Source organism: Myripristis murdjan, chromosome 18 (assembly GCF_902150065.1).
Source record: "Myripristis murdjan chromosome 18, fMyrMur1.1, whole genome shotgun sequence".
Classification (NCBI taxonomy): domain Eukaryota; kingdom Metazoa; phylum Chordata; class Actinopteri; order Holocentriformes; family Holocentridae; genus Myripristis; species Myripristis murdjan.
Window position 1 is genome coordinate 4,826,321 of NC_043997.1, and position 71,868 is coordinate 4,898,188.

At 41.9% G+C, this 71,868-nt stretch overlaps 3 protein-coding genes across 7 annotated transcripts; all 3 read left to right on the plus strand.

Annotated features, from left to right (window-relative positions):
• The first annotated feature begins 2,971 nt into the window (after positions 1-2,971).
• Positions 2,972-24,346, plus strand: LOC115376422 (uncharacterized). Of its 5 annotated transcripts, XM_030075988.1 has the most exons (6): positions 3,071-3,086; positions 19,066-19,150; positions 20,437-20,489; positions 21,125-21,487; positions 23,227-23,373; positions 23,506-24,346. In XM_030075988.1, exons 3-6 carry the CDS (start codon positions 20,444-20,446, stop codon positions 23,622-23,624), a joined length of 675 nt encoding a protein of 224 aa, XP_029931848.1. In that variant the 5' UTR covers positions 3,071-3,086; positions 19,066-19,150; positions 20,437-20,443; the 3' UTR covers positions 23,625-24,346. The 5 variants fall into 5 exon arrangements, 4 of the variants coding, with proteins under 4 accessions (XP_029931848.1, XP_029931847.1, XP_029931845.1 ...); XM_030075987.1 differs by lacking the exon at positions 3,071-3,086 and having other exon boundaries at positions 18,979-19,150; XM_030075985.1 differs by lacking the exons at positions 3,071-3,086; positions 19,066-19,150 and having other exon boundaries at positions 20,366-20,489.
• Positions 24,347-27,709: 3,363 nt separating this feature from the next.
• renbp (renin binding protein) lies at positions 27,710-47,509 on the plus strand. Its single transcript, XM_030075972.1, has 12 exons — positions 27,710-27,747; positions 35,321-35,512; positions 37,649-37,754; positions 39,149-39,224; positions 39,307-39,382; positions 40,654-40,874; positions 41,578-41,805; positions 42,345-42,426; positions 43,095-43,270; positions 43,823-43,954; positions 44,714-44,801; positions 44,897-47,509. The coding sequence occupies exons 3-12, from the start codon at positions 37,654-37,656 to the stop codon at positions 44,971-44,973; spliced, it is 1,257 nt and encodes a 418-aa protein (XP_029931832.1). The 5' UTR covers positions 27,710-27,747; positions 35,321-35,512; positions 37,649-37,653; the 3' UTR covers positions 44,974-47,509.
• Positions 47,510-50,057: 2,548 nt separating this feature from the next.
• LOC115377015 (protein NLRC3-like) lies at positions 50,058-56,710 on the plus strand. Its single transcript, XM_030076870.1, is given in 7 exon segments — positions 50,058-50,119; positions 50,576-52,088; positions 52,090-52,580; positions 53,897-54,070; positions 54,820-54,993; positions 55,353-55,399; positions 56,082-56,710. Coding segments are annotated over 7 exon segments (3,090 nt in total).
• The last annotated feature ends 15,158 nt before the right edge of the window (positions 56,711-71,868 follow it).

The window sequence follows — 71,868 nt, forward strand, 5'->3', positions numbered from 1 at the left end:
TCCCACTTGGTGCCAGTTCTCAGCTTGCCCATTTGTGACAGTGCTGGTGGACATGCCTGGTTTTCATGCTCAAAGAATTCATCCAGATTTCCAGGGAATAGTCATTCTTCAGGGATGATATGTTCTTGTTGAGACTTGGAGTTTTCTTGGACTGGAGGCCAGCCAATTCGAGGGAGTTTTTTTTCTCTTGATGGGAAATTGTGTGTGGTATTGTCTGGTTAACTAAACACTGAAGGCTGAAACATGTGGCAAGAGAGGGAAGGGAATTTGTTGACGCATTGAGCCATCCAGTGCCATTCCTGAGAATTGGCCAGAATATCTATGTATTGATGAGAACAAAGCTGAGCTGTTCTCTTTACGGGCAACTTGTGTCACATCCCCTGCCACTGAGAAACAGGTAATCAGCCCTCATCATGCTGCTTGCCTTTACTGGTTTTGACACTGAGTCATCATTTGGAGGCAGGTTCAAGAAGACGACATGGAATACATGGAAGAACTTCAGTGATGTGACTTGTGCCTTCTGCGCCTTGGCCACCACACCAGACACCGTAGATGACTGGATGGACTCTTGAGTGATTTGTGGTATTTCTGTATGACTGCACTAGCAGCCAGGAATCACAGAAGCAGCTGTTCACCCAAAAAAGTAGAACGATTGATGGAGTCCGCCAACACAAGCAGCACTACATACAAAGAGGGCAGCATACCAAGCTGGTCACTGCTGGGGACAAGCCGTGGTTGTAGTGCCTGAACTCCCCTCCCCAGGTGACTGGGGGTGGAAGAGGAAGGACACAGAATGAATGAATGAATGAATGAATGAATGAATGAATGAATAATTTATCCCATTTTTATACACCTGTAAAATGTGTCATGTGACAACAAAGTTGATTCTGATTCTGACAGGTGGATGGGAGGTTCACTGAAACACACGACCAGAAGCGAGCCTGGCATGTCGCGACCTCCTCCTCTGTGGTTGCAAAAAGGTGTTGTGGAAGATGCAAATGTGCCAAGGCAGCATTTCAGTGCACTGCCCTTTGCTACTGTGGTGGACTGTGTCATCATACGTAACTTTGTGTTGTCACACTTTCTTTCCTCTTTGGCTTTATTAAAAAAGCCTTTAGGCTAAATGGTATCCTGTCTCTGTACTGCTGTATAGTTCCACTTTGGCCATTGCCATAACACACATGCATTTCATGGCATATCTGTCAACATCTTAGAAAACATGTACAGTATACTCTACCGAAATACATATTTTGATGTTTTTTACTATTATTTAATTAACTGAATGCCGGAAAAATGTAGTTAGGTAGTTGCCAGCATGTTGTAAATAGTACCATTGTATTCCTCATCCTTGAAAATGTAGGATTAGCCACCAGGATCAAGATCCTAGGTGGTCTAGAACCTGAGTTACAGGTAAAATCACAGCAGGTGGCAGCCATTTTGAAAAATGGTTGCCACGGTTACCACGGGACAAATCTGCGATGGCCCTCTAGCCAAAAATTATCCTTAGGGCAGCTCTAACAGTGTGCCAAATTTCATGCTTTTATCGTAAAGTGCAGGATTCCATCAAAATATTGCGCGTAGCCGCTGGAGAGCTCACTGAGTTCCAGCGTTCCAGCAAGTTTCTTCCCTCCTAGATATTCCACCATCAGCTGGAAGTGGGATTATTTCAAAGTGGAAGCGTTCAGGAACCACAGCGACTCGGCCACCAGGGGGCAGCACCACGTAAAGTTACAGAGCGGGGTCGCCGAGCGCCGAGGCTCATAGTGTGTAAAAGTGTCTGACGCTCTGCCGCCTCAGTACCTGCAGAGCTCCAAACCTCCTCTGGCATCAACATCAGCACAGAAACTGAGCGCCGGGAGCTTCATGGCCGAGCGCCCGCACGCCAGCCTCACGTCACCGAGCACGACGCCGAGTGGCAGACGGAGCGGCGTAAAGCATGGAGCGGTGGAAACGTGTTCTGTGGAGTGACCAATTAGGCTTCTCTGTGTGGCGGTCTGATGGACGAGTCTGGGTTTGGGGAACACCAGGAGAAGGTTCCCAGTCTAGGTTTGGGGAACGCCAGGAGAACGTTCCCTGCTTGACTGCATTGTGCCGACTGTGCAGTTTGCTGGAGGAGGGGTCACGCTGTGGGCTGGTGTTTCTGGGCTCGGCCTCGGCCTCTCAGCTCCACTGAAGGGAAATCTGAACGCTTCAGCTCACCGACACATTTTGGACAATTCTTTGCTTCCAGCTTTGTGGGACCAGTTTGGGGAAGGAAGGCCCTTTCCTGTCCCAGCATGACTGAGCCCATTTTGCAAAAATGGTGGTCAACTGTGACCACAAGAATTTGTTGCAACACAGTTGATTGCCATTCTCATCATGTTTTAACAGGCTACAAAGACATTTCTGCAAACATGACTTTTTAGCTGATTTTTCACACTTCACCAGTCCGGGAATGGGAGCGAATTGTGTTGCGACACAATGAACTGTGTTGTTTCCACACACATTTTTGACATAGTTTGCAAAAATGGTGTTTAACTGTGAACACAAGAATGTGTCGCAACACAGTTGAACGACATTCTTTCACAGGAAACCCAAAAACTCCTGCAGGTCCAGGTAATCTGGTCCAGATCATAATTCTTTTTAAAAACTTGCCGATGATTTTATTACTAAATCCTTATCAAGCATATTTAAGTGCACTGTCACTTGTTGTGACAAAAAAACTGCGCAACTCCTTTTATCAATCTCTCTAAAGCCTTCAGTACAGCTGGGGTCCCACAAAGTTCTGGTTTGGGCCCACTTTTGTTTACTATCTATGTTAACCACATGGCTCAGCATGTTCCTTATGCAAAGTATAAAACCACAAAATGATGTCACCCCTGTCCAGTCATCTGAGGATCTGAAGTCAGCCGTTAGCATGATCTGAAACTTGTGCTGAGCAATACTTAAACCAAATCTGGACTTGTTGTTCTCATGCCAGGCAGACATCAGTTTCTCCTCTTAACAGAGCAGTCACATTGAACTGGTGTCTCTTTCCAAGTATCAAGGCGTTTTAACTGATGATCGTTTAACTTTTAAAACTCACACTGACAACTTGAAGCCCTGAGGTAAGTTTTTATTTTAGAAACAAATGCTGCTGTTCCTGTGCTGTCAGGAAAAAATGTTTTATCGCAGGCTGCAAAGCTCTCACTCACCATTTCATCTCTATATGCCAGAGGTGGACTCACTCTCTGAGGCAAATGCTGTGGAGAAAAAAAAAAATCTGTGGAAATTGTAACTTCATCCTTAGCTAGACCCTCTTGTCTCTTCCGGCATGTGATTCTGTGGGTTGCTTCTATATGGTTTGTTATAGGTGTTTTTAATGTGTGTTTGCATGTTGATTGAATCTCAACAGAGATTCTTTCTTTTTTCGGTTAGGCTTTAAATGCACTCTAAATGCCATCCCAAAAATGTGGAAAGCTGCCTTTTTCTCTCTCTGTTGAAATGTATATTAAAAACAATGTGTGTGTGTTTTTTTAATTGAAATTGAAAGTAGCAGAAATGAGAAAACAACTGCTTGTTTGTTTGTTTGTTTGTTTTTTAGTGCATGAGGGGATCTTAAAAGCGAGACCTCAGCTCAGATTCTTGCTCTGTTGTCAAACAAAGCACAACTTCCTACAAGGCTTGTTTGAATTTGACTCGAGAGCAGACGAGAGTGCAGTCTAAACACAGTATCAGCCAAAGTCTGGACACAACTTCTCATTCATTGGTTTTTCTTTATTTTTACTACTTTTTATTACTTTTATTACTAATCAGTACTGAAGACATTAACACTATGAAAGAACAAACATGGAATTCTTTATTTGTGTGCACTCACTGGGGTGCTGGAGTGCTGGGGGCTGTTATTGGCTGGGGCTGGGATGTCTCTTCTCATGGGGCACACCGGCTGGGGTGGGTGGGGGTTCTGTGGCTCTGTGGCGGTGCCCTGCTGCAGCACCATGGGTCCTCTGCCTACCTGTGGCTTGGTGGGCCCCTGAGCTGTGGCATTCCGGCCTGGGCCGTGGGCAGCCCCCAACGTAGAGGGCAGCGCTTCCTGACCTGGTTCCTCTGTACTCAGCCAAACAAACATTATGTGCATGTGTGTGTGTGTGTGTGTGTGTGTGTGTGCACGTGTGTGTGTGTGTGTGCGCAAGTGTGTGTGTGTGTGCGTGTGTGCGTGCAAGTCTGTGTGTGTGAGAGAGAATCGTGGGGTGGGGGTCTAGAGGTTGGGGTGGGGGTGGGGGGCAGGGGGTGTTTTTAACATGTAAAGCACTTTGTGCTACATCTCATGTATGAAAAGTGCTCTACAAATAAAGTTTGAATTGAATTGAATTAATGGTCCTAGTTACCAATCACTTATGGCGCTTTTCCACTAGCACCTACTCGGCTCAACTCTACTCGCCTCTACACGGTTTGGGTGGTTTTCCATTACAGTTGAGTAGTACCTCACTGTGGGTGGAGTCGTCATAGCAAGGCGGCGCACCGTCCAGCTCCCTCTGGACTCTTTGGGCCGCCACCAAGCACAGAAAAGTCTCCATCTCTTCATTTGACCACCATTGCCACCATTTGCCATTTTCTGACTTTGCCAACTTCAGTGATCAATACGCACGGTCACTGTTGCTTTTTTTTTTTTTTTTAAATGCCGGGTTTGGTTTTCGTTTTGGCCTTCGCGGCATTTACGTCACATTCTCGGCTCAACTCAGCTCGACTCAGCTCGCTTGGAACCCCGGCTGAGTAGGTCCTAAAATGGGACCTGGTCCCAGGTACTACCACGTAATGGAAAAGCTCTCAAACCGAGTAGAGTCGAGCCGAGAAGGTACTAGTGGAAAAGCGCCATTAGACCAGGAGTTTTCAAAATGAGGTCCAGGACTCATAAGGGGTCCTGGACAAATTTTAGAAAACTTCCCTGTAACTCACAGTAACCTCTGTCTGTGGTTTGTGGAAGGCGTCTGAACAAACACAAGACATCAGAGAGCTGACGGAGTGGAGGTCCGGGGCTTAATGACGGACAACTTGGGGCTCCACAACATGAGACAGTTTGAGTTAGCCAGCGCTCAGGAGCATGGAAACGTGTCTTAACATGTGGCGTGTTCAAATGTAGCAAACACATAAATGTATATTCATATTCATTTCAAACCATCCAGAGATGTAATGAAGGAAATGCATCTAAAGCTCGTTTCCCCACTATTCATCCACTGAACAGGGTTCACTGAGCTGCTCCACCCCTGTGGCTTTTTCAATGCCAACATTTAGAGAGCGAGGTGGCCGATGGCCGATATCTAATGCTGATATCATGTTTTGTTTTCTGCTCTTTTTTGGATTATTTGTTTTTGCATCTAATAAAATTCAAAACTTTAATGATGAGAAAAAAATGAGAATGCAGAGAGAAAGGGGGACAGCAGCAGCCGCACTGACAGGCTGCCTGCAGATGCCTTCCTGTCTGCAAACATGTTTTTTTGTTTGTTTGTTTGTTTATCGGCCTCATGACCGCAGATATCAGCCGGTGCAACTATCTCAAAATGTCAGATATTAGCCAACTGATTAATTGGTCTATCTGTCCTCTGCTTCCACAGGGAGGAGATGATCAGCATCCTGCTGCTTGTTGTCCTGACAGCCTCTGTCTGTGGTGAGTTCACACCTTCAGTTTATTGGACACCATCAAAATACATTTTAAGTCAAACTAAAACATACAACACACATATTGTGACTGCACTGCCCTGATATATAGCTTATTGGTTATACAGCTATCAGCAGATTTCCAAAAGCAAGAGAATGCAAGAGATTTAGACCATCATGGGACACTACAACTCTCCAAAAAGTTCACCTTCAACTTGATTTAAAGCCCAGTGTCAAAGGGCTTCACACGCCCACAAGTTTCCATGAAAAAAGTTGACATAGGCAGAGTGTTGAAGATCAGATGATGGTCGTGCACAGGAATCATTTCAGTCTGTCTGTGTCTCATTACCTCTCAGCAGGAGAATTACAGGTGAATGTGAGCCAGGCTGTCTATCAGGCAGAGGAGAACAGTAACATCACCATGGAGTGGACCTTCACTCCCATCATGCCCCTAACCGGCCTCAGCATCTGGTTTTCAAAAAGGGGATCTGAAAATGAGTGGTGGCATATATATTTTCTGCGAGACGGTGTGCAGTACACAGAAGCTCAATTTGAGCAGTTCACAGGACGAGTTCAGGTGGACAAAGACGAGCTGAGAAAAGGAAACATCAGACTTCATCTGTCCAGACTGAGGACCAACGACTCAGGCAGCTACGGGTGCGGAGTGTACACCAGAGATGAAGTTGACTTTATTGATGAAGTTATCGCCACCAAATCTTCACTCAACGTCACTGGTAAGTAGAACTCTCAAACTGCACCACTGAATCACTGCTGGACAGTACTGTTACCACACGTACTACTGTAGTAATTAGGGATGGGAATTAATCAATCAATTTCATCAAATTTTATTGATATCAATGCTATTATCGATTCTTATTGATTCGACTCTTTATAGACTCCCTTATTGATCCCTTCCTGTGAATTTTCTTTGTGAGGAAAGTAGACTGTACAGGTTTTCAGTGTCAACAAAACAAGTTTCATTGAGTCTCTGAACCCTGAACAAGATGTGCACCACCTGCAGGCAGAGTCAGTGACGGGCACACAGTGTGCTGACACAGAGCAGCTCTGGTCGACTGGCGGTGAAGAGCGTCCGACTCACGTGACTCCTGATGTTTGATCCAGCCTTGAACGAAATCACAGCTGGACAGATGTTGCACGTGGCGCTGTTAGTGTCATTTTTTGAGACACACTTTCAACCACTTTTGTCTCTTGTGACTGTCCGCCATGTTTACTTCCTCGCTGACTGCCTCTCTCCAGACCGTGTTGTTCAAAAGCATCGATACGGGAATCGTTAATATTAAATGCAAATGATGTCGATGGATTGAACCAGCTGGAACCGGTTCTCAACTGAAACCGGTTCTCGATCCCCATCCCTAGCAGTACTACTGTGGGATGTCGGTTACCATGGCTACAACTACAGTTCTACAGCGAGCTGGGCCTGTCACCAAACCACTGTAGTGGCTGTGGAGGTGTGGGCAGTTCACACATCACTGTCACACTGTTAGATAAGATGAGACCGTGGAGACGCCAGTAAATTCAGATTGATGACATCGCACCACATTTACCACATCAAATCCAGACATCAGAGACGTGGAGTGATGTATGAAATAATTTTGTGAGAAGGAATTGGATAAGCAGAAAAATCCCAAACCTTAAAGTGCATGAAAATCACTTTTCAGTGTTTTGCTGGAAAAAATCATTACCTGTGTTTGAGGTTTCAGAGTCATAAAGTTTATTTGATAAAGTTGTTTTATGTTTCAAATGATGTAGCCGTCACTGCCAACATGCCTACATGCGTCCTTCACATTGTAATGGATGTTAAGCAATAAATCCACTAGAGGGCAGCTCAAACGTGTATACAGTCGTATGAAAAAGTTTGGGCACCCCTTAGGAAAATAAGTGCATCAGTTTGTCACTTGCTGAGCTTTTGAAGCAGCAACTTCATTTCAACATATGTTATACCTTATGTAAACAGAAACATCTCAGTAGTGAAATAATTTTTATTGGTCCAACAGAAACATTTTTATATGCATTTAAACAAAAATAGGCATGTGCATAAATTTGGGCACCCCAAAGAAAAAATTCCATTAATATTTAGTAGAGCCCCCTTTTGCTGTAATAACAGCCTGTAGATGGCTCCTATAGCCACAGACAGTCCCTGAAGTCTGGCAGGTGGTATTTTGAACCATTCCTCCATACAAAACGCCTCCAGTTCAGTCAGGTTTCTTGGCCTCCGTGCGTAGACAGCCTGCTTCAAATCAATCCATACATTTTCAATGATGTTAAGGTCAGGGGACTGGGATGGCCATTCCAGAACATTGTACTTGTGCTTCTGCATGAATTCCTTGGTGGATTTTGAACAGTGCTTAAGATCATTGTCCTGCTGAAAAATCCAATCCCGGCATAACTTCAACTTTGTGACCGACTCTTGAACATTCTTGTCAAGAATCTGCTGATACTGAGAGGAATTCATGTGGCCCTCAGCTTTAACAAGGTTTCCAGTACCAGAGGGCTATTCCATGAAAGCAGCTAAAGAAAGCTGCGCTTACGTGATATAGCCTGGCTTGAATTAGCGTCAACTTTTACTAAAGCCTCAACCCGTTCCACTAACGCGATTCAGCCGCGTCAGGTCAAGCTAATTCTTGCCACGTTTGAACAAGCCTCAAGTGTGCGCGTTCACGGGGCACATAGGCAGCCCAGAACAGTCGATTGTCGAAACGAAGATACAAATTATGAAAATGTCTCAAAAGGAGGGGGAAAGCCTCGACATTTTCAGCGGCGGAGCAGACACTGCTGATTGAACTATATGAAGAATGTAGGGAAATTATCACAAACAGGGCCAGCTTTTGGCATAGGCGGTATAGGCAATTGCCTAGGGCGCCATCTGCTGGAGGGGCGCCGCTAGCGGCCAGAGGGGCGCCAGCAGCGGGATTGTTGGCCGGCGCGACACCGTCGGGATATGGAAATCAAAAAAACTGGAGAAGGAAGTAGGCTAAGTAGCCTATAAATTTAAACACAACAGAAAGCCATGGTTTGGACTGTATTTAATGCTTTCATTCTTTGTCTTCACAGCTTGAACAAAATGATGATGATTGAGTTTGTTTTGTTGTTTTTTTTTTTTTAATGGTTAATAGGCTAAATGATTTCAAAACTTAGGCACAGTCTTTCTGAAATTATAGGTACATGTACAAATCCAAATATAAAGGGATCATTCCAAAAGTGGGATGACCATGAATCCAATTGGGATTAACTGAAATATGTGTACTGTAAACGTCCCTCACCTGTGTCAACTAACCTATTGGCTTCGGGCAGAATAGAGGCGGATCATCGCAAATTGCGGGTGGGAAATAAAATAAGACGTCTTTTTTATTTAACCTCATGTTCTTTTCAACCCTTTTATGTTCAACGCTCGTTGTTGCATTTGATGTATGACTTGTGCTATATGAATAAAATTTGATTGAGTAATTGATTGTTTATTCAGAGACTGACAGTGGTAACACATGATTTTCATTACGTTTATTTTTATTAAGTAAACACGTAGGCCTACATTCATGCTTGGTCACATTGTGGGAAATAGGCTAAGTCTGAACTTATATTCATGGTGCTACATAATTAAATTTGAATTTAATTAAATTGAATATGTGATGCCAGAACAACAATATACATGATGGGACCGTCATTTGGGGGTCTGTTTGCGTCCATCGGACATTCTTTGACACGCAGCTGAGCTAAGCTTGACCGTAAGGCGCCACGGAGCAGGCTAGTTCTGCTGACTAAGTTGCCATGGTTACTGAGCTGCAACTCATACAAGCCACTTTGATGGAACGGAACTCTCACTTAAATTAGCGAGTGTCACACTCGGCCTTCGAGTGTGGGCAGTTTGGCCAAAGGCTAGCTGAAAAGGTGCAATTCAACAAAAAAAAAAAATGCTCCAAAAAAGATAGCAAAGTCGATTTAAAGGAAGAAAATGAGGTGTTTTATTGTCCTTTCTTACCAGCAGTAAATAAGGCAAAAAAAAAATACAGCCAGGAAAAAAAAAAAAAAAAACACTATTTACAAAAGACAGTCTTGGCACCACTAGGTCTGCACCATATGGCAGCCCTTCGCTGACTGACTAGGAGGGGGTAGATCCCCTCTATTTAAAGGCAAGGCCCCTCCCACTGGACCATACCACCTTTAATTGAACATAGGAACAATTATTTTCCAAACAAACAAAAACATTTAAACCCCTGTACATGATTGAAGTACCTTAAATCAGTCAGTCACATTACATTATTAATATTACACCATTACCAGGTTACATTATATTTTTATTCACTGGGATGGTGCAGTATAAGCGGACAAAGCACCTGCCTACTCATCAATCAGGCAGTATAAAAGGCTGCCTGAAACTGTGCTTGGGTCCTTTGACACTGCCCAGGACCAGGAAGCACTGCGGTAAGGACAAGGACACATTAGAAAACAACTCAAAATATCATTATCATTATTTAAATAAAGAGTTCTCACCTCACTTAAGTGTTTGTGTGTGTTTGTGGTAACCTTAACATGAACAAATAGCACAGGAAACAGCATTGTTGTCATATGTAGCTCAGTGTGTGCACCCACCAAACTATACAGAAGCATGCTACCTGGCTACCCTGTTGCATGTGGAGTGAGTGATGGTGTGGTGTGCTGCTGTGGTGTGTTACTAGTGGCAGGGGAAACTGCCACAGCGAGGCTTATCGAAATAAGCCAGGCTATCCCGTTAGCCAGCTTGATGGAACCCAGCTGGCATTCAACCGACGTTCAACATTGAAATATAATTTAAAACATGTCAGTTGTTGTTTCTACACTGAAACAATGTTGAAATAATATATATAGCTAACAATTGCGGAAACGTTGACAACCTATCAATAAATCAGCGTTGAAATATAAACAAGATCTGTATGTTGATTCAACCTATTGGCCTCTTCCACCCAGCTGGCATTTTAATATTTATTCAACACTGAATCAACATCATAACTCATGGGTGAATCAATGTTGAATTTGGTTTTGATTTTGCAAAGGGAATCAACGTTGATATTGTAATGTTGTTTCAACATGAGTGAACTAATGTTGAAGGCACAACAGTGAATTAATATTGAAAATTCCCGTTCCCACTGCCGGGGGGTGCGCGTCTGAATCACTAGGAAAGTGGTAGGAAAAATAGTTCTGCTTTGAAAAATGTAACTAGAAAAGCAAAGCAATGTATACTTTTTTACACGGTGACACTTGTGACAGCTCTCTCCCCCATTGACTCCCATAATACCTGGAACCCACAAGCTGAGGAGAGAAGGACAAACACACTTTTTTAACTCGCCGAATCTCGAGTATTTTGGGAAGTTGGCAAATAAGACACAGTTTGAAAGCCCAAGGCCTTACCTTTCTCATGATACCTTTTATTTTCTGCTCAGACTTACTGTCTTTGAGGAAAAAAAGCATTTGTTTGACCAGTACTTTTAGGCGATTTTCTCCCAAGAGCCACTGTCACTCATGCTGTGTGCTCACACACTTTATAGAGCCTCATTTCTGACTTCGCTCACACAAGCAGCATTAGTCCAGTGGATAGGCTCTCTGCCTGCCATGCAGGAGACCAGGGTTCAACTCCCCACCTGGGCAAAAGCGACAACACTCCACAACCTACTAACAGCATAGGGCTGGTGGGCTACCACGTGGTCGCAAAGGTGGCAAGCACGTTCAGAGTTTCTCCTTATTAATTTTTAGAGATTCAGACGCGCACCCCCCGGCAGCGGGAACGGGAATTTTCTATATTAATTCACTGTTGTGCCTTCAACATTAGTTCACTCATGTTGAAACAACATTACAATATCAACGTTGATTCCCTTTGCAAAATCAAAACCAAATTCAACATTGATTCACCCGCTGTCCCTGGGCCGCCTCCGCCTCCACTGGCAGCTTTTTTTTTTTTTTTGCAGACGCACCCTGACGTAACATGTCCGTGCACCCGGTCAGTGGTGTTTCAAAGATGGAAAATAGAAAGAGCAAGGGTGGCGCGGAGAAGGCAAGAATTAAAAAGAGGAAAGCTCTGGAAACAGACGCAGCCAAATGTGCTAAAATTGGCGACTTTTTCACTAAAACGAGCTCGCGGTTTGAAACGACAAATGAGGACGATGAAACGGGTAAGGCAAGATGTTGAACTTTGCCTGCAAACCACCGTTCAAGTTAATTAATTAACCCTCCTATTATGTTTGGGGTCAATTTGACCCCAGCCAATGTTTAACATCTTTAAATGAATGATTAACATCATTTTTTTTGCTTCATATTTAATGAGTGTTCCTAATGTAATGGGCACTAGGCTACCGGGTAAAGATGAAATTCACATGATATGTTTTCAATGTTCTGTTCACACTTTTTAACGCATCGGTTATAAATAACAAAAATCTGTACTTAGAAATAACATAGAGCCATTAAAACTCCAAAAATTAATATTTCTTTCCAATTTCAGATTTATCAGTGAGATTTTATGGTGATTTGCATATTTCTTCTATTGTCGCATAATAGGAATACTGGATGTATAAGTGGGGGTGGGGTGGAGTTATGTTTTATTTAAAGGGCTATTTAGGTCGTCAACAAAGAAACATAAAGTACCTGACACATAAACTTTTGTTACAATTGGCCGTTTAGTTCAATGTTTCTTGCATTATCCAATGTATTACATAGGTCAGGGCAGCTTGGCTGCTAAGCAGAGGACAGACACAGCAGGAGCCAGATACTTTCTCTATCTTGTTATTTAGGTCTGTTGCATTAGATACTCGCCCAGTCAACATTCACACACATAGCATCACACATTCCAGAAACAAGGCATGGACAGTGGTTGGCCTGTCCATGTCCGGATAACTGGCCAATTACTCTCGGTTGCGTTTAAGTCCAACCTATGTACGGGGCAGGCCCAGCCAAAGAACATAAATGTGTATCATTTCCTGATATCGGGGCTCTTTCTGACTGAGATCCTGCAGGAGCTCTGTCACACTGAGCCCAGCGCTGCCTTGCTTTATATGTGACCATAATAAATATTGCATCAGAAAATTGAAGACTGACTCCGGTCTGTTCTTGGGCTTTCAGCAAAAGAATCGGGAGCTAACACTTTGATACCAATTTTAGTTATAATAATTTTGTGGAAGTTTAAACTGCAGGGGTCAAATTGACCCCAAACATAAAAGATGTTCAAAAATGTGAACATAACAGGAGGGTTAAGTCAGTGTTGTGTGGCGTTGTGATTTAACATAACCTTAGGCTATATAATTTAAATAAAAGTATGCTGCAACGCCACATAACTGGGAAACTTTGTCTTGTAGCCCCTCAGAGTCAGAAGCAAGATCCAGCACCAAGCACCAGCCATGAGCCCACAAGTCCAGAGTGGACAGGTAGGACTGCTCATTGAATGAATATTATTAGAATGAATGTAATGAAGAGTATGGTGTAGACCTGCCATATATGAAAAGTGTCCTAAGATGCTAGATGATTCAGCACTACATTAATGAAACTGACCTGAATTGATCAGAAGGCTTTGTAAAAAGAGGAGATTTGTGCTGAGAATTATGACAATTTTTAAAATGTGATTTGGTGTCAGAAGCAGAGCCAGGAGCCAGTAGTGATGAGGGGATTGCTCCTGTCAGTATGGAAGGAACAGGTGAGCTGTTGTAACAGAGTGTGTGAACAAGCAAGTATTAGTTCCAATACAACCACTTTCTATGCTCAAATGATAGTAGTGACCCGTTATATATTTTGATTTTAATAATAATAGGTTGTGATCTAAAGTGGGCCGGTCTGAGGCATGAAACTCCAGGGCTGAAAATGAGCCCCACTCCGGCCCTGGTGGACATACTGTGTATTTTACACAGTTTGTATATTTAATGTGTCATGTTTTCTCCACACAGCTGCGACACTCTCACCAAAGGAGCCAGAGCCCACAAAAGGTGGAAGGACTTTTGTCTTCGGAGCAGCACCAGCAGCTCAAGCAGTTCTCCTTCCTGTAGTAGCTGTAGTAGCAGCAGCAGTCATAGTAGTTTGTTGAGCCCGTTGTCCTGGAAGTATGTTCACATTTCCTATATACAGGGAGTCCATAAAGTCTCTTTTAACACATTTATTACAAAAACAAATGTATACACAAATCTGTGGGAATTATTACAAAATGAGGAGTAGATATTGAAGTTTGCCTCATTTAATACACCTCTATATGGGCACCATTAGATGCACAAAGCACATCAAGATGGGACTCGATTTCTTGCCATGTTGGCTGCAGCAGAGCCTCATCAATGGTGGCAACGGCATCAGTGATCTTTTGCTTCAGGTCGTTGATGTCCTGTATCTTTGTTCCATACACCATATCTTTAACATAACCCTGTAGCTGAGTCTGCATATTTGATTTTGTTTCACTAAACCACGATACACATTGTGCCTTTTCTTGAGCAGGAGCCATTTTTTAGGGGTTTATTTAACAGAACCTATTTCATCAACAGGGTACCTGAAATACACAAATGCAATGTGATTAAAAACTTTGATAACCACTGAGTACAGAGAACAAATCTGATTAACATATCTCATTGGTTGCTTTTGTAATGGATTTTTTAAATTGTAAAGAGACTTTGTGGACACCCTGTATGTTTTCTTTTTTTTTTTTAACAAATTTTATTTCTAATAATGTTTGTGTTTCCCCGCCTTTTTTTTTTTTTTTTTTTCGGACAATCCCCACCCTGTGGATTTTCCACCAGTGATCATGAATGTGACCAATATATGACTGTTCCTAATCCTCAGGGACACTAATGTCAACCAAATCACTGACAGCTGGTTGCCAAATTTTTTCTGCAGAGGGCTGTTTCATAAAACCTAGATAGAGGATTAAGCCAGGATTTCTCAGGTATCCTGGCCGAATTTCACCTTGACTGGGTTTCACAAAAGCAGTGGCATGTAAGTTACCATGGAGGTTTATTCTGGGCAGCTAGCTGGCTCCAGACCAGGAAAACACACTAAGCCAGGATGGACTGACTAGATTTGGTCAAGCCTCACTTGTTCTGTTATCCTGAATTTCTTCATTCTTCTTTTGTGAAGCAGCCCTCAGGTTTGCTAACCCAGCTTTCTGTTAACTGGGGGCTAACAAACTCAGGGTTACTCAGTGAACCCAAGTCTGTGAAACAGCCCTCAGGTTTTGTCAGTCTTCCTGTTTGTGTAAATGATCAGCTACAGGGCGTCAGCTCTTATCGTTTGCTTGATACAGAGAAGAAAGTATTACAATCTTTTTTGTTGTTGTTGTGTCTAAATAGCTAGATACCATTTGACAGTTCTACATTATCTATCATATCATCAGGGTGACCTTGGTGGGAGAGAGAAAAAAAAAAGAAAAAAGACAAAAAAAAAAAAAAAAGAGTCAAATGTAGTACCAGTTAATGGCCACTAGATGCCGCCAAAAGACAGCATTACTATGACAGGTTGGAGTGCAAGTCAAGCACTTCAGCTCTGTCAGCATACAGCTGTTGTCACTTTATTACACTTAATACAGTCCTTCATATTTGTGTTATGGTTATGTGATTCTGATCTGATATTTAAGGCAGAATGAGTCTGATTTATCAGCTGTGGTTTGTAAACACAGCACTCAAAGTTGGCCCCTCCTCCCTGACTAATCTAACTGACAGCAGGGAGTTTTCCTTTAGGGGGTAGGACGTAGAAATGTAACATCACTCATTTGTCCTTATTGTTTTTTCCACATACACCAGGATCAGTGAGTGAAAATCCTGGTGTTGTTTTGATTTTTACTGTTTATTGTGCTGGCACTATTCAAATCTCAACACTTATTTTTGTATTTTTTTATTTTCAGTGCTCCTTAATGCAGCTTGTACAAGAATGTTGTTACTAGCCACAAACCTCCCTGTGCAGCTCTCTTTGTATAAATGTGCGTTCCTGTTCATTTTCCAGTGAAAAACCCAAATTGTTTCATAATAATGTAATAAAATTTGGTGAGAAAATATTGAATGTTATTGAATATCACTGCAGACTCACTGTTTGACTGATCCATTTGGAGCATTTGAGTCAATACTTGTATCATTCACTGATGTTTGCATATTTTGAAGAATATACCATTACAGACTTCTGAATTCAGCACAGGCTGCACTCTGAACAAACTCAGTGAATGTCTTGGGGGGTCTTTGGAGTATAAAATCTCTGAAAAATAAGATTTTTTATGGTGACCCAACCTTGAGGATTTTTAGTTTGTTTCCCAAAGGAAAACAGAGACATGATTCCCCAACAAAAGCAAAGTTTATTTTAAGGAACTAGAAAGAGCTGGAAGGAGAAGAATGTTGGTTCAAAATGAATTAAGTCAATGCAACAAGTGACAGAAATTATATAAAAAAAAATATATGTATATATCCAGTTTTATGATACAAACAATGCAAGATAATGTTATCATTTACTCAGGCTTTCAGTTTAACAACTAGACATTATTGCAGGCTAAAAACACACTGACTTTAAACAGTACAAAGTAAAAGTGTGTGTGCATCAAATCAGTAAGATGAGTAAATGGAACACACAGTCACAGCAAACCCAACCTCATAAATGACGCCCGGTGCTTCTGGCCACAGCATGCAGTGAAGGGAACTCACCCAAGTGGCTGACGCCTCCAGGTGGCACTCAGCCTCCCGGCAAAATACTAAAAACACAGTGAACCATCAAGCAGAGATACACTAGAGACGCAGGTACACCACTGGTTTACAGACAGATGTGCAGTTTGCTGATGTTTCTGGGCTCGGCCTCGGCCCCTCAGCTCCACTGAAGGGAAATCTGAACGCTTCAGCTCACCGAGAAATTTTGGACAATTCTCTGCTTCCAGCTCTGTGGGACCAGTTTGGGGAAGGAAGGCCCTTTCCTGTCCCAGCATGACTGAGCCCCAGTGCACAGAGCAGCTCCATAAAGGCGTGGCTGGCTGAGTTTGGTGTGGAAGAAGTTGAGCGGCCCGCACAGAGCCCCGACCTCAACCCCATCCAACACCTTTGGATCAACTAGAACGGAGACTGTGACCAACTCCATATTAATGCCTCTGGATTTAGAATGGGAGCTCAGAGAAGCTCCTGCAGGTGGACCAATGCTTTTGTACATATAGTGAATTTTACTACACTAATTTCACTGTTCACTTTTAGGTTTTAAGTTTTTTCTCGTATATTTTTTTTACAGTTTTACGTTATCTGTCAGTTAGATGCATTTTTAGGCCAACAGTTCCTGGAAATACTTGGAACATTTGGAGATTTTGATGCTGAAAATAATTTTAAAAAATAAAATGTTTGTGGCCAAATTAGTTCATGAAGCCATGGAAGAGACGGAGTCTCTGATTTCAAATGTATTTGATGGTGTGTTTCATCTCTTTGTTGTACTGTACCTGTACACACAAACACACACACACACACAAGCTGTGAACAAGCCTTACTTCAGAAGACTCAAAGGTTCTAGTGCAATGTACCGACATTACACACAAATCCTGTCTATTTTCTGTTCTTGTGCAAACATCACGTTGATGTTTTTGTCGTGTTGACTCGTGTTCATGTGCATTTCTCTGTTCTGATCCTTGTAAGAATGTGATCTTTGCTGACCTGTCTCATGTAGTGTGTGTGTGTCTAGCTGCTTCTGACCCCGCTGTGTGTGTCAGTGCTGCCCCCTGCTGGAGAACCAGGCCTCTTTCCCCCTCCTCTCCTGCTGGAATAAGTTATTGCCAAAATGACATGAAAAATATTAAATTAATTTTGACAATCAATCTGACAGACTGCCTCCTGTGTCTCAGTATGTTATAAACAGAAAAATAAGATGGTATCTATTTTATTCAATAAGACAAGAATAATTCATATTTTCACAGAGATTAAGGTTCAGAAAATGTACAAGTATATACTGTACACTCTATTAAATGCTGTTAAGTGCAGTTATGCCACAGTTCGCACTATGTTTCATTTTAGTTCTGGATGCCTTTTCCTCTTAATTTGAATTTTGTTAATTAATTATCAACTTTTTCTCCCTCAACATCCAATGGAGATCAAGAGCTTGACAAGAAACTGGTCTCTATATTAAATTTTGATTTTGAATATTTGACCCATATCCACTCAGTATCCACTTTACTCAGTCCAGCTGTACAGTCCAATCCAGTCATGTGATGATTCAAAACTGGAAAAAAAAAAAAAAAAAAAAGAAAAGCTTTGAAAGGTTGAAACTCTGTTTTTGAATGATTTGAAGGCTTGCATAATGTTTTAACAGGCTACAAAGACATTGACATTTCTGAAAACATGACTTTGTAGCTGATTTTTCACACTTCACAACTCCGGGAATGAGAGTGAATTGTGTTGCGACACAATGAACTGTGTTGTTTCAACACACAGTTTTGACACAGTTTGCAATAATGGTGTTTAACTGTGACCACAAGAATGTGTCGCAACACAGTTGAACGCCATTCTTTCACAGGCAACCCAAAAACTGCTGCAAGATAATCTGGAACCATTGTTTTTAAAAACTTGCCGATGATTTTATTACTAAACCCTTATCAAGCATCTTTGAGTGCACTGTCACTTGTTGTCACAAAAAAAGTGTGCAACTCTTTTTATCAATCTCTCTTCTCGCCTTCAGTGTAGCTGGGGTCCCACAAAGTTCTGGTTTGGGCCCACTTTTGTTTACTATCTATCTTAACAACTTGGCTCAGCATGTTTCTTATGCAAAGTATAAAACCACAAAACTACCACACCCATGTCCAGTCATCTGAGGATCTGAAGTCAGCCTTTGGCATGATCTGAAACTTGTGCTGAGCAATACTAAAACCAAACCTCCGGCTACTAGAGGCGCCCCTCCCAGGGCCGGCCATGCTGTGCACAGCACCTTTTCAGCAAGCAGAGGTACCTGCACCTGCATAGATGATAGAAAACTGCTTTGCGGCACTGACAATTCTTTTTTAGTGATTGTGCCGCCTCCCATGTGACATGAAAAAAATTGTGAGCATACAGATCTTCCACCTGTTATACTGTTGCACTTCTCTTGAATAACCATCACAAATGATATATTAATATGTATCTGAACATGAACCTTGTTTGTTTTAATGCTGATCCACTTTATCTCTGTTTGCTCTGCACTGAAACTTAGTTCAACCACTTTGACATCTTTATAAATACTTGGGTCAAAGCATCTGATCTGTAAATAGTTGAAGTTATTCTTACAGACTAACAAAATAAAATGTATTTTCCTGTAGATTCTGGGGTGGAGACTTATTTGGGGAATCCACCACTGACTGACAAAACTGGAAGTTTAAGAGGCCGCAGAGGAGAGGAAGTGCAGAAGAGGAAGTACACTTGTGCAACTGGACGGAGACAAAACGGCAGCAGAGCAAACTCTCTCATGCTCTGCTGCTTTATCAAATGAAAATACAGGTTATTTTTCATTTTTTTAACCCTACAGATTTTGGCAACTGGACTTTAAGGAGGTCGGTGACAATTTTTCACCGTCAAACTTCGCAGCCACGTTTCTGCTGCCCCGGTTGAAGGTAAGTGTGCAACACAGCGGCCTTTCTCGCAAAAAAAAAAAAAAAAAGACATCTTTGGCCAGTCCTTACATGCTATTTTGGCTTCAGATTCAGGTTCAGGTTCAGGTTACTTTATTCATACCTGTAGGTAGATTTGTCCTGCAGTGAGTTGTCCAAACACACATACACATCCAAACATAGCATCAAACAAACATAATAACCAGAAACCATGGTAATAAAGTGCTACATAGATCAAGGCTCCACCAATAAACACTCAAATTTCCTTGTTCAAGGTTAGTGTTAAGGTAAGAATTAGAGTTAGGGTAAGGTTAGGGTAATGGTAAATTGGAAAACTATGAAGTAGTGAAGAAGAAGAACTGGTCTCTGTATTTAATTCTGATTTGGGATATAAGTAACTGTTGTTACTTCCCTTTTGTTTTCAGTTGTTTTCAGCTTCTCTTCTTGACAGAGCTTCTCTTCTTGACAGAGCAGTCACATTGAACTGGTGTCTCTTTCCAAGTATCAAGGTGTTTTAACTGATGATTGTTTAACTTTTAAACCTCACAATGAAAACTTGAAACCCTAAGGTAGGTTTTTATTTCAGAAACAAATGCTGCTTTTCCTGTGCTGCTGTCTCAACAGGGCCTTTCTGTTGAGATTCTTTCTTTTTTTGGTTTCTAAATACGACATGATATTTATCCCATGTATGTGGCTGGTATCAGAGCCCAGTTTGAACCGCAGGGCAACTGTGTGACTGGAAATTGTGAGCATACAGATCTTCCACCTGTTATACTGTTGCATTTCTCTTGAATAACCATCATAAATGATATATTAATATGTATCTGAACATGAACCTTGTTTGTTTTAATGCTGATCCAGTTTTGTCACGGCAGTGAAATTATAGAAATAAGAATACATTTGAGGTGGGAAGATCTGTAAATAGTTGAACTTTTTCTTCAGATTACCAAAATAAAATGTATTTGCCTGTGGTTTTTGCCTAATATAGAAAAAACAGGGGGCGGAGACTTTTATTTGGGGGTGCCACCGCTGAATGATAAAATTTGAATTTTAAGATGCTGCAGAGAACACAGGAAGTGCAGAAGAGGAAGTGGAGAGAGAGAAAACATTTTTTATCAGCCTCACTTATCTCAAAATACCAAATAGACCAATTAATCAGTTGGCTGATTAATTGGTCTATTTCTAGTTGATTAACCTTTTCAAGCTCTGCCTGCTCTGCTGCCTGTGATGCCTTCACTGTCCATCAGATGTGTTGATGACTCCTCGGCCTCTGTCCTCTGCTTCCACAGGAAGGAGATGATCAGTATCCTGCTGCTTGCTGACCTGATAACCTCTGTCTGTGGTGAGTTCACACCTTCAATTTATTGGACACCATCAAAATACATTTTCATCCAAACTAAAACATACACCACACATAGGCTGTGTCTGAAATCGCCATTTTGTAGGGGTGTCCGAATGTTTAGTGATTATTAATGTTCACTATATAGTCCACTGGATGTATCCCACAATCCACCGCGAAATGTAGTGACCATCTGATGGTCACTAACCAGGCAATATATCCCATCATGCATTGCGGAACGGCGCCTAACAATGAGCGAAGTAGTGTCCGAAACGGTCCGCTATGGAGTTCACTATAAAGTCCACCACATTGAATTCCCCATATAGTGAGTAGGGAGGAGTGAGTGATTTCGGACACAGCCATAATATTCTGACTGCACTGCCCTGATATATAGCTTATTGGTTCTACAGCTATCAGCAGATTTCCAAAAGCAAGAGAATGCAAGAGATTTAGACCATCATGGGACACTACAACTCTCCAAAAAGTTCACCTTCAACTTGATTTAAAGCCCAGTGTCAAAGGGCTTCACACGCCCACAAGTTTCCATGAAAAAAGTTGACATAGGCAGAGTGTTGAAGATCAGATGATGGTCGTGCACAGGAATCATTTCAGTCTGTCTGTGTCTCATTACCTCTCAGCAGGAGAATTACAGGTGAATGTGAGCCAGGCTGTCTATCAGGCAGAGGAGAACAGTAACATCACCATGGACTGGACCTTCACTCCCATCATCCCCCTCACTGACCTCAGCATCTATATCTCATTATGGGTATCTGAATATAAGCCCTTGACGACTATATATTATCTGAGAGACGGTGTTGAGAACACAGACTTTCAAGATGAGCAGTTCACAGGACGAGTTCAGTTGGACAAAGACGAGCTGAGAAAAGGAAACATCAGACTTCATCTATCCAGCCTGAGGATCAACGACTCAGGCAGCTACTGGTGTCAAATGTCCACCAGAGATGAAGTTGGCATCACTGAATCTTCACTCAACGTCACTGGTAAGTACAACTCAGTGTAACTGTCTTCACCTGGTTTATTTTAGCTGTTTGTTTTGTTTTACTTGTTTACAAGTAAAACAATATCACTGTATCTCTCATATAGGATTTCTCTGTTGGGGAAAGTCAGCTTCATTTTTCATATTTGTCTTTCTTTGTTGTAATACTGCTGTAGACAACCTACAAAACCTCAGTATACAAGTTATCTCTCTGTTTTGGGTGCTTAAAATCCTGATTGAATCTTAAGGCCACTGATGTCAAGACAAGGAAGTTCCTTGTCATGGTGGATTTTACCCCAAGTGCAGCACCTTGAGGCTGCACACTACGTGGAAAGAGGACTGGTGAGCATCAAAGCCACCATCCAGGATAAAACAGCAAAGATCAAGGAAGATGGCCACCAGTGATGACCTGCTAAGTGACTAGCTCAGGCAGCAGGAGTCCAATGAGGAGAAGGAGGAGGAGGAGGCACTATCATGGAGGGACGAGCCCCTGCATGGTATGTGCCACTGACAGATAGCAGAAGTGTCTGATATGGAGAAAATATCCCAGTGGCTGGAAAAGGCTGGACTGAAAGTCAGCACAGAGGCTCTGATCATGGCAGCACAAGAACAGGCCCTCAGTGCCAGATCCACAGAGGCCGGGCTCTTCCAGACCAGGCCGGGGCCCCGGTACAGGCTGTGCAGAGGGGCCCCTGAGACAGGACAGCACATCACAGCAGGGGGGCGCCATGCTGGCAGGTACAGCAGACATAGAGCACTATAACCAAGTGGCTGGCAGAGTGAACAGGAACATCTGCAGTGAACTGGGGCTGGAAGTCCCAACGTCAACATGAAGACACGTCCAAAGGTGGTTGAGAACAACAGAGCCAAGATCCTGTGGGACTTCCAGATCCAGACGGATCAGCTGGTGGTGGCTGATCAACCAGACATCAAGGTGGTCGACAAAGAGCAGAAAGCTCAGGCTCCCAGGCCTCTGGGAGAGGAACCCATCATAGACATCAAAACTATGAAAGAACACATAGGAAACTTTGTAGACAACAAAATAGTAGACAACAAAAATAGTGTACAAGAATAAAGATGACACTGCTTGCCCCCACAGAGCGGGGTTTATCAGAGACTACCTCCAGTATTTGGGAGTGAAGAGGATGGAATGGCTTGCCAGCAGTCCTGACCTCAACCCCATTGAACACTTGTGGGATCAGCTTGGGCGTGCTGTTCATGCCAGAGTGACCAACACAACCACGTTGGCTGACTTGCGGCAAATGCTGGTTGAAAAATGGGATGCCATCCCACAGCAGTGTGTGAGCAGGCTGGTGACCAGCATGATGAGGAGGTGCCAGACTGTTGTGGCTGTGTTTGGTTCTTCCACACGCTACTGAGGCTCCTGCTTGTTAAATGAATAAATTGTTGAATTGCCAATATGTTTTGTTTCTTCAAACTTTAATCATCCAATCCACCAAACACCAAACAAGAGTCAATGGCAGAATAAGCTGCTTGGCATTGGCAAAGAAGACTTGGCAATTTTTTTCATGGACGCAACCCACATACTCAGCTCTGCTGCTCATCCCACAAATGCATGTTCCTTACAAATGTGGCACCATTTAAAAGGGAAATAAACAGGCTTTCCAACGGTATAAGATTTATTGCCAAGAAGCATTGTTACAGCAAAGAAATAACTACCAAACACAAATTTCCTTACTTTTTGTGCAATGATATAGTTTCTGTCATGTTTTCTCCATACAGCGGCGACACGTTTACCAGAGGAGCCAAAACCCACAGAAGGTGGAGGGACTGCTCTCGTTGGATCAGTGACACCAGCTCAAGCAGTTCTTGCTCCTGTAGTATTTGTAGTAGCAGCAGCATTAGTTTGGCAATTCTGTCGTCTTGGAAGTATGTTTACATTTCCTATATACTTTTTTTTTTTTAACATATTTTTTTGTAATGATGTTTGTGTTTGAGCCAATGCCAGTGTGCCATGTCTATTTTTATCATTGCTTCTTAACATGTTGCTTGTCATTACAGGTCCAGACCAGCAAGAAACTGACACCACTGAGATGTCTGTCCAGCAGAGTGGAGAAGAAACTACCTCTGAACTCCAGTCTGCTGGGAACTGTAGGCCTTATCACACCTTAATTCCTTAGCCCTGTGCTCCAGTAAGCCCAGTTCTAAAATACAACTGCTCCCTTTGGGAAAGATCAGCACTCAGAAGCACTTTGAATGGTAGATGAACATTTAAATGACTGCAAAATGAAAAATGACTGTAAACCTCCCTCATGTCAAACTTTGATGTATCTTTGATGATCTTTGTGAGAATTTAAGATGTTTTGATGCGTTATATCATGTGAACTTAATACACATTAAAATGTAAACTAGGATTCAGAAGATACATATCACATGAATTTTGATATGCAATGTCTTTTTTTGTTTGTTTTTTATGCACAATGTTGACTTAAGATAATATTTGATAGATTCAAAAATTGTGCTTAATCTATCTGATATGGATTTAAAGTTTACTGATGATTGGTTTTATACAATTCAGGAATAAATGTCAGTAGTTATGCAATAATTTACACTTGTCAGACTTGACAGCAATAATTCAACAGAACAATATCCATGTGAAGGCCTGTATGTGTAAGTATATTTTTTCATATGTTCAGTTTCTCATTTTTGTATTTATTGTTGCAATATTTTGTAAGACTGATGCACTCATTGATACTTGATACATATTGATATTGATAAATACTTTTGAGTTTCTCAGGCAGATGATTTTATATTGTTGAAATTCTTTCTATTTTCTTATAATTTAATTATTTTCTCTGGAATCTGAACAACTGCAGCTGGATTGCCCCTCAGATCAATAAAGTATTTCTGATTCTGATTCTGAATTTGTCATTTCTGTATTTATTGTTGTAATATTTCATAGGATAAATACACATATTGAGACTTAATGCACATACGTGTTTCTAAGGCACATCATTTCATATGTTGTATTTCTTTCTATTTTATAAATTGAGAATTCTGATTTCTGATTTCTGATTCTGGCCACTTTGATTTTTTTCAAAGTGGCTCTTCGGTGAAAAAAAAGTTGGAGATCCTGATCCAGAGCATTTTTGAAAGGCCTATCTAAGTATTTCTATTTGTAAGCCCCGACTTATTAGACTCTGATGATTCTGATTGGACAGTGCTGTGGTTGTCGCTCCACTGCGCTGCACGCCGCTCCGCTTCACTGCCATTGAAAACACTCGCTGCTTCACACCTGATCATCAGCTGATCACTGCCAGCACTCTATTAAATGCTGTTAAGTGCAGCTATGCCACAGTTTACACCATGTGTCATTTCTTTCTTTCTTTCTTTCTTTCTTTCTTTCTTTCTTTCTTTCTTCAGAGGAAATCATACTTCCCATGTGCAAAAACTCACCAAACTTTGCACAAAGGTCCAGTCCCATGCCAGATTACCTCAGCTGCAAACACAAGCCAATAGTCCTCATGGTGGCGCTACAGCAAGCCTCTAAATTTCAAATTTTTGGAAATTCAAAACAAATCAACCATATGTACACTTGCAAGATCTTGGTAAATAAATTTTCAATGTTCATGAAAAAAATTGACAAAATTCTAGGGTCATGGTGGATGATGTGTGGCAAATTTCAGAATTTTATCTCAAAAACTGAATTTTTGACAGCATTTTGAATTTTGCTCTCATGTGAACAAGTGGAGTCAATGCAAGAATGGCATTTTTAAACACCAGTTTTTCACTTATGGAGCAAATGAAATCATTGTTAAAAGCAAATGATCAACATCTCCATGCTGTCTAGATGCAAGATGTGTATTTTCCGATTTTTGTCTTGATGACTGATTTTTTAATTTTTTTTTTTTTTTTTTTTTGTACAGTGGTTTGAAATCTGCCTTTCTATCCATAGGCGGCTGCTATCATGTGACTGGCTTAGTCAGTTTGTGAAGCCTCACATGACTTGGCACTTGCCAATTAGCTCAGTGAGATAAAGCCTTGTTCTTCATGCCAGAAACTGTGAGTTCACGCCTCAACTGATACAAAATGCACATTAGAATGCCATCTTCCTATTCTCCACTTGTTGCTCAGAATTGCCTAAAATTGCCCGGCCCGACCATTACTGTGCAGCAGCTATAATCTCTGGATGCCTTTCACTCTCAGTTTCCTCTTAATTTGAATTTTGTTAATTAATTATCAACTTTTTCTCCCTCAACATCCAATGGAGAACAAGAGCTTGACAAGAAACTGGTCTGTATATTTAATTTTGATTTTGAATATTTGACCCATATCCACTCAGTGTCCACCTTATCTGGTCCAGTCAAGCCAGTCTAATTTGGTCATGTCATGTTTCAAAACTGGGGAAAAAAAGCTTTGAAAGGTCGAAACTCTGTTTTTGAATGATTTGAAGGCTGGCATCATGTTTTGATAGGCTACAAAGACACTAACATTTCTGCAAACATGACTTTGTAGCTGATTTTTCACACTTCACAACTCCGGGACTGAGAGCGAACTGTGCCACAACATCTCACTTCCTTTCACAAACTCCTGCAAGGAGGCAACTCATTTCTGCAAGCTGCCATTCATTTCCTTCAGTTCCCTTTAAAAGCTCTTCTTTCACAGGAAACCCAAAAACTCCTGCAGGTCCAGATAAACTGGAACCATTGTTTTTAAAAACTTACTGATGATTTTATTACTAAACCCTTATCAAGCATCTCTAAGTGCACTGTCACTTGTTGTTGTCACACAAAAAAAAAAAACAAAAAAAAAAAAAAAAACTGTGCAACTCCTTTTATCAATCTCTCTAAAGCCTTCAGTACATCTGGGGTCCCACAAAGTTCTGGTTTGGGCCCACTTTTGTTTACTATCTATGTTAACAACATGGCTCAACATGTTCCTTGTGCAAATTCTAAAACTACAAACCCACAAAATTTCAACACCCCTGTCCAGTCATCTGAGGATCTGAAGTCAGCCTTTGGCATGATCTGAAACTTGTGTTGAGCAATACTAAAACAAAATCTGGAGTTGTTTGCTCATGCCAGGCAGACATCAGCTTCTCCTCTTAACAGAGCAGTCACACTGAACTGGTGTCTCTTTCCAAGTATCAAAGTATTTTAACTGATGATCGTTTAACTTTTAAATCTCACAATGAAAACTTGAACCTAAGGTAAGTTTTTATTTTAAAAACAAATGCTGCTTTTCCTATGCTGCCAGGAAAAAAATATTTATCGCAGGCAGCAAAGCTCTCACTCACCATTGCATCTCTGTATGCCAGAGGTGGACTCACTCGCTGAGGCAAATGCTGTGGGGAAAAAAAATCAGTGGAAATTGAAACTGTGTCCTTAGCTAGATCCTCTTGTCTGTTTAGTGTTGTAGGTGTTTTTAATGTGTGTTTGCATATTGATTGAATCTCAACAGGGCTTTTCTGTTGAGATTCTTTCTTGTTTCGGTTAGAGTTAGGGTTAACCCTAAACCTTTAAATGCACTCTAAATGCCATCCCAAAAATGTGGAAAACTGCCTTTTTCTCTCACTGTTAAAATGGGGTGGGTCCTTGAAGGATTGGTAAGCGATCAATGTAAGTCGTTCCTGAGTGTTAATAATATCATTGCATTGCACTGGTCCGGTCTGGTCTTCTTGTAGACTACCAAATAAAATGTATTTTCCTGTGGATTTTGCCTTTTGACAATCTTCAGAAAAGGCACCCCACAGCATGTGTGACTGGTAAAAACAGGCTGCAGAAAAGAGGAAGTGCAGAGAAGGAAGCACACTTGTGCAACTGGACAGAAAGAAAACAGCAGCAGAGCAAACTTTCTCACGCTCTGCTGCTTTATCAAATAGAAATCCATAATATTTTTCATTTTTTTTAACCCTACAGATGTTCGCAATGGGATTTTAAGGAGGTCGGTGACAATTTTTCACCGTCAAACTTCCCAGCCACAATTCTGCTGCTGTGGTTGAAGGTACGTGCGTAAAAGAGTGGCCTGGCTCTAAAAAAAAAAAAAAAAAAAAAGACAGAAAAAAAAGGACATCTTTGGGCGGTCCTCACATGCAATATTGGCTTCTTGTCAAGGTTACTATTAAGGTTAGAATTAGAGTTAGGTTTAGGTTAAGGTAAGGGTTATGGTTAAGCATAATTTGGTTATGACAAAGATTTAGGAAGGGCTGTAGAGAATGAATGAATCAATATAACATCCCCACAAGTAAAACCAATGTGTTTGTGTGTGTGTGTGTGTGTGTGTGTGTGTGTGTGTGTGTGTGTGGTGTAGGTATTAATGTTGTGGGGACATATATCTGTTTATACAGTCATGTTGTGGGGAATCGCCCCTCTTATGGGGACAAAAAGCAAGTCCCCTTAGTGAAAATCATTAATTTTAGGGTGAAGACTTGATTTAAAGGTAAGATAACTTTAGGGTTAGGCTAAGGTTAGGTTAGGGTTAGGGTTAGGCAGGTAGTGGTTAGGGTTCAGGTTAGGATAAGTCTCCAGGAAATGAATTTAAGTCAATGTAAGGTCTTCTGAAGTGATAGAAACACGACTGCGTGTGTGTGTGAAAACTCACACCTCAGCTCAGATTCAGCTCAGATTCTTGCTCTGTTGTCGCTCCACGCCAAACAAAACCACAACTTCCTACAAGGCCTGTTTGAGTTTGACTTTGTGCCTCGAGAACAGACGAGAGTGCAGTCTAAACACAGTATCAGCCAAAGACACATCTTCTCATTCAATGGTTTCTTTATTTTTATTACTTTTATTACTAATCAATACTGAGGACATTAAAACTATGAAAGAACACACATGGAATTATGTAGAAAACAAAAAGTGTTAAACCAGAATATGTTTTAATGATAAAAATCAATAAAAAACATTGAATTACTGGTACTGTAAATGTAGAAAAAACAAGGTTTTGGCTTTATTTGTGCATGTGCACACTGCCCCCTCTATCATATGAAGGGGTTGCAGTTATATAGGGTAAAACATTTTGTGTGATACTGAATATTTTCCCTAATGGTCCTAGTTACCAATCATTTAGACCAATGGTTTTCAAAATGGGGTCTGTGACCCACAAGGGGTCCTTGAGAGTCCTCCAAGGGGTCCTGGGCAAATTTTAGAAAACTTCCCTGTAACTCACAGTAACCTCTGTCTGTAGTTTGTGGAAGGCGTCTGAACAAACACAAGACATCAGAGAGCTGACGGAGTGGGGGTCCGGGGCTTAATGACGGACAACTTGGGGCTCCACAACATGAGACAGTTTAAGTTAGCCAGCGCTCAGGAGCATGGAAACGTGTCTTAACATGCAGTGTGTTCAAAAGCAGCAAACACATAAATGTATATTCATATGCATTTCAAACCATCCAGAGATGTAATGAAGGAAATGCATCTAAAGCTTGTTTCCCCACTATTCATCCACTGAACAGGGTTCACTTTTTGGATTGTTTGTTTTTTGCATGTAATAAAATTCAACACTTTAATGATGAGAAAAAAAATGAAACACAACAGAGAGGAAGAGGGAGCACTAACTTCGCTCCACAGCAGCCACACTGACAGGCTGTCTGCAGATTTTATTTTTTGTTTATTGGCCTCGTGTCCACAGATATCAGCCGGTGCAACTATCACAAAATGTCAGATATTAGCCAGTCGATTAATTGGTCTATCTGTCCTCTGCTTCCACAGGGAGGAGATGATCAGCTTCCTGCTGCTTGTTGTCCTGACAGCCTCTGTCTGTGGTGAGTTCACACCTTCCGTTTATTGGACACCATCAAAATACATTTTCAGCCAAACTAGCATACAGCACACATATTCTGACTGCACTGCCCTGATATATAGCTTATTGGTTATACAGCTATCAGCAGATTTACAAAAGCAAGAGAATGCAAGAGATTTAGACCATCATGAGACACTACAACTCTTCAAAAAGTTCAGCTTCAGCTTTATTTAAAGCCCAGTGTCAAAGGGCTTCACACGCCCACAAGTTCCCATGAAAAAAGTTGACATAGGCAGAGTGTTGAAGATCAGATGATGGTCGTGCACAGGAATCATTTCAGTCTGTCTGTGTCTCATTACCTCTCAGCAGGAAAATTACAGGTGAATGTGAGCCAGGCTGTCTATCAGGCAGAGGAGAACAGTGACATCACCATGGAGTGGATCTTCACTCCCATCATGCCCCTCATCAGCCTCAGCATCTGGTTTTCATCAAGGATATCTGAATATAAGCACTTTAAGCATGTATATTATCTGCGAGACGGTGTTGAGCAGCCAGAAGCTCAACATGAGCAGTTCACAGGACGAGTTCAGTTGGACAAAGACGAGCTGAGAAAAGGAAACATCAGACTTCATCTGTCCAGCCTGAGGACCAACGACTCAGGCAGCTATCAGTGTGAAGTGTTCACCAGAGATGAAGATAGCATCACCGAATCTTCACTGAACGTCAGTGGTAAGTAGAACTCAGTGTAACTCTCTTCACCTGGTTTATTTTAGCTGATTCTCTGTTTACATGTAAAACAATATCACTGTATCTCTCTTATAGGATTTCTCTGTTGGGGAAGGTCAGCTCCATTTTTCATATTTGTTTTTCTTTGTTGCAATACTGCTGTGGACAGTTTACAAAACCTCAGTATACAGGTTATCTCTCTGTTTTGAGTGCTTAAAATCCTGATTGAATCTTAAGGCCACTGATATCAAGATAAGGAAGCTCCTGGCAATGCATGGAGGATTTCACCCCAAGTGCAGCACCTTGAGGTTGCACACTAAGAGGAAAGAGGACTGGTGAGTGTCAAAACCACCATCCAGGATAAAACAGCAAAGATCCAGGAAGATGGCCACCAGTGATGACCTGCTAAGTGACTAGCTCAGGCAGCAGAAGCCCAATAAGGAGAAGGAGGAGGCACTATCATGGAGGGATGAGCCCTTGCATGGTATGTGCCACTGACAGATAGCAGAAGCATCTGATATGGAGAAAAGATCCCAGTGGCTGGAAAAAAGGCTGGACTGAAAGTCAGCACAGAGGCTCTGATCATGGCAGCACAAGAACAGGCCCTCAGTGCCAGATCCACAGAGGCCGGGCTCTACCAGACCAGGCAGGGGCCCCGGTGCAGGCTGTGCAGAGGGGCCCCTGAGACAGGACAGCACATCACAGCAGACATGGAGCACCATAACCAAGTGGCTGGCAGAGTGAACAGGAACATCTGCAGTGAAATGGGGCTGGAAGTCCCAACGTCAACATGAAGACTCCTCCAAAGGTGGTTGAGAACGACAGAGCCAAGATCCTGTGGGACTTCCAGATCCAGATGGATCAGCTGGTGGTGGCTGATCAACCAGACATCGAGGTGGTCGACAAACAGCAGAAGAAGGCAGCAGTGAGAGATGCAGCGATCCCGAGCGACAGCAACATCAGGAAGAAGGAACACGAGAAGCTGGAGAAACACCAAGAGCTGAGAGAGGAGCTGGAGAAGATGTGAGGAGTGAAGGCAGCAGTGGTGCCGCTGGTGATGGGAGCTCCAATCACTGGGAGCCCCAAACTGGGAGAGCAGCTCCAGCAGATTCCAGGAACAACATCTGAGATCTCTGAACCCTCAGGCTCCCAGGCCTCTGAGAGAGGAACCCAGCATAGATAAACAAAACTATGAAAGAACACATACGAAACTTTGTAGACAACAAAATAGTGTTAAACAAACCAGAGTATATTTTACTACTAAAAATAAAGAAAAAACATTGAATGAGAAGGTGTGTCCAAAGTTTTGACTGGTTGCATTTATCATACATACTATTTATATTTTGTATGTATAGTTTCTGTCATGTTTTCTCCATACAGCTGTGACATGCCCACCAGAGGAGACAAAGCCCACAGAAGGTGGATGGATTGTTGTCGTCGTATCAGCGGTTCCAGCAGCTCTAGCAGTTCTCTTTGTTGTTGTAGTAGCTTTAGTTTGTCGAGCCCATTGTCTTGGAAAAAAAGAAAGTATGTATTTTTTTTAAACTTTTATTTTCTAATGATGTTTGTGTTTGAGCCAATGCCAGTGTGCCATGTCTATTTTTATCATTGCTCCTTAACATGTTGCTTGTCATTACAGGTCCAGACCAGCAGGAAACTGACACCACTGAGCTGTCTGTCCTGCAGAAAGGCGAATAAACCACCTCTGAACTCCAGTCTGCTGGGAGCTGTAGGCCTTCTCACACCTTAATCTCTTAGCCCTGTGCTCCAGTAAGCCGAGGGGTTAAGGTCAGCCTTCAGTCACACCTGTACTGTATTAACCCAGGCCTAACACTTAGCCCCGGGTTAAAGATTCAACCTCAGGCTCAGAGTTAGGGTTAATGTCTTCTGAACACTTGTAGCACAGTTTTGATTGAACATCAAACTTTCTGGTGTATAACATTGATTCACACTGCCAGTAGCGGTTTTAGGCATGGGCGAAGTGGGCAGCCGCCCAGGGCAGCATTTTTTCATGTCACATGGAGGGTGGCACGAGCAGAAAAAAAAAAAAAAATCATCGTAGCCGCGAAGCAGTTTTCTATTATCAACGCAGGTGCTGGCGCCCTTCCTTGCTGAAAAGGTACCGTGCATGGCCAGCTCTCGGAGGGGCGCCTCTAGCGGGTGGACGGGTTGTTACCGTCTGGGAAATTGTCGCTTTTCGGAGGGGGTGTTGTGAAGGATTATAACGCAACAATGTGTTAATAATATAGGTCGATCCTAACCCTTTAAAGGCCCCATGGCATGAAAATTGCAATTTTCATTTTTTTTGCGTGATAGGGAAGGTCTAGGGGACACATAAATACTGTCCCATGCATTACACCTGTGATAAATGGAGAGATGCACATAGCCCGTTTTTTTAAAATTCTCCATGTGAAACGAGCGGATTGCACTTCCGTTAATTGATGATGTCATGAGGACGGTGACTTCGCCCACAGCCCGCCTCTCCTCCCAGGGCAACAAGCTCACAACATATTTACCAAACATAACTTACCATTCTGAAAGATCCTGTAATAAACGGATTTGAGGTGGTTCGAGATCGGGAGCCCCCCCCCCCCCCCCCCCCCCCCCTCGGCCTTCAACACCATCCTGCCATCCATCCTGGAGCACCAGCTATCCCTGCTGCAGTTGCCAGACTCCACTCGCAGGTGGATTACGGACTTTCTGACCAATAGTTCTCAGCGGGTGAAGCTGGGGAAAAGCATTTCCAGCCCTAGGTCCATCAGCACTGGCTCCCTGCAGGGCTGTGTCCTGTCGCCTCTACTATTCTCCCTGTACACTAACAGCTGTGTTTCCCTCCACCCGTCGGTCAAGCTCCTGAAGTTTGCAGACGACACCACCCTGGTGGGCCTCATCTCCAGGGGGAACGAGTCGGCCTACAGGAGGGAGATCGAACAGCTGCGGAGTTGGTGCTGCTGCAACAACTTAGAGCTAAATGCACTAAAGACAGTGGAGATGGTGGTGGACTTCCGGAGGAATGCAGCCCAGCCCCCTCTCATCATGCTGGGAGACACTCAGGTGACTTCCGTGGAGTCATGCCACTTTCTGGGCGTGACCATCTCTTGGGACCTGAAATGGGAGCATAACATCACGGCCCTCCTGAAAAAGGGCCAGCAGAGACTGTATTTCGTCCGGCAGCTGAGGAAATTCAGGCTGCCAAGGACCATGTTGGCCCAGTTCTACACGGCCATCATCGACTCCGCCCTTACACACTCCATTATCACCTGGTTCCCCGCTGCAACTGCAAGAGATCTCACCAAGCTGCAGCGGGTGATACGCTCTGTGGAGAGGGTGGTTGGCTGTCCCCTGCCCTCCCTCAAGTCCCTGCACGACTTCAGGGCGCTAAGGAGAGCACGGAAGATCATGGCCGACCCCTCCCACCCTGGCCACGGCCTCCTTACCCTGCTCCCCTCTGGGAGAAGGATGTGGCTGCTGAAGGCTGTGAAAACCCGCCACAGACTAAGTTTTTTCCTGTCAGCAGCCAGGCTGCTCAATGACTCTGGCTTCCCTCCCACCCCTGCCCCCTAGTGACACCGGCACTGCACTTTATATTGTTATTATTTATCATATTAATGTCATGCATCATCGTTGCACTGTGTTTGTGTGTTCTGTTATTTGTTGTTGTTATTCGTGGAAAAAAGATCATTTAATGCACACACGAAAATGCCTCAACAAATTCCTATGTGTGTTACACAATGGTAAATAAAGAATATCTGAATCTGAATCTGAATTTAGCAGACCACAGGTACTCAAAACCACAAATACATCATGCAGGGATATCAGCAGTTAAAATAAAACCCTGGAAAAGTGGACACCATGGGGCCTTTAAGAGCCTGTATGGCAGCTCTAAAATACAACTGATCATTTTGGGGAAAGATCAGCACTTGGAAGCACTTTGAATGGCAGCTGACAAATGACTGAAAAATGAAGACCATAACCTGGTCAGGACCAGGTTATGAGCTAAGCATAAGTTACCATGGTGATCTAGCCGGGTTAAAAGAGAGCCACCTTCGTGATACAGGAAAGCCTGGCTTTAGACCAGGGGTCACCAGTCATGTGCCATGGAGGGCCGAGAGGCTGCAGGTTTTCATTCCAACCAAGACCTTCACCAGGTGATTTCACTGATTAGCTCCTCCTTTCTGATACAAGGTGAGGTGATCAGTGAAGTCACCTGGTGGAGGTCTTGGTTGGAATGAAAACCTGCAGCCTCTCGGCCCTCCATGGCACATGACTGGTGACCCCTGGCCTGCTTTAGACTCAACATACCTCGCTAACCCACTAAACCTGCTTCGTAGTACACCCCTCAGGTGGAAACAATCAGGGCGGGGAAAGACAATCAACCACGGGAACACACAATAGGAAGGGCAAGTGACCTGACACAAGAGGGGAGTGGGATTTCAAAATAAAACAGGAAATCATGAGACAAGACACAACAACACTTAACATTTTTTCCTTTTCATGACACGTGTAGGACTTGACAGCAATAATCCAACAGTACAATATCCGTGTGTATATGGTGTAGGTATATGTTTTCATATGTTCAGTTTCTCATTTCTGCATTTATTGTTGTAATATTTTGTAAGACTGGTGCACTTAAAGGAAATACTTTAAAGTTTCTCAGGCCCATGATTTTATATGTTGTATTTCTTTCTATTTTCTTAAAATTTCATAATTTTCTCTGGATTGCCCCTCAGATCAATAAAGTATTTCTGATTCTAATTCTGGATTTCTCATTTCTTTATTTATTGGTGTAACATTTTATAGGATTAATGTACATATTGAGACTTAATGCACATACTTGTTTAAAAGTTTCTAAGTCACAAAATTTCATATGTTGTAGCCAATTTCTTTCTATTTTCTAACAATTTGATTCTTTTCTTGAGAATCTGAGCGACTGCAATTGACCCAATTTCCCATCAGGGGTCAATAAAGTTTTTCTGATAGATAGATTTATTTTATTGATCCCAGTCTGGGAAATTCTTTCTGATGGACACTTTCATTTTTTTCAAAGTCGCCCTTGGCTGAAAAAAAAAAAAAAAAGCTGGAGATCCTGATCCAGAGCATCTTTGATCTGCCTCTATTTCTATTTTCTAAGCCCCGCCTTATTAGACTCTGATGGTTATGATTAGACAGTGCTGTCGTTTTCGCTCCTCTGCGCGGCGTGCCGCTCCGCTTCATTGAAAACAACGGGAATCCTGCCGCTGCCGCTTCCTCTGCCGCCTGCTGGTGGCGGTAGAGCGCCATCAGAAGCAGCCGTGCGACGGTAAAAGAAGGAGAAGAAGATGGAGAAGGAGACTAGGAAGGGGAGGAAAATAGGAGGAGGGAGACAAACAACAACAACTGAATAAAAAGTGCGCGCGCGCGTGTGTTTTAGCTGCTGCAGCGCCGCCTGCCGCCTGTCCGAGCCGCTGCAGCACCGCGGCGGGGAGCAGCTCCGGGTCACATGATGAAGCGTCCAGAAGCGGAGAGAAGCAGCCGTGCAGAGCTCCGCCAACCCACCGAGGCTGCACACACACTCACACACACACACACAGCTCCACCTCCACCTCCACCTCCGCGTCTCCAGGTGAGTCCTGCCGTCCGGCCGCTGTGTTGATCGAGCATCCGGCTGAAAACACGCCGCGGTATTAACTTCATCACGGAGCGGCTCTGCTGGGCTCAAGCCGCTGAAATCCTCCAGCAGCAGCGGGCTGTGTGTGTGTGTGTGTGTGTGTGTGTGTGTTTTCTTGTTTTCTCCTGCTCACCTCCGCCGCTCTCAGTCTGCAGGAGTGTGTTTGGTGTTTGTGTCGCTGCTTCACACCTGATCATCAGCTGATCACTGCCAGGCTGCACGCCGCTTTATTCAAACTTTTATTTCTTTGTGTGTGTGTGTGTGTGTGTGTGTGTGTGTGTGTGTGTGTGTGTGCGCGTGTGCGTGTGCGTGTGCGTGTGCGTGTGCGCGTGCGCGTGTGCGTGCGTGTGCGTGTGTGTGTGTGTGTGTGTGTGTGCTTTTTTATTTTTATTTTATTTTATTTTATTTTATTTGTGTCTATCCCTTCTTATTTTCCCCTCTTCCTCTTCTCCTGTCCTGCTGACTGAGCTTTGAGACGGACTTCCTCTCTGATCACATGAACACATCTCCTCAGCGGAGTCTTTAATCAGGCCGTTAATTATTGACGTTAAAACGTGTAGTTGTGCTGGAGCGGGTGATTTTTTTCCAACTCCCACTTGGCATTAATCATATTTTTTTCTTTGCTTTACAGAGAGCAGACAGTTGGACTGCATTTGCATATTTTGAAAATCATTTTTATTTCGGCGTTTTTTTTTTTTTTTTTTTTTTTTGTACCTATCTCTATGGAAATTTAGGTGCACATGATGGATTTATTGCTAATTTGCATTTTTGAAAAATATTTATTTCAGCTAAGACACGTTTTTTTTTTTTTTAAAGGTCCAACAACAGATATGGTGCACATGACTCAAAGGGGATGTTAGATGCAACACTGCATTAGCTCAGTATTATGGGCAGAGCCTCCTCTTTTTTTCCTCATTTTTGTTGATTTTTTTTTTTCTATAATCACAATATCCCTCTGCACTGACTCACAGGTCTCTTCTGTAAAAAAAAAAAAAAAAAAAAAAAAAAATTATCTAGTCCAGACTGCATAGTTATGATATGGACGTTTCTGCATGTTTCAACTTTGTTTTTCAGAAATAATATTTTGCTCTCGGTTTGATATGTCAAATAACACAAAATACTACAATACCCATGAGTCTCAGCATCTGTTGCTACACTGGAGATGATCATTTCTTTTCCTAGGATGTCAGTGGAATGCAATGACTGCCCAAAATATAAGATATTCTGTTGTTGTACAAGGTTATACATATATACATATATTTTAATTTCATTATACAACCTGTTGTATAATGACCAATAAACTTCCTTGTATCCTTGTATTTTTATAGGAAAATATCAGTAGCTGATAGAATTGAGTCTGATCGGCTGTTCTATAACCGGAAACTTTCTGAGTTTCCCATCTCAGGGTTGATCAACTCGTTTCTCAGAGGTTTGAGTCAGAGTTTGTTGAACCTGTTTTCTTGACCGCTGCCCGGGGGCTTCCTGTCAGTCATCACTGACTCTGTGTGTTAAAGCAACCCAAAGTTTCAGCCACAATATGCAGTTTGTGTCTGGACAAACTTCACAGGACTGTCACTAAGAAACATGAGCCAAAACACACTTTGAATATTTACGACAGACGTAGAGACAGTCTCTCACAAAAACAAACAAAAAATATTATTTAAGACTATATTTGATGGGGTTTAGATTCATTTTGTCTCTCTGGAAAAGCAAAAATAAAACGCTGACACCCTCTGTGGTGTAGATGTGGAAAGACTGTCTTAATTTAACGGATTTTTGAAAATGTTTTTTTGCATTGTTCTTGATGGTAAATCATCAAATTTATGTTAAAAGAAATGTTGGCTAAATTTAATGAAGTGAATGGAGAAAGATGTTGAAATAACAAAGTTGTGGTACTGTTTTGGTGTTTGTGACCATAAGCAAGGCCACACCGACGTGCTAGATTTATCAATGGACTCCGCTGAGGTTGTCTTTGCACACACAGGAGAAGAATCACATGTCACGGGAACTTTTACTTTTTTTTTTTTTTTTTTTTTTTTTTTTTGTGTGAAAACAGCGACTCAGCTTGATTTCTGTGTTTGCTCTTTCCAGGCAGGATGTCTGTGCTGAAGCTGGAGGAGTACCGTCAGCAGATCCGGACAGAGCTGGACCGGGTGGTCGACTTCTGGCTCAAACACTCCCATGACACTGAATATGGGTACAGAGGCCAAGATCACACCACACACACACACACAAACACACACAGATTACACTCAGACCAGCGCTCGGTGCCTTTCTGTCAAATTAGAGCCCAAAGTGACGTCTTTGAATGTCGAACTCGGTCTGACCAGCGGCCAAAAAACCCAAAGAATTCATTTTATAAAGACGTGAACAGGAAGACAGTCTAAGCATCTTGGTGATCTTACTGCAGCTGGAATCAAAAATTGGGTGTTTTTACTTGAGATAAGACTAAAACCATCAATTGATTATTCATTTTATCTTAATATGAAATCTGGTTTTCCGTTTCTTACAAGCTCAAAGTTGATTTTGGCATTTTAGCTTTGACTCTGTTGTTTACATGTGTTTTGTGTTCACTTGCCTTGTATCCCGTAGAAGACAATAAATAAATATAAGTAAATGTTAGTTTACATTTACTTGTGAAAGTAGCTGCAGATGAATGAGACGTTTTGAAATGCAACACAGCCCTTTAACGCTTGCATTTCCTTGCTAGAGGCTATAACCTGAGCTAACCCTACAGTGAGGCTTTTTGCTCTGAGCACTGGGTTTAGATTGACACGTGAAAATCCCAGTGTTCATGTCTTCAGAAAACTTGTCGGCAGCACTTAATATAATAAATAAAAGTCCTGTACCACACTGTACCTCAAAATGAAAGTGTCTTATTTTCTTTTCCTTTTTCTGCCCTTGTTTGGACAAAGTGGGCTTACATGCCTGTGGTCCACTTTTGGACCACAACCCACTAGTTGAGAATCCACTGTCATACCTTGCCCTCGAGATGTCCTGTTTAGTCTTCCCAGGTTGCACCGGGGCGCGTTCAAGAGCTCCACTTGGTCATTTTTTGCACATACATTTCTCACTATTAGCTCAAAGCATTACCTCACATTTTTCTGTCGGATAAAAAAAAGTTGGTGGTGGATGAAATGAAAAGGCGCAACAGAATGATAAAATAAAATGTTACAGAAGAAGAAGAAGAACCTGAAGAACCTGATAGGAGATTTTTGTTGTGGCCAGGAACTTGTTATCGTGTCATCTGCTGTTTCTCGGCCCACTGGAAGTTTAGAAATCATATCCTAATTTCCTGGTAGGAGTTTCCACAGGGAGGGGCGTTCGAGAACACTTTTCTGAGTGGGAACTGGGACTTCTGTCACTTCCTAGGATGCCCCAAACGTGTCAATGTCCTTAGAAAAAGAAGAAAAAAAAATCATCATCATTTACTTATTCTCAAGCAGAAAAACTAAATGATTTCTCTTTAAATTCAGTCATCTGTAATGGGTTAGGCTACTTTTCATAGAGGAAACCTGAAGTGAACCCAATTGACATTTTTGGATTGATTGTTTGTCTGCTTAGACTTTGAATCTGTGTTTCCCGTTCCAGAGGCTTTTTCACCTGCATTGGCCGAGACGGGAAAGTCTATGACGAGCTGAAGTACGTCTGGCTGCAGGGCAGACAGGTGAGCCGGAAATCTGAGCAGCCTGTGGGCAATTTTTGTCCTCAGATGTCCTTTTAAATTTGGATTTGTGTTGCTTCTGCAGGTTTGGATGTACTGTCGCCTGTACAGAACCATGGAACGCTTCCGCCGGCCTGAGATCCTTGAAGCTGCCAAAGCAGGTGTGTATGTGTGTGTGTTTCTTTGTATGTGTGTGTCTTTTTTAGCTTATGAGTCAAAGTGAACATAACATCTGTGCAGCTCCTCGACGCCTCGCAGGTTTATTTTGCACCAGATGGCTCACGATCGTCTGGTTTCTCCTGTGTTGATTCAGGTGATTAATGTCGGTCATGATCAGCGTTTCTGCTCCAGTTTCCCAGAATTCTGCCTCATCAAGGCGCCGTGACGTGCACAACATAAATCCACCGTGAAAAAACCCTTTCAGCACCCTGCAGCCACCACTGTTTTATTTCTAAAGGTCATAGCATTTAGACTGCAGGTCGTCTTTTAAAGGCAGAGCAAATGCCTCTGCAAACATGGCATCTCAACCACGACTGCACAATATGGACAAAATTTCACCTTAATATTCATGCTAAATATCTCAATAGCGATACCATAAGACTATGGGTTCACATTTATTAGAATTTTTTTAAGGGTAGCAACAGTGAAATTGCATTCTTCAATAAACCCTAATCCTAAATTTGATATTGTCCATATTGTTGTCTTTTGAGATATTAATATCATGTATGTCCATATCTAGATAATGATATGATATCAATAAATCGCTCAGGCTCGCTCTAATCTCAACCTGCAGGTTGTATAAAACTCCTCTGAGACACTTGAAGACTGTACATGCAGGAGTTTGGTGTATTTCTTCTGGCCAATCGTAGATGAGGTGATGCCAAATGCCCATTATTCTGAAACCCCAATTGTTCGAAAAATGTCCCATTGGACCGAAAGCCCAAAAGTGAGACATGCGTCCACTCCATAGATGTATCTCTGCTGTACATTTGGGTAATTTTAGACAGGGGTTTCCTCAGGTTAAGGTTTGGGTGAACAGAGTTGGTATTTTCAGAGCAATTGCCATTTGTTTTCGGGGTCATTGGACGTATGGGATTTTGTTTCAATGGGGCATATTTGGGAATATTGGGATTTCAGTATAATAAGCCAATGGAACCAATGGCATGGCGCCGATGTCAATGGATTTGATAGTAGAAAATGTTTCACGATCCAAGACTTCAACAGTGAATGTCAGGTTCCTCAAAATCAAAGAGCAAGGTTGTCTTTCTAGAGCCACTAGTTTCCACAGACGTTCAGCGATCCTATAGATTAGAAACCCATCGTGGAAGAGGACAGAGACGAGCGGCACGAAGACCAGAACAGTTGCATTTAGTCTGTACTTTTGTGTATTTTTTGTTAGAGAAAGTTGTTCTCATGTTGGCTTTTGTTTCAGGAGGAGCATTCCTCAGAAAGTTCGCTCGTGTTCCCAGCAGCAGTGGCGGCAGTGGCAGCAGTGGCGGCAGTGGCGGCAGTGGCGGCGATTCGTGGAAATGTGCTTTCTGTCTGACGCGGGACGGCAAAGCGGTCAAAGTCCAGAGGACCATCTTCAGCGAGTGTTTCTACGTCCTGGCCTTGGATGAGCTCAGCCGAGTCACCGGAGATGTAGACATGCAGGTACAAACGAACACGAGGAAACGGTGATTTTATAAAATACCAAGAGCATGAAGCTTTCGTTTGATTGGCTGCTTTAAGTTGGGGGGAGGGTCCTTGTAGCTTTTGGTCCTTTAATTTGATTTGATTCAAGCAAAATTCAATTTCTGTTTCAGATAACTAAAAAATAAAATCACTAGAGAACAGAAACGCAAAAACTGTATTTCAAAATTTCATTTTTGTATTTTAAAATGAAAGTCAAAGCCATTTTTGAAAGAAAAATCAAATGGCCAAATCATACACAGACCAGGGAGTGGAGCTTTTTTTTTTTATAAGCACTGATGTTTCCATTGGTGTTTATTGTGCGAATGATGAAACTAGTGGATTAATCTATCAGTCAGTCAACAAAAATAACCGACTGTAATTTGAATCCTTGATGAATGGCTGAAATGGAAAACACCAAACATTTTCTGATTCCAGCTTCAGTAAGATTGCTAAGATTGTTGTCCTTTTCATTCATATCAAATTGTTTTGTTTTGTTTTTTTGGCATTTTAGGATATTTGAAGATGTCACTTTGGGCTCCAAATCCCATCAGATTTTGTCTTTTGTTTTTTACACTTTGTATTCTAAATGATTCACTGATTAGTTGCAGTGCATTAAAATTACATTATGTCACATTATGTTACATTATGTTACATTACGTTACATTACACCCGTTGTTGCCAGGCGGAGGCCGAGCAGATGCTGCAGCAGCTGGTCCACTGGGTTCGGGTCGACCCTTCGGGCCTGGGCCGGCTCCGGCTGCCCGGAGACGTTCCCACCAGCAGCATGGCTGTTCCCATGATGCTCCTGTGCCTGGTGCAGCAGCTGATGGAGGGGCGGGGCCAGGAGGCGGAGCAGCGGCACGGTGAGCTGGGCGCCTGGTGCGTGCAGCAGATCCTGCAGCATGTTCAGGTACTGAGACCATCGTGTCGGGGCTGTGAACCTTTTACACCTTTTAGGTTGTACAAACTTTATTGTTGCTGTCGCTGATGAAGCTTTAACTGCAGTTTTGTCAAAAGTTCAAGCAGTGTCAAAGATGTTGGGCCATTATTTTCAATACCCCCTCAAAGTCAAGCTCCTTGGAGAAATGTGAAACTAGTATTCAGGACATTTTTGCATGTAGGAACAAAAATGTCCAAAATCTATTCTTTCCCTATTCTAACCTGGAGAGAAAACTGAATATAAAATATGCTTTATCAAACTGACATTTACATTTTTATTGAACTTATTAGAGCATAGCAAATATGCTTGACTGATTTTTTTTATTTTTTATTAACCCTTAAAAAAAAAAAAATCCCATGTACTCCCTGCAGTACTCCTACATACCACTAGAGGGACGCACACCCTCATTTGAGATCCACCGCTCTAAAAGACAGTGATTTGAGACGTATACACTGTGTTTTTAAAAATAAAACAAGACAAATCAGCTCTCTGTGTTTCCCGTGGCACAGCGAGGCGGCAAGGCGGTGTTGGAGAACGTGTCAGCGGAGGGGGCGGAGCTTCCGGGCTGCCAGGGCCGACTGCAGAACCCAGGTGAGTCCAGCAGAACGGCTCCGATGTTCTCACATGTTTTTCTCCTCCAGACCGTTGGACCTCAGTGCCTTTTTTTTTTTTTTTTTTTTGGAAAATAATGTTCCTTCAAAAGATGTTTTTCCTCCAATCTCATGTTTCCTCAACATTAAAAGAAGAATGATTTTCTCCCCTTTTTGATTTGAATCTTGAGGTAGCCTTGACCTCAACTTTATGCAAATGAGGAGATGTTCATTTGCATAAACATTTTAATTAAGACACTTTTTACTTTTACTGCAGTAGATTTTTACTGCACAACTTCTACTTCTACTGCAGTCAGATACCAGCAGGGTGACAGTACTTCTAGTTGAGTAGCAGTTTGTAGTACTCTTTTTACTATGACTTGTTGCAGAAGTTCAGGTTGTAGTTCCTCTTTGGCTGCGGGAGGCCATTTCCTGAAGTGTGTGTGTGTGTGTGTGTGTGTGTTCGTGTTCGTGTTCGAATAAGAGTGTATCTTTAGAAGCAGCCGGAGCATAAACACCATTTCAGGTTTTACTTCCTGAGATACTGCAGTTTTGTCAGTACTCCAGCTGAATGATACTCCCCTTGCTGACCGGCGGTGTGTTGGAGGAAGTCGGGACGTTGCACCTCTGACCTAGTGTTTTTTTCTCTTCCTGCATGGTGCGGTCCAGGCCACGCCCTGGAGGCCGGCTGGTTCCTGCTGCAGTACGCTGCGCAGCGCGGCGACGGCGAGCTGCAGCGCACCGCCGTCGACACGTTCATGGAGCTCCCCTACCAGCAGGGCTGGGACCAGGAGCACGGCGGCCTCTTCTACTTCCTGGACGTGGACGGCCACTGTCCCACTCAGGTAGGACCGTCACGTGCATCAACATCTCCACCTTAACAAGTCATTTAATCCCATCTTCTGTACTGAAATCTTGTGTTTCCTAAAATAAGGTAAAAAGTGGCTGTGAGATTAAGTAATCCCACTCAAGGAAATTTCTGGGAGCAAAGATTAATCTGTAGAAATGAGGCAAAATGAGGCAGATCGGCCACTAGGATCAGGAAAATGAGACTTGATTCAAGAAAAATCTGGAAAAAAGTCGATTAATATTGGAAACAAGCAGGATTATCTCATCCCACTGGCAGATTTTTTTGAAGCAAACCAAGGATTTAACGGTGGAAATGATTTTGTGCAGTGGATTATGTGTGTGTCGCTGGAAACGCCACTCAGAGGAAGCATCAGTGGTAATATCTGTGTAAAATAAGGGTGCAAACTAATGTCGCTTGTATAATTTTACATTTTAACGGCAGTGGAAAAACTTCTCTTATGGATCTCAGTCACAACCTCTTGCCGGTACGGCTGGATTTGAAAGTTTTGTTTTCGTGTGTGTGTGTGTGTGTGTGTGTGTGTGGCCAGCTGGAGTGGAGCATGAAGCTGTGGTGGCCGCACTGCGAGGCGCTCATCTCCTTCCTGATGGCGTACCGTCGCACCGGCAACCCGCTGCTCCTGCACAGGTTCGCTCAGATCTTCCAGTACACCTTCAGCCACGTGAGTCTGCTCTTATTATTATTATTGTTATTACTGTTGAATTTAAGAAGATTAACTTTTTGTCATGTCAGTGCTGACTAAAACCTTGGAATCACTGCAAAAACCACCAGCATGTTATGAAAAGACTGGGCTTTTTTATGCCTGGGAAAATTGGATTGCATACATTAATGATAATAACGCAATAACAATAACAACATCAATAATACAAGCACAGCGTTCACCTGCCTCTATGTAATAAATAAATTTAAAAAAACACTACTGCTCATGAGGTAAAAAAAAAAATTAACCTATGAGTTTTTTGTGTTATGTTGTTTTGACACTTTACATCTCACTCTACAAAGCTGGTAGCATGTTTTTTTTTTTTTTTTTTTTTTTTTTCAAGAATATTATAATAATTAGTTCAGTGCAGACTACTTTGCAGTTCAAAAGTTGTAAAAAAAAAAAAATAATAATAAAATACATAATAAAATGAAAAATGAAATCTAATAAAATCTTGATGAGCTTGACAAATGCCCAAAATAAATTTTCTTTAAAAATAGAAAATTAAAGAACAAGACGCTTCTATTGGACTTCAAACATCAAACATCAAATTAGTTATTTTTTATTATATTTGATCTTATATTTACGTGCATTTATAATATTACATATATTATACTTTTATTACTTTTTTGTGTTTTTTAAATTAATTTTAAACAGGCAGTAGGATTGTGAGGGTTAACTGTAATTTATTTTTTTTTTGTGTGTGTGTGTGTGTTGCAGTTTTCTGACGCTGAGCACGGCGAGTGGTTCGGGTATTTGACGCGGGAGGGAAAAGTGGCGCTGGATTTCAAAGGAGGCCCGTTCAAAGGTAGGAGCGCGAAACCCCCGAACCAAAACGAGCCAATCAAATATCAAATCTTTTTCCAAGTTGTTTTTAAATCTGGATTTTCCCGTCCTCCTCAGGCTTCTTCCACGTTCCTCGCTGCCTCCACATGTGTGAGCTGATACTGGACGAGCTGCTGGCCGGCGAGGGGCGCTGACTCCCCACGGGACGTCCCAAATCAGGATCGGTTCAAGGGTCCAGGACCGGCTGCTGACGCGTTGCCACCGTCTGCGTTGCTTGTTTAGACATAAATACGTTTCAAAATGTGCCTTGGATTCTGGAAAACGACACTTTTAACACGCTTAGCAAAACTGACACGAGTTAATCCAAGTGAAGATCCTGTGGAATCAAGTGACAAAAATGGCTAATAAGCCAGTTTTGCATCCTGAACCTTTAAACTTAATTTTTTTCAATTACAGATTACTGCTGCAGCAAATTAGACACACTAACAAACACATTAAGAAGAGCAGATGTCATTTAAAGCCCCAACAGCCACCGATTAAACCCCTAAAAATCATCTCTGTTAATCAGTTTTACATGTTTACAAGATTTTGTTCCATGCAAAAACATCCTTTTATGCCTTAAAAAAGCTTAAACTTTACACCTTTAAGCTCATTAAAAATGCACAGATTTATGAATATGCAAATAGACCCACCCGCTCCCACTCGCCCGCTTGCACCCAGCCGCGTAATCTGTTTCGTATTTGATAATCTATCCATGGAAATAAAAAAAATCAGTGTCTCTCTTACGTACACTAATATTGTTCATGTGGTGCAGCCATTTCAAGTTGGTCTGGTTTATTTTTAAAAAGAATAAAACACTCAAAGCGACTGGCGGAGCTGCTGCTAATGATATGCAAAGTACCGCACTGTCAGCTGACGTCTGATTGGCTGAGGCATTTGTCACGTAGCCAATCCAGCTGACCCGGCGTCTGTTTGAATCTCAGATTTCAGAGCTGTGCACACACACTGGAGTGCGGATCGGGTTGCATGTTTTTAATCCGAACCCGATCCAGGTTTGAGATTTTGCTCGTCCTCCATCGCCTAAGTGTTGCCTTCAGTGTCATCACGTAAATCGCAGCACTGTAGTAAGTTACCCAGAACAGATAGCAGGTCCATCATTTTTCACTGAATTAACGCAGACATGACTGAACCCGACCCAGTCCTGAATATAATTTCTAAATTTTTTTCCAAACCCGACAGGCTCAGGTCGGGTATCCACTCTAACACACACCTCCACCCTCAGTAGCGGAGTGTGAAAACACCTCATCACAAAGTTTGCACAGATACAAGTCAGTGTAGTGAAGGTCAGACATTGTAGGAGACAGAAACAGAAGGAAAACACATTTTTGGGTGGAGTGGAACTTTAAAACTTTAGATTCCTGTTGTGGTGTGAACCATAGCGCCTGTTCAGATTTTGAGTATGTCCGCTAAAACACATATGGTGAGAGGTGAAGTTTACTTTGTGAAATTTACTTTAGTAGTGTTTAACAAAGGTACAATATGTAATTTTATTATGATTTAGCACCATCTAGTGGCTGTTTCGGTCTGCCCCTCATTACAGACTCAACACGTCGGGAGTTATAAGACAAATAATTTAATTTGTCATAGTAAGAGGCTGTGTTTTTACAAATTTACACATAAAGTTAGAAACATTTAAACCTGCAGGAAGCAAGACAAACTTTTTCGGCTCCAACGGCACAAGAGCAGCAAATGGAAATGCCGTCAATTGGTCATTTGCACGTTTGAGCACAAATAATTACGTACTGCACCTTTATTAACTTACTCCACGATGACACTATCTTCTGGATGTTTCTTTGGTTCTGCGTGTCGGTTCTGCTTCTGTAAGGCCGGTGTTGGGTCATTTTTCAGGTATTTTTTGCAGTACTAATACTTAACTACACGTTTGGTGATGGTTCCCCCTACAGTTTTGTTGCAGTACTGCAGTAATGAAGTGGTTTTGCTTTTCTAGACATCACTGGTCATTATTGCCTGTCATATGACGTTTTATTAGGTTTTACTTCTTCAACAACATGCCAGTCACATTTCAGAATGTATGTGTGTGTGTGTGTGTGTGTGTGTGTGTGTGCGCAAGTGTGTGTGTGTGGTCAGTCCAATCCCTAAAATGAGACACTATTTTTGAAGAAATGTGACTTTACTCTTACAAAATGTTTGCTGGCGTCAGTGTGGATTATCATTATTATCACAATAACAAATCACTGTAATGTGCGATTGATCAGGCCAAATATTGATCAGTATTACGTCGACTTACCTCTTAATTACATGTTTCATATTCAATATTGATTGCAGCTTTAAGATCCGTCATGTGATGTCGTGCGATTTGAGTTCTACTTTTTCTGTTTTCCAGCTTTTAAGATGTTTGAAGTCATTTGTATTTTTTCCAGATTATTTTGAGGCAGTTCCTGTTCAAATGTCACCAGTTCCTACCTAAAGAAGGGAATACCACTTTAACATCCAGCTCCAGCTTTCACCCCTGCTTTGGTTTGTCTGGTAGCTCGACGGGGTTTGATTGACAGGAGGGGCGGGGCATCACTTCGTCAGTCAAACGGCGAGCAGAGCTGCTTTTAATGTGAAAATGTTGAAGTTGATTTCTGTGCTGTTTGGAACTTGAATGGGAGTGAATGAGGCTGAGAAGTTTGGCAAAATGTTTTTTTTTTTTTTTTTTTTAAATCATTCATGTAAAAAATAAAATTTCACGTTAACAGAATAGAAAATGTCTGAGCATCTCATTTGTATCTAGTGAGGGATTTTTTAAAATATTATTTTTTATACACTAACTCTGAATATCACCGCTCCTAACTAGGCAAGAAGCCTTTTGTGTGTGTGTGTGTGTGTGTGTGTGTGTGTTTTTAATAAAATGCTCAGTTATATATATTTTGAATGGAATAAGGGTGCATAAATGGACTGAAATTAAGTGCGTTCCGAACATGACCTGACCCTTCTTTAAGTGTTAAACCATACTATAATAATAATAATAATGATAATATTAAATGTGAAATGCCAACCTCCTGGTATCTCTCAATTGTTGTCCTGGAAATCCCTGAAATTTACAGACTAGTTTTCTTGAAACATTCAAAAACGTATAAAAATGTCCTGGAAATAGTCATGAAATCATAGACTATTACAGAATTCAGTTGAAATTATTTTATTAAATGTTTCCCTGTGGTCATGTTGCACGTTTTTAGCTGCTGATGCCTGTTTTTCGCCTCTGATCATGTCCAGCTGCTGTCCTTTGCCGTGTTTGGAAGAAAAATCAGGTCAAAATCAGGCAAAATGAAACATATTTGCAAGTTGCCAACGTGTTGTTGGGATGTTCCTTTATTTTACATCATCATCATCATCATTTTATTAATTTAAAACCTCGGAAAACAGAGACACAACTAAAATCAAATAGCAGAAAAAGAAGAATGCATTAAAAACAAGGTGAAATTAATAATACTAAAAAAGTGTAAGTGCAAAAAAAATCACATTGAGGTTAATAAAATATAGAATAAGAACAAAAAAATTCAGAAAGAAAAAAGAAAAACACAAACATGTACAATGCAAAAACATGCGGACAGTGTTATTTGGTTTTCAGTTTTGAGCTGCAGTGTTTTGGCTGATTTGAATTATTCTCAGGAGATTTTCTGTGAGCTAAACCGCTGAATATGTCTTTGAAAAATCCCAGAAAATAATCTCCTTAAAAGAGTAGGAGCCCTGAGATTGTTGTCTTTGGTTTCTGCTCTTCCTCAGTTGCGGTCAGTTTGTACCACACTGCCATCTAGTGGTGACATTGGGGAAGAACAAGGCTCCTGTGGCTGGATGTAACTGCATCTACACTGCAGTTTGTGTTTGTTTGAAGGCACACTCCTTCCTCTGCAGAGTCTGAAATTTGTCCCCGAAAATATAGGTGAAGCTGAAGCACACACACACACACACACACACACACACACACACACACTTAACCTCAGCCCCTTAACATAACCCACTACTTCCCTAACACCTAACCCTTAACCTCTGACCCAAAAATCAGATTTTTCCAGAGTGGGGATGAGCTGTTAGTTGACTGGATTTTAGTCTGAAAATTGTCTCTGAAAGTGTAGGTGAGTCAGAAATGAGCACACACCCACACACAAATATGAACATGTGGTTTCAGCAGAGCAGATTCAGGTAAATCCAGTCAGTTCAGATCCGCTGACAGACGGCAGGGCGGAGCAGAGCAGCACGAGGACAGCAGGGTGAGTGTTAACACAGCATTATCATGAGTGTAATTATTGTTTATTTTTTTAGATTTGTATTAGACTGTAAAAATGTGTGTGTGTGTGTGTGTGTGTGCGTAATATTAGAGGTAGAAGTAACTAATTACGTCTACTCACATTGCTGTAATTGAGTAGCTTTTTTGTGTATTTTTTAATTTAACTTTTCCTTCAGTCCATTTCTGCTTGAGTTTTGTACTTCACTACATTTTAAATCAGATACATTACAGGGTGTGTGTATGTGTGTGTGTTTGTGTGTAGCCAGAAGATGAGTGTGTATGTGGAGGAGGGGGAGGACAGAGCAGTGTCTCCAGTGTCTGTCTGTCTGTCCATGAAGAGTGACCACTCCAAAGACATCCCTCTGGTGTTCAGGGATGAAGCTGCATCTTCAAAGTAAGAACTCTGACACACCGGACATCTTATAACGATTGACTGATGTTGATTTTTCAGGGCTGATGTTGATTATTAGTGATCCATGAGACTCATGACTGACTGAACTGATATTCATTTGAAAAGTGCGGTGACCAAAACTACAGTATTAGAAACACCAACACAAACCTTGCTTTGAATTAACAACCGTTCCTTTAACATTAAAAAAAAAAAAAATGGGGAATAAGAAATAAAAACATGTGAGAAGATTAGACAGGAAAAAACCCTCAAAATTAGCAAAACATAAATAAACAAAACAATTTAAAAAATGGACGACTCGAAAATAAAAAAAAATATATTAATATCAATTATATGAGATAATTGGTCGATCCCTAATCATTAAGGCCACCTGCTGGAACATGATCACATGAAGAACACGGCAGTTTGACTTACTTCCCATCACACACTGTGACAGAACTGTGTTCACAAAGCAAATTATGATATCAAAAGTATGAAAAAAAGGTGTAAAGACGCGAGGACGTGAATGAGTGGTGTGTGTTTGCAGAGGCCAGCAGCACCAGCAGACAGCAGTGTCTCCAGTGTCTGTCTGTCTGTCCATGAAGAGTGACCACTCCAAAGACATCCCTCTGGTGTTCAGGGATGAAGCTGCACCTTCAAAGTAAGAGCTCTGATACACTGGGTGTCTACTTGGCGGAGCTGCAATATTGAGATCGTGTTCATGAAATCAAGTTAACAGTGAGGACATCAAGGGAATGGAGCTCCATCAAAAAGAAGCTTCTTGTTGATTATGTTAGACCGAATCTATGACGGTATTTTGGTAAAACCACCAAAAACACCCGTAAACAAACACAAACAACGTCTAGTTTCTTATGTTTCTCTGGTACAACTCTGAAATGAAGTGAGAAAAGCATTGACACAGTAGTAGGATTTTTATTCAGTTATCAGGTGCAATCTGTGAACCACAAATGCACTGATGATGCATGTTTTTTGAATATGGCCGTTGGTTTTTGGGTTTGGTACTCCACTGAGAATGTTATTGAACCCTAACCCTAACCACTAACCCTAACCCTTCCCCTCCAACAAAATGTTCTCTGAATTCCTCTGTTCTCCTCAGAGAGTGGATGAACAATGTGAAGGAGCAGCTGTCCGTCTGTGCCTTGTGTCAGGAGGATCTTAGGGATCCAGTCTCCACCAGCTGTGGACATTGGTTCTGCAAGCGGTGCATCACCTCATACCGGGACATGTCTGGTGCATCAGAAGACTCTGCGTGTCCCCAGTGTGGAGGAAGATCCAGAACTGTACCTGGACTGCAGACACACGGTCAAACCAGCACAGTGAACGGCGTTCTGCAGGAGGTTTTAGACGAGCATAAGATCAGTCTGAGGAGGAGATGTGAATTTGTGACAGAAGGAACTGCTGCAGCAGGAACTGGAACCCCCCTCAATATGATCTACACTGAGCTCTACATCACACAGGGATGGAGGGAAGGGGTTAATACCCAACATGAGGTGTGGCAGTTGGAGACAACATCCAAGTTGGAGACCCTCAGTGACACTCCAATCAAGTGCCATGACATCTTTAAACCCTTACCTGGCCAAGACCCACACATCAGAGTAGTTCTGACGCAGGGTGTTGCCGGGATTGGAAAAACCTTCTCAGTGCAGAAGTTCACTCTGGACTGGGCAGAGGGCTTGGAAAACCAACATGTCAGTCTTGTGGTTCTGCTTTCGTTCCGGGAGCTGAACTTGATCAAAGATGAGCGCTACAGTCTTCTCCGGCTGCTCCGTGTTTTCCATCCAACATTACAGACGGTCACAGCAGAGAAGCTCGCCGTTTGTAAAGTCGTGTTCATCTTTGACGGCCTGGATGAAAGCAGGTTTCTATTGGATTTCCAGAACAATGAGGTTGTGTCTGATGTCACACGGACATCATCAGTAGACGTGCTGTTGACAAACCTCATCAAAGGGGATCTGCTTCCCTCGGCTCTCCTCTGGATAACTTCCAGACCTGCGGCGGCCAATCAGATCCCTCCTACATGTGTCGACAGGGTAACAGAAGTCCGAGGGTTCACTGACCTCCAGAAGGAGGAGTACTTCAAGAGAAAATCAGGTGATGAGGAGCTGTCCAGCAAAATCATCTCACACATCAAGGCGTCCAGGAGCCTCCACATCATGTGCCACATCCCAGTCTTCTGCTGGATCACTGCTACAGTTCTGGAGCACATGTTGACTACAGACCAGAGAGGAGAGCTGCCCAAGAGCCTGACTGAGATGTACTCACACTTCCTGCTGGTTCAGACACAGAGGAAGAAGCACAAGTACGATGAGAATTGTGACAGGAGTCAGCAAGAGCTGATGGAGACTGACAGGGAAGTTCTTCTGAAGCTGGGCTGGCTGGCGTTTGAACATCTGGAGAAAGGGAACCTGATGTTTTACCAAGAAGACCTGGAAGAGTGTGGTCTTGATGTCACAGAGGCCTTGGTGTACTCAGGAGTGTGCACAGAGATCTTCAAATCAGAGTGTGTGCTCTTCCAGAGAAAAGTCTACTGCTTTGTTCATCTGAGCATTCAGGAGTTTCTGGCTGCGGTCTACAGGATCCACTGTCACACCTACAGAGGCCTAGGAGAATAATGGGGACTGTCAAGAAAGTGGAAAATCCCTGGATGCCTTCCTGATGAGAGCCATGTCTGAAGCCCTGGAGAGCAAAAACGGTCACCTGGACCTCTTTGTCCGCTTCCTTCATGGCCTCTCACTGGAGTCCAACCAGAGGCTCTTAGGAGGTCTGCTGGGTCAGACAAAGAGCAGGCCAAAAGACATCCAGAGAGCCATCAGAAACCTGAAGATGATGAACACCGACCGTGTCTCCCCTGACAGAAGCATCAACATCTTCCACTGTTTGATGGAGATGAACGACCTCTCGGTGCATCGGGACATCCAAGAGTTCCTGAAGTCAGAGAACAGATCAAAGGAGTGGCTTTCTAAGATCCAGTGCTCAGCTCTGGCCTACATGCTGCAGATGTCAGAGGAAGTTCTGGATGAGTTGAACCTGAAGGCGTACAAAACATCAGAGAAGGGACGACGGAGACTGATCCCAGCTGTGAGGAACTGCAGGAAGGCTCGGTTAGTCCTGATGTGAAAATCGGCAGCTGCCTTCATACCTAATACATCAGAATTACAGTAAATATATTATATATAGTTCCCAAACATATACAATAACTGAGAGAGCAAAGTATACTAAGATATGTATTGTATAGAGTAGTCCAGTGTATACAGAATACGCATATATTAGAGTTAGAGTTGTGAAAAAAATCATTTAAGTATCACAGTTTTTTAAATGATTTTTTTGGTTGTCAGTGAGGGGACTAAATATCGCTCCAAAGTTTGGCAAAATTTTGGCAAGGAAAAAAACTGTCATGGTCATTTCCAGTGGAGTCCCTTGACCTCTGACCTCAAGATCTCTGAATCAAGATCTCTGGGCAGCCACGGCTCCCCCCTTTGCAGACATACCCACCTTCTGTCTAATCCCATGCAGTTTGGGCCCCAAAGCCTGCAGTCCACATGTGTTCTTGTGGCCTGTTGTAAAATGGTGTGTTTGTGCAGACTTGGGCCTAAACAGTCTTAGAGCCTCTCTGAGCCACATTTGATTCATGTGTGATGATGTTATCCCCCATAGCAGCCATTTCATTGTAGTGAGACCATTTTTTGAAACTTGAATTCAGTGTACAAAATGACCTATAGTGACCTCTAGGATAATCACAGCCACAAGAAATTTTACAGCTACAAACTAGAGCAGTGATTCCCAACCTGGGGTACGCATACCCCTAGGGGTCCTCAAGCACATTGCAGGGGGTATGTGGAAACATTTCATAACATAACATAATTTATAACATTTTCATAATTCATAATTTCAAGCTCAAGTGTCTCATTAAAGCTCAGATGACTAATGAAAAGAAAGTAAAACTGCTGTAGTGAGTCTGAATATTATTTTTTGTTAAGTGTTTTGTTCTTGATTTTCAAAAATTTAAATGCCTGTTTAAAGGGGACTTATTCAAAGGTTCTCCAGTTTTTGTGGCAAATGTTACAAGAGTCAGATATAACAAAGGAAGATGTATTATTGATTTTGATTTTGTATTTATTTATTTATATTACTAATTTATTTTCAAGGCAACATATTTATTTTTGTTTAATTAATTTTAGTTAAAAAGAAGAAAATGCCTGAGATTTAATTTTAAGGAAATTAAATAAAATGCTTTCCATTTAATAATCAGTTGTGTTACATTCTACTTTTGGAGAATTATCAGCATGTATGAGTGAGGGGGTACTCATGGTCTGACAAAAAGGCTCAGGGGGTACACAAGACAAAAAAGGTTGGGAAGCACTGAACTAGAGGATTCTTAAGGAATATTACTGAATTCACATCAACTCTGTAATTACAGGCTCTCAAACTGTGAACTATCAGAAATTCACTGTGAAGTCGTGGCCTCGGCTCTTAAGTCCAACCCCTCCCATCTGAGAGAGCTGGACCTGGGTGAAAACTCTCTGCAGGATTCAGGAGTGAAGCTGCTGTGTGCCGGACTGGAGAGTCCAAACTGCAGACTGGAGATTCTCAGGTCAGACTGCACTTTTTCAAAATAATGTGTCAGTCCTGTGGCTTTATATGCATTTCAGTGTTTGTTGTAATTTCTATAATGTTTTCACCGAATGACTACCAGACAAACCTGAAGTGACTGTTAAAATGAAGAAAACAAATCAAAATGAAAAAGTTGCATGTGTTTCTTTGTCAGAGAGGAGCTTTATATGTTATAGGCCTATCTCCCGTTTGGCTGTTTTTTTTTTTTTTTTTTTTTTTTTTTTTTAAAGGTAATTTTAATGTTGAGGACGAACACTGACCCCTGCTGTCTGATGCCAGCATTTCACCAAAAATCACATCAAAACAGCTCAGAACGGAAATGGTCAGTTTATCAAGGAGGAGTTTATATTGGCAACGGAGGAAAGAGTAGCAGAGATTTCTACTCAAGCAGAGGTATTGTTACTGTGAAGATATTATTACTTTTACTTCAGTAGAAGTAAAAGTACTGCTGTAAAAATTCACTGATGGATGAGAGCACAAAGTAGATTCTTTTAACTTTTAAAAGATTAAAAAAAAGTGCACCAAAAAAATAATGCAGTACGTTTTACTCTTTCTATCTTTGCTTAATGTCTATTTACACTGAAAGGTCTCACAGTCAGTTAATTTATGAAGGTCTAGTTTCTGATGCTTGCAGACAGCATGTAGACTTCTTCAGTGGATCATTGCAAACAGGTTTTCTGTGCAGGAACATTGTATTTTACAGCTGTATGATTTTTTTTCTTTGTTCAGACTGAGTTACTGCTACTTGTCAGAGAGCAGCTGTGAGTCTCTGGCCTCAGCTCTGAAGTCCAACCCCTCCCATCTGACAGAGCTGGACCTGAGCGAGAACTGCCTGCAGGATTCAGGAGTGAAGCTGCTGTCTGCTCTGGTGGAGAGTCCAGACTACAGACTGGAGACCCTCAGGTCAGCATAGGGGTGGAGTCAGGCCACGTTGATGAGCCTCATCAGTTTGTCTCTGTCAGCAGCGATTATACTGGTGAACACCAGCAGTTAGAACAAAACCAGAGATTCAGCATTTCTTGGTAAATATCCAAACCATTGGCTGCTCTTCTCAGGATTCGAGAGAGAAAGAGAGAGAGAGAGAGAGAGAGAGAGAGAGAGAGAGACAGAGAGAGAGAGAGAGAGAGAGAGAGAGGGAGAGAGACAGAGAGAGAGAGAGAGAGAGAGACAGACAGAGAGAGAGACAGAGAGTCAGCCAATCAGATCAGCCAGAAGTGTGTTGTGACCATGTGTACCTGCTGATAATGTGTTCACTCCTACAGGCTGGAACATGTAGAGGATTGGATTACAGCCGACAGTCTGAGAGGATGTGAGTACACATTACACACTTTAGTACCTTGTGCATATTTTATTTGATCATGGCCATTTGTCAGTAAAGTTTTCTTTGGTGTCACCCAGTGAGCTCTGCATATGTGTGCTTCAGTTGTAATGACAAAATGACAGTGTCCACTGTATTTCCACTGTATTTCCAGAATCTATATGCAAATAAATACGTATCATTTCCATTTGCAAAGAACAAGTGTTTTTTTTTGTTTTTTTTTTTTTTTGGGTAGAGAGTTTTATTGTCATACACACAGTAAAACAATGGTTACACAATATAGTGAAATTCTGACTTTACTAGTCCTCCTTCCTAATTAAATAAATTAAAGTCTAGATAAAATGGCATTCAACAAAAGGAGATCAGATAGGAGATTTCTTCTTTTGGAAAAGTGGCAGTCTGGCTGGTGTTTGGGTGTCAGGCTGGACCAGAGCATAAAATAGAGAACGTCAGGTGAGTGGGCGGTCATTCAGTGCATCCTGGGACACATGTCTGTTTACACTTCAAATACAAGGCAAACGAGAACGACCTAGGCCACCTCTGAATGTGGCTAGAGTGATGCGATCTCAAGACACAGTGAGGATGCATTGCTGCTGTTTATACCTGAGCTTTACCTGAGCCTTATTAGTAAATGATGATTTCTGACGTCTGTTGTGTGTCTTCTTCCCACCAGATGTCTGTCCTCTCTCGCTGGATACAGACACAGCCAGCAGAGACATCTATCTGTTTGGTGGGACGCGGGTGATGGGCAGGAGGATGCAGCTGCTGAATCCTGATCACCCACAGGGATTTCAATACCCTCATGTTCTGTGTAGGGAACGTCTGGCCAAGCGATGTTACTGGGAGGTGGAATGGAGTGGAAAGGTTCATATATCGGTGACTTACAGAGGGATCATCACAGGTAGGTCTGAGATTGGATACAACAACCAGACTTGGACTCTGGAGTGCTCTGATTTCAGCTACAACATCAGACATGGCTGGACCTTCACTACACTCTCTGTCCATCCTCTTGAGTCCAGACGAGTGGGAGTGTATCTGGACTGGTCTGCTGGCACTTTGTCCTTCTACAGGATCACTTCGGACAGTCTGAGACTCCTCCACACCTTCAAGAACAAGTTCTTTCAGCCTCTCTCCCCTGCATTCTCGCTGTGGTCTCCCAGTGCTAGCCTGACTCTGCTGCCAGTGGGTGGCTGGTTGGCTCCCTACACCGTGCATGAAGTGGGCCGGTTTGTCAGTGACTCCTGGGCCTTTTCCTGGGCTCTTTCCCCCCAGTCCGCCCCTAGAGCCCAGTCTGTGATTTAGACATGAACAAAAAGAGGAAATGTAGGACCGCCAACTTCTTTAAAGCATCAGCTGATTTTGAAAATGCTTACTGCACAATATTTAAACAGAACTTAGTAAAAGTACTTTGTCACAACTTTCATCCATCAGTCACAGAGAGAAGCCCACCAAAATTTAGAGCTACAAAATGTCTCAAGACTGAATGAAGTCACTCACTGAACAAACTTTCTTTAAATAGCAGCATTACTGTTACAGCAGAGCCCATTTATTATTTGGAAAATACATTTGGTAAGCGTTCTATTCATACAGATTGAGCAGATGTAAGCCTTTTTCAAAACCACAGCTTCCTTCAAAAGCTATAATTGCATGTTTTTTTTTTTTAGCTGCTAATCATTTCGTCTTTTACCTCTTAGATTAAAGTAGAAACAGATCAAATCATCATATCAAGTCATGTACTATTATCCAAAAAGAATACACAGTGGTCTACAAATCTTTGATACTATAGTACTATATTATTCTTCTACCCACCATATATGCCCAGCCCATTTTTGTCGTTCTGTGTGGGGGTTCAAAAGCTGATCAAGAGCCATCTTAAGTTCTGTGAATGTCTTAATAATAAAAATAATATACTAATAATTTTTATTTTTATAGCACTTTTCAAGTGAGATGCACAAAGTGCTTCCCATCGACAACATAAAAGCACAATCACATTAGGATATATAAAACCAAGACACAAGAACAGCAATTTAAAAGGCCCACAATTTGGAATCAAATTCAAATGAAATTCTTCCCACTGCCATTGACCAGGTTTGGCAATGTAAGAACAGGTGGAGGTGGAAACAAGGGTGAGGGATGACATCGAGCAGTTCATATGGGCTTCTGCAAAGCCTTTGCTATGAGCTTTAATATCTGTACCTATATAAGGAGCTGAGAAAGACATTTTTCTGTGGTGTTTTACTGAGGTCAGCACTACTACCATGGTCAAGGACTAGTAAAGAATCAGTTTCTTTGGAACGGCAACAACCAGTAACCCTAACCACCTTGCCTGCTCCAGACTTTTAGGACACATTCCTCCTAGCTGTCTTATATCAGCCTGTAATCTTATGTCCTGTGAAACCCAATGGAATTACTGTGTCTAACAGAGCAACAGGAGGTTAAACACAATCAGCGGGCCTTTATCAACTATGAGCCACTCTGATGCTCTACATGTTGGAGACATTTGGGAACAAAAAATATGATATGTGAAGGCATCCCAGCTGGTGGTCCTCCGGGATCACGGGGTATCTGAGGATTTTCTTTGCACTGTTCCCACTGAGGCGCAGGACCCTCTGAACCCCAAACCTACGTGCTACAGAGTCTGAAAGAGTTGAGAGGAAGTTGAGCTGAGAAGTCTTTTAACAGCTGATAACTGGTTCCTCTGAGCAGAGTCAAATGCAGAATCACCAAGCAGACGGTGGCAGACATCTGGAGGAGATTTGATCGGAGCTGGCCGGACTTTCCCTCCACTGAAAGCCCAAAGGGGATCGAAAGCTGACGGAGAAGAAGAAGAAGAGCAGAGGTGATAATGATGAAGGTTTACCTGCTTGTGCTGGCAGTCGGTGAGTTTGTCCGCTGACTTGTTTGTCCGTCTCGCTGTTTCCATCACACACACATTTTGCTAATTTCTAGGTCAGTTCCTGTCCTTTCAGATCCGCTGTGTAAAAACATTTTCTTATTATTTGAAACACTTCTTAAACTTTGTTTTAGTGTTTGTGACATCCCAGGTGGGTAGGATTTGCATTTAGGACATTTCTGTTTGTCTAAGCAAGTTCTCATTCACAGGAAATTATTTTGTGTTTAATTGACTAAATGAGTAGGTGTAAGCAGGTTTAAGTAAGTAAGTAGTAACTATAAATATGTAAATAGGTATTTAAGGAGTAAGCAAGTTAGTATAAGTACTTAAGTACTAGTAGTTAAATAAGCAAGTTAGTATAAGTACTTAAGTACTAGTAGTTAAATAAAAGTAAAGAAAATGTAGGTTAATATGTAAAGGCAACTACCACTATGACCATCAGGATAATCATTTTCCATTAATTTGAAGTCAGATTTAAACTAAGACTTTGCGAATTTGAGTACATCAATGATACAATATTGAATGTTTTTGGAAATGTTTATTTGTTTGTTTACAAACAATGAGGGTCACTGCTCGTGTGGTTGACCGGCCGGCTCATAGAACAGTTTTTAACATTGTTTTTTAAGTCGTTTCTGTTCTTTGTTTCGTGTCTCCGTGTTTGGTAACTCCAGTGTACTTAGCCTGGGAAATCGTACATCTCTAGCCTCTTTGTTTTGTTTTGTTTTGCTGACACTTTTCCCTACGTCTGCTCTACATGCCTCCTTTAATTACCCCTTGGGGATAAATAAAGTTTTTTGAATTGAACTGAAAAGCAAAAAAGAAAAAAAAAAGAAAGAAAAAAAAATGTTTAAAAGTGCTCTGTTTCATTAACTACAATAATTTCCTCAGGGGCATAATTCAAATACAATTTCTTTAAAAACTTTTTTTTATATATATTAAGCTATATCTATCAAGCTGGCTTTCTGTCTTTTTTTTTTTTTTTTTTTTTAATTTTAGATTTAGATAAAACTTTATTGATCCCTTTGGGCAGGTTCGCTCTGGGAAATTGTGGACATGATTGATGATGTTGACATGAAGACTGGACATTGTGTAGGTTTTCTGCCGGTGTGTATATACTTTTCAAGAAAGAAAGAAAGAAAGAAAGAAAGAAAGAAAGAAAGAAAGACAGAGAGACAGAGAGACAGGCAGACAAAGGAGCCGGCCAGCCCCTCAACAGTAATCTTTGGTCTTTGTCACCATCTGCTGGCCAAGAGTAAGAACTGCAACAATTAAGAGTCTTGAAACTCCAGCAGCTGAGGTCAATTTAATCAATGAATCATTAATGTAGATATTGATATCAACTTGATTAAACCTCACAGTCACCGATTTGGACTTGATGTTGGAGAATACTCAGGATACTTTGTTACGGGTGACTGGACTTAATTAACAAAATTACAAATGGACAAAATTTATTTCCATATTTTACTTTGTTCACTGACACACACACACCCAAACACACACATGGACGTAGACAAAGCTAAAATCTGACGGCCCCACATTCATACATCCAGCGTCATTTTCTTTGGCAGTGAGAGGTAACGGTGTGAAAGAGCTCGGGACTTAATTACCCAGAGTTCCTGAGTGGTTAGAAAAGTAGCCTGTGATGGTGAGAGAAGAGAAGCTGTGCTGTGGGTGAGGAGGAGTGGTACACCATTTTGTTTGCACTCCTCACAGTTTCTTCGCTTTTCTCTGTTGTGCAGCTGCCTCACTTGTTTTCACGAGGGGACTTTCAATAGATGATGAAGAAGATGCTTATTCTTTTGATCATGACCTCATTGACTTCAGTGATTATTATGACTTCTTCAACATCACCTTGGGACCTGACGACCAGATCTACGACTACCCACTCGATGAAGTAGTTGCCTCCTCCTCCGTCTCCTCCTCCTCCTCAGGCGGGTTAGCCCTGCTCTGCCTGGCCTTCACTCTCCCCTTTCTCTTCATGTCAACTCATTAAACAGCATTTCACATCGTGCTTGTTGTGATTTGTTTTCATTTACGGCACTATAACATAATCATGCAACCTCTGAGATACCGCATGCCTTCCTTTACACTCTGAGCGGCTGCAGTGTTGTTTAACTGGAAGTACTGACCACTATATATATTATGTTTAACATGAAAGTTATATGGGCTCACTGCTAAATTATGTCCATTTTCAGTGTGGACTCATTGCAGTGTGGCTGATTCCACATGGTACACATTTCAGTCTTGGTAAAAGCAGCTTTAACACCTTTATCTACAAGCAAATGAATCTTCAGCTCAATTTTCTCACTGTTTTACATTGCTACTGATGTTTTCCAGCTTTTACCACGGGAAAATTTCATAACAATCTCTAATCATCATCAAGCAAGCCTCGATAGTGGGCATTTAGGCCTGTAAAAGATCACGAAATCTAAATTATTGATGAATTGGACATGTGACCAAATTTATTTGCATGCGTGTATAAAAGCCCATCCATTTTACACTGGGAAATTTGTGAAAGGCAGTATAGTGCTTTGGCCATGGCGGTGTTTGATGGCTGAGATCGATATATTTGTCCCCGTTGGGAAATTGGTTTGCAGTAAACTGGTTAAAGGCCAAACAGCGAAGAACAAGAGAACCAGAGTTAGGATGGGGGTTCCAACCCAGACCAGCTGGACATCCCAGTGTTTGGTACAAAAGGCTGGTAAGCCATGTTTATGACTGAGGTTTCAACAGCTTAGTGTACAGATACATTTGACTATTACATAACAGTAGATCATACTGTATTTTTACTGGCTAAAATAGATGTGCCGTGCTCTAAAGATGTGCTACACTGCTGTAATAAGATACTAGACATCTTTATGATGTTGTTAATCTACTTTTGGTGTTGTGCGCTGTTTCTCATTGGATCTCAAGATGCAGTGAGGATGCATTGCTGCTGTTTACACCTGAACTTTAGCTAAGCGTTATTAGTAAATGATGATTTCTGGCGTCTGTTGAGGGATCAGAACAAGTAGGTCTGAGATTGGATACAACAACCTGACCTGGACTCTGGAGTGCGCTGAGGTCAGCTACACCATCAGACATGGCTGGACATTCACTACCCTGACGGTCCGTCCCCTTGGGTCCAGACGAGTGGGAGTGTATCTGGACTGGTCTGCTGGCACTTTGTCCTTCTACAGAATCTCTTTGGACAGTCTGAGACTCCTCCACACCTTCAAGAACACGTTCTTTCAGCCTCTCTCCCCCGGGTTCTTGCTATGGTCTCATGGTGCTAGCCTGACTCTGCTGCCAATTTACAGTAAAAGAAAATAACCTCTTAAATTTATGAAAAACTGTGATCTATCATGATTGGTGGTATTGATCCCCAAGTCCAACTGACATGAGTGACAGGTGACAGGTTTAATTCATGAGACCAATCCCATTGACGGACAGTGTCACTGAAGCCAAGTACAAGTAGTGCACGTAGTGCAACCATGGACAACCAAAAACTAAGGCACTCTCTCTTTGAGTGAAGCAATCATTTATTCTTTGAGTAAGGCAATTAAATAGACCAACGCTACGTTTTCATCGGTCTGACTTATATACCACCTGTAGGGGGCATTCCACCCAACAGTTTGGGGTCTTGTATATAACCACAAGAGGGCGTTACCCGGAGCCCATTAGCATCAACGGTGCCTGTGTGGAAATGGTGCAGACCTACAAATACCTGGGAGTGCAGCTGGATGATAGACTGGACTGGACGGCCAACATTGAGGCTCTGTGCAGGAAAGGACAGAGCCGACTGTACTTCCTCAGGAGGCTGGCGTCCTTCAACATCTGCAAAAAACTGCTGCTGATGTTCTACTGATGTCTGTTGTGGCGAGCGCCCTCTTCTATGCGGTGGTGTGCTGGGGAGGCAGCATCAAGAAGAGGGACGCCTCACGACTGGACAAACTGGTGAGGAAAGCAGGCTCTGTTGTGGGCACACAACTGGAGAGCCTGACATCTGTGGCAGAGCAACGGGCGCTGAACAGGCTCCTGTCAATCATGGACAATCCACTGCATCCACTGCACAGCACCATCACCAGGCACCGACAGACTGAGGAAATCATTCCTCCCCCACGCCATGCGGCTTTTTAACTCCACCCGGAGGAAATAACTCTCATTATACACATACTGCACTACTGGTAGATAACACGTAAAGACTGGAGGGGAAGGGGTGATTCCATAAGGCTGGATCAAGTCTGACAGTTCCTGAATTCCCAGTACCGGGCGTCAGGTTCTGTCGACGGTCTTGGTCTCATGGTTTCACACTAACTCTGAACCTCGGTCGGAGCGTGTGTTCCTCAGGTTAAGTTATTTTCCACTGCTGTTTAAATTGCGATTTTCCTGCGGGATGAATAAAGTATCTATCTATCTATCTATCTATCTATCTATCTATCTATCTATCTATCTATCTATCTATCTAAACCAATTGTATGGCCCCTATACACACATGACTGTCTTTAAGGTATTTGAGTCATCTGTATCTGATTTTTCAACTTTTTTCTTGTTCTGGACCCCCAAGGAGACACAGAGTAATCCCCGGACCCCTATTTTAAATTATTTTCATATGAAAAGATATTTTGACATTTTGATATTTTGGTTTGTGTTAATTACAGAATAGTCAAGGTGTCACTTTCTAATGTCATAAGGAATCAATGTGAAACTCTTTATTACTCATACACAGTAATTTTAGCTCTGTACACTTAAATTGCACTTATGAAATGAAATTCAGGTGTAATATAATCCAACTAAAATGGAAGGACTCTTTGTCTGTGTGTCCGTCTGTCCTTGGATTTTCTCGACAATCGTTCAGCCAATCGACTGCACACTTGGCGGGTCTATTGCTGAGGACCCGAGGAGCGTCGAGTGTGAAGCTGTTTGGATGAGCGGTGTTCCAGGAGGCTGCACTTGTTGGTGTACCACTCTTTCTAAAACATGTAATTCTACTCAACATGACAGAGGTAAGTCTGTGATTTAGACAAAAAGAGGAAATGTAGGACCGCCAACTTCTATAAAGCATCAGCTTTTTTGAAAATGCTTACTGCACAATATTTAAACAGAACTTAGTAAAAGTACTTTCTCACAACTTTCATCCATCAGTCACAGAGAGAAGCCCACAAAAATTTAGAGCTACAAAATGTCTCAAGACTGAATGAAGTCACTCACTGAACAAACTTTCTTTAAAAAGCAGCATTACTGTTACAACAGAGCCCATTTATTATTTGGAAAATACATTTGGTAAGCGTTCTATTCATACAGATTGAGCAGATGTAAGCCTTTTTCTAAACCACAGCTTCCTTCAAAAGCCATAATTGCATGTTGTTGTTTTTTTAGCTGGCAATCATTTCGTCTTTTTGTTCATGTTTGAGTCTCAGATCCTGCTTTTGCCTCTCAGATTAAAATAGAAACAGATCAAATCATCATATCAAGTCATGTACTATTATCCAAAAAGAATATACAGTGGTCTACAAATCTTTGATACTATAGTACTATATTATTCATCTGCCCACCATATATGACCAGCCCATTTTTGTCGTTCGGTTCAAAAGCTGATCAAGAGCCATCTTAAGTTCTGTGAATGTCTTAATAATAATATTATTAAGACTGGACAATATTTTATTTTTTATAGCACTTTTCAAGCGAGATGCACAAAGTGCTTCCCATCGACAACATAAAAGCACAATCACATTAGGATATATAAAACCAAGACACAAGAACAGCAATTTAAAAGGCCCACAATTTGAAAACAAATTCCAATGAAATTCTTCCCACTGCCATTGACTAGGTTTGGCAATGTAAGAACAGGTGGAGGTGGAAACAAGGGTGAGGGATGACATTGAGCAGTTCATATGGGCTTCTGCAAAGCCTTTGCTATGAGCTACGTTAATGTACTACCATGCTACTACCATGGTCTAGGACTGGTAAAGAAAATTCATCAGTGTCATTGGAATGGCAACAACCGGTTCCACCTTGTCTCGCTCCAGAATTTTAGGACACATTCCTCCTCCTTCGTCCTTTTAGGGCCATATTTCTCCAGAAAATGCCAGGACAAGTGTTTTTCTGAAGAGCTTTTGGCCATCAAGGCAGGGAAACCACTTTCTCCCTGCAGCCGTCTTCAGGTTGTCACCAAACTGTGATCCCTCTATAGCTGTCTTATATGAGCCTGTAACCTTATGTCCAGTGAAACCCAATGGAAATACTGGGTCTTACAGAGCGACAGGTGGTTAGACAACATTAGCGGGCCTTTATCAACTGGTCAAGTTGAAGTGTACAACCCATGATATGGATCATGGCTGAATGACCTTCTTGTCAGCTCTGTCTATTTTAAGTGCCTTTCTATTCCGCTGGTACTGTCTCTTTTTTGTTAAGGTTGTTAGGCAGCAAGAGAAAACCAGGGTGGTCATCATTCAGATTTCTCATGAGGAGATACATGTCCTTGAACCTTCTCAATAGGCATGACACTGAAACCTTTCTAATAGCTTTGAAAGGCTTTACCGAGAGACTCCTAACAAAGTCTGAAAGGGGTATGAACTTCTGAGGAGGATTTGTTGCCATGGTCAATGAGGTGCAATAAATGTTAAGCAGCCTACCAAATTCAGTAAATATGAGCCACTCTAATGCTCTGCATGTTGGAGACATTTGGGAACAAAAAAATATGATCTGTGAAGGCATCCCAGCTGGTGGTCTTGAGAGTTCACAGGGTATCTGAGGATTTTCTTTGTACTGTTCCCACTGAGGCGCAGGACCCTCTGAACCCCAAACCTACATGCTACAGAGTCTGAAAGAGTTTTGAGGAAGTTGAGCTGAGAAGTCTTTTTCCTTGGAAAACACAGCTGGTGACTGGTTCCTCTCTGAGCAGAGTGAAATGCAGAATCACTAAGCAGACAGTGGCAGATATCTGGAGGAGATTTGATCGGAGCTGGCCGGACTTTCCCTCCACCAAAATCTCAAAGGGGACCGAAAGCTGACGGAGAAGAAGAAGAGTGCAGGTGATGATGATGAAGGTTTACCTGCTCGTGCTGGCAGTCGGTGAGTTTGTGAGCTGACTTGTTTGTCCGTCTCGCTGTTTCCATCACACACACATTTTGCTAGTTTCTAGGTCAGTCCCTGTACTTTTCAGATCCGCTGGGTAAAATAATGTTCAGCTAGAGAGTGTTTACAGCAGATGTTCAGATGATTATCTGAAATACTTCTGAAAATTTGATTTAGTATTTGTGACACCCCAGGTGGGTAGGGTTTGCATTTAGGACATTTCTGTTTGTCTAAGAAAGTTCTCATTCACAGGAAAGTATTTTGTGTTTAATTGACTAAATAAGTACATAACTACTAGTTAAGTACAACTACGGAAAATGTAGGTTAATATGTAAAGGCAGTGTCCCACTATGACCATCAGGATAATAATTTTCCATTTATATGAAGTCCGATTTTAAACAAAAAAATTTGGAATTTGTGTATGTCAATGATAAAACAATCAAATGTTTTATGAAAAGTTTATTTTTTTTGTTTGTTTACAAACACTGAATACTCCAGCCCCACATTCATACATCCAACATCATTTTCTGTTTTTATAAGGGGTAATTAGTAATTTTATTGATGCATTTAAACTGAACTTTAGTTAAAGCTGCACTAACTCTGGCAGTGAGAGGTAACAGTGTGAAGGAGCTGGGGGCTTCATTACCCAGAGTTCCTGAGTGGTTAGTGGTCAGAAAAGTGGTCTGTGATGAGTTGTACACCATCTTGTTTCCTTACAGTTTCCTTGCTCTCTTTCTCTGTTTTTGTGCAGCTGCCTCACTTGTTTTCACGAGGGGACTTTCTGTAGACGATGAAGAAGAAGAAGATGCTTATTCTTTTAATAATAACCACACTTACTTGAGTTATGATTATAACTTCACCTACGGACCTTACGACCTGGACTACGACTACTTACTCCATGATGGAGTTGTCTCCTCCTCCTCCTCCTCAGGCGGGTTAGCCCTGCTCTGCCTGGCCTTCATTCTCCCCTTTCTCTTCATGTCAGCTCATTAAACAGCATTTCACATCGTGCTTGTCGTGATTTGTTTTCATTTACGGCACTATAACAGAATTATGCAGCTTTTTTAGATACTGCATGTTTTACTTTTCATTCTGAGCAGCTGCAGTGTTTTTTAACAGAAAGAAAGAAATCAGTTCAGCGCTGTAAAACTGGAGCGTTATCTGTCAGAGCTCACTGTCAAGCCCCTAAAAATAAAATATAAAATAAAATAAAAGAGCGAGGGCTTCTTTCTGCCATGAAATCCATCATTGATGAGGAAGATCTCAGCATAGACACACACGCACACACACACACATCTTTAGTACCACGGCAGAAAATAGTTGCAGCAGATCAGTAAGGTCAGGTAAAGTTCAAAAGTAGCTCATTTTCAGTGTTTCAAAGCTACTGAGTGACTTTTTTTTTTTTTTTTTTAAGAAACAGTAACTGTTACATGAAACCTTCTTCAAGAAATTCTCAGTACAAAGTTGAAAGACAATTGTTTTCACTGGAAATTGTGATATTAAAAAAAAAAAAAAAAAAAAAAAAAAAGCCCACCTACAAAGTGAAACCAGGTGACTTAACTCTAGTCTCCTGCCTGAAGGATCACAGGAAGGCTTCACAGTTTGTGAGTGTGGCAAAGGGCAGAGTGATATTATTCCGCGTGCCATTCGTGCACGGATCGGTGGGGTTTCTGAGAGATATCATTTCCACGTGCCATTTGTGCACGGACCGGGTGTGGGGGGTTACAGTCGAGCTGCACGGCCCGGTCTGGAATGTCTCGCGGACCGGTACCGGGCCGCGGACCGGTGGTTGAGGACCACGGGTGTAATCCACCAAAAGTGAGGGAATATCATGCTCAGTGAGATGCAATATATGTTAAGCGGCCAATCAAATTCAGTTCAGTGTTAGCCACATGTTGGAGACATTTGAGACCCAAAAAAATATGATCCGTAAAGGCATCCCAGCTGGTGGTCTTCTGAGATCACGGGGTTTCACAGGAATGAGTTTAGAGGAAGTTGAGCTGAGAAGTCTTTTAACAGCTGATAACTGGTTCCTCTGAGCAGAGTGAAAGGCAGAATCACCAAGCAGACAGTGGCAGACATCTGGAGGAGATTTGATCGGAGCTGGCCGGACTTTCCCTCCACCGAAAGCTCAAAGGGGATTGAAAGCTGACGGAGAAGAAGAAGAAGGGCGGAGGTGATGATGATGATGAAGGTTTACCTGCTCGTGTTGGCAGTCGGTGAGTTTGCCCGCTGACTTGTTTGTCTGTCTCGCTGTGTCCATCACACACACATTTTGATAGGTTCTAGGTCAGTTCCTGTCCTTTTCAGATCCGCTGTGTAGAATAATGTTCAGCTGGGGAGCGATCACAGCAGACGTTCAGATGATTATTTGAAACACTTCTTAAACTTTGTTTTAGTGTTTGTGACATCCCAGGTGGGTAGGGTTTGCATTTAGGACATTTCTGTTTGTCTAAGCAAGTTCACAGAAACGCATTTTGTGTTTAATTGAGTAAATGAGTAGGTGTAAGTAGGTTTAAGTAAACTTAAGTAGGAACTAATATGTAAATAAATATTTAAGGGAGCAAGCAAGCTAGTATAAGTAGATAAGTACGAGTAGTTAAGTACAAGTAAAGAACGAAGACTTTGAGAATTTGTGTACACCAATGATACAACATTAAAATGTTTTTTGAAAAGTTTATTTGTTTGAATGCTCCAAACATCCAAATAAAATGTGTTTAAAAGTGCTTTGTTTCATTAACTACAATATTTTCCTTAGTGGTATAATTCAAATACAATTTCTTTAAAATTATTTTTTATATATATACACTACTCACAAAAAGTTAGGGATATTCGGCTTTCGGGTGAAATTTTTTCTTTTTTTTCTTTACAGGTGAACTTAATGTGACCTTCTGTAAACTTTTGAATGCACATGTCCAACTGTTCAATGTTTCAGTACTTTTTGCACAAGCTGCTGTTCTCTAACAAGGAGTTTAACGGCAAAATTCACAACAGGTGTTTGATCCATGAATCGACCAATAAATTTCCTGGTTCAATTAGAATTGGTATTTAAACAGTCCTCCTCATCATGCTGTTCACATTTTGACATCATGAGACCAAGACGACACCTAACAATTGATCAGCAGCACCTCGCCATTGCGAGGCTTCAAACAGGATGTTCTCAGACGGAAGTGGCCACTGAGCTTAGAGTGTCACAGAGTGTCATCAGCAGGTTGCAACAGAGATACAGAGAGACTGGAAGAGTCACAGAAAGGCATAGAAGTGGACGTCCTTTGGCTACATCCCACACTGATGACCGCTTCATTGTAAACAGTGCCCTGCGGAACCGGATGATGAATGCCACTCAACTCCAGGCACATTTAAGGGAGGTGAGAGGCACCCGAGTGTCACGTTAGACCATTCGAAACCGTTTACATCAGCATGGTCTGCGTTCTAGACGACCTGCAAGGGTACCTGACCACACCACCAGGCACAGGTGTCATCGTCTTGCATGGGCCAGGGAGCATTTACGCTGGACGAGGGACCAGTGGGCCTCAGTGCTGTTCTCTGATGAAAGCCGATTCATGTTGAGCAGAAATGATGGCCGCCAACGATGTTGGAGACGTCAAGGAGAGCGCTATGCATCAGCCACTGTTGTCACCAGACGAGCCTTTGGTGGTGGTGGTGTTACTGTGTGGGCAGGTGTGTCTAGTCAGTACAGAACTGCCCTACACTTTGTGAATGGTACAGTGACAAGCCCATACTACCTGAATAACATCATTAATCCAGTCATTGTGCCCCTGCATGAACAACACAGGCCTAATTTCATCTTCATGGACGACAATGCTCCAGCTCATCGAGGTCGTATCATTAGGGAACGGCTGCTGGAGACTGGGTTACCTCAGATGGAGTGGCCTGCACTTTCTCCAGACCTGAATCCCATAGAAAACCTATGGGATCAGCTGAGTCGCCGTGTAGAGGCTCGGAGCTCTGTACCCCAGAACCTCAATGTCCTGAGGGCCGCCCTTCAAGAAGAGTGGGATGCATGCCTCAGCAGACAATAAGTCAACTTGTGAATAGCATGAGACATTGTTGTCAAGCTGTAATCGATGCTCAAGGGCACATGACAAGTTATTGAGACATTGACATTTTTTGTTGTGGTATATCCACCACTGTTTTTGGCTTTTGTTTCAATAAATTGTTTGAGATGAGGAAATCACCAGTGCATGCTTCTACTTAAATGCCCTACTTTCATGATATAATATCACTGTAGCGTGAACTTTTTACATTTTCCGTAAATTTCACCCGAAAGCCAAATATCCCTAACTTTTTGTGAGTAGTGTATATATATATATATATATATACATATATATATATATATGTATTTTTTTTTTTTTTTAATTTTGACATCAAGACTGGACTGTCTGCCGGCGTGTATATACTTTTCAAGAAAGAAAGAAAGAAAGAAAGAAAGACAGACATGATTAAGCTGGACAGCCCCTCATCTGTAATCTGTGGCCTTTGTCGTCATCTGCTGGCCAACAGTATGAACTGCAACAATTGAGAGTCTTGAAACCCCGGCAGCTGAGGTCAATTTAATCAATGAATCATTAAAGTAGATATTAATATCAACCAGATTAAACTTCACAGTCACCGATTTGGACTTGAAGTTGGAGAATACTCAGGATGCTGTGTTACGGCTGACTGGACTCTGACTTAATTTCCATATTTTACTTATACACCGACCCAAGCCCACATATACATAGAAGTAGGCAAAGCTAAAATCTGACAGCCCCACATTCATACATCCAACATCATTTTCTTTAGTGGTTTTTAGAAGGGGGATTTAATAAAGTTATAGATAAATTTAGACTGAACTTTAGTTAAAGCTGCACCAGGCAAACTGAGAGGTAACAGTGTGAAGGAGCCAGGGACTTCGTTACCCAGAGTTCCTGAGTGGTTAGTTGTCAGAAAAGTGGTCTGTGATGAGTTGTACACCATCTTGTTTCCTCACAGTTTCCTTGCTCTCTTTCTCTTTTTTTTGTGCAGCTGCCTCACTTGTTTTCACGAGGGGACTTTCTGTAGACGATGAAGAAGATGCTTTTATTTTTAATAATAACCACACTGACAGTTCTTATGAGGACTACATCATCTTCGGACCTCCCGACCAGATCTACGACTACTCACTCCATGATGGAGCTGCCTCCTCCTCCTTCTCCTCAGGCGGATTAGCCCTGCTTTACCTGGCCTTCACTCTCCCCTTTCTCTTCATGTCAGCTCTTTAAACAGCATTTCATATATATATATTTTTTTTTTTACGTTTTCATTTTACGGTACTATAGCCTATGCAACCTTTTTAGATACCACATGTTTTAGTTTTCACTAAAACTGCTGCAGTTTTTTTTAACAGAAAGAAATCAGTTCAGTGCTGTAAAACTGGAGCGTTATCTGTCAGAGCTCACTGTCAAGGCCTTAAAAATAAAAAATATATTCCACATGGTACACATTTCAGTCTTGGTAAAAGCAGCTTTAACACCTTTATCTACAAGAAAATGAATCTTTAGCTCAATGATCAGCTGTATATTTTTAAGGATAAACTCAGGGAGACTGGCGTTTTCTCACTGTTTTACATTGCTACTGATGTTTTTTCCAGCTTTTACCATGGGAAAATTTCATAACACACCTTAGTCATCAAGTCAAGATACTTCGATAGCCTTCCAAGAGAATCATCAGAGCTCACTGTCAAGGCCTTAAAAATAAAAAATAGATTCCACATGGTACACATTTCAGCTCTCGGGACTCTGATATGAAAAGATAATTTGGTTTGTGTTAATTACAAAATAGTCAAAGTGTCACTTTCTAATGTCATAGGGAATTGATGTGAAACTCTATATTACTCATACACAGTAATTTTAGCTCTGTACACTTAAATTGCACTTATGAAATGAAATTCAGGTATAATAAAATCCAAATAAAATGGAAGGACTCTTTGTCTGTGTGTCTGTCTGTCCTTCAATTTTCTCGACAACTGTTCATTTGATCGACTTCACGCTTGGCGGGTGTATTGCTGAGGACCCGAGGAGCATCAAGTGTGAAGCTGTTTGGATGAGCGGTTCTCCAGGAGGCTGCACTTGTTGTACTTGTTTGTATACCACTCTTTCTAAAACATGTAATTCTACTCAACATGACAGAGGTAAGTCTGTGATTTAGACAAAAAGAGGAAATGTAGGACCGCCAACTTCTTTAAAGCATCAGCTGATTTTGAAAATGCTTACTGCACAATATTTAAACAGAACTGAGTAAAAGTACTTTCTCACAACTTTCATCAGTCATCAGTCACAGAAAGAGACCCACAAAAATTTAGAGGTACAAAATGTCTCAAGACTGACTGAAGTTACTCATTGAACAAACTTTCTTTAAATAGCAGCATTCCTGTTACAACAGAGCGCATTTATTATTTGGAAAATACATTCGGTAAGCGTTCTATTCATACAAATTGAGCAGATGTAAGCCGTTTTCAAAACCACAACTT

What these genes read in the sequence shown, in the direction of transcription:
- LOC115376422 (XM_030075985.1), top strand. Translation starts at nt 20,375, where the DNA reads ATGCCTTCACTGTCCATCAGATGTGTTGATGACTCCTCGGCCTCTGTC. An exon ending in CCTGATAACCTCTGTCTGTG is followed by an intron (nt 20,490 to 21,124) that starts GTGAGTTCACAC and finishes ATTACCTCTCAG; the next exon opens with CAGGAGAATTACAGGTGAAT. An exon ending in ATCTTCACTCAACGTCACTG is followed by an intron (nt 21,488 to 23,226) that starts GTAAGTACAACT and finishes TTCTCCATACAG; the next exon opens with CGGCGACACGTTTACCAGAG.
- renbp (XM_030075972.1), top strand. Translation starts at nt 37,654, where the DNA reads ATGTCTGTGCTGAAGCTGGAGGAGTACCGTCAGCAGATCCGGACAGAG. An exon ending in TCTGGCTGCAGGGCAGACAG is followed by an intron (nt 39,225 to 39,306) that starts GTGAGCCGGAAA and finishes TTGCTTCTGCAG; the next exon opens with GTTTGGATGTACTGTCGCCT. An exon ending in TCCAGTACACCTTCAGCCAC is followed by an intron (nt 43,955 to 44,713) that starts GTGAGTCTGCTC and finishes TGTGTGTTGCAG; the next exon opens with TTTTCTGACGCTGAGCACGG.